The sequence below is a fragment of the Dromaius novaehollandiae genome, chromosome 16 (genome assembly GCF_036370855.1).
Source record: "Dromaius novaehollandiae isolate bDroNov1 chromosome 16, bDroNov1.hap1, whole genome shotgun sequence".
Lineage (NCBI taxonomy): Eukaryota > Metazoa > Chordata > Aves > Casuariiformes > Dromaiidae > Dromaius > Dromaius novaehollandiae.
In genome coordinates this window covers 18,382,793-18,443,740 of record NC_088113.1, presented here as the reverse complement: position 1 = coordinate 18,443,740, position 60,948 = coordinate 18,382,793, and the positions used below count along the sequence as shown (strand labels likewise).

The 60,948-nt window shown below is 49.0% G+C and overlaps 1 protein-coding gene and 1 long non-coding RNA gene across 4 annotated transcripts; one reads left to right on the top strand and one right to left on the bottom strand.

Moving 5' to 3' along the window:
* Nucleotides 1–7,591: 7,591 nt before the first annotated feature.
* SLCO4A1 (solute carrier organic anion transporter family member 4A1) lies at nucleotides 7,592–38,587 on the bottom strand. 2 transcript variants are annotated; one of them, XM_026092920.2, is made up of 12 exons: nucleotides 38,108–38,587; nucleotides 22,861–23,852; nucleotides 21,682–21,772; nucleotides 20,264–20,385; nucleotides 19,089–19,200; nucleotides 14,939–15,093; nucleotides 14,086–14,281; nucleotides 13,283–13,445; nucleotides 12,683–12,849; nucleotides 12,236–12,300; nucleotides 11,359–11,507; nucleotides 7,592–10,315 (listed from the first exon to the last, which is right to left on the bottom strand). In XM_026092920.2, the coding sequence occupies exons 2-12, from the start codon at nucleotides 23,678–23,680 to the stop codon at nucleotides 10,166–10,168; spliced, it is 2,190 nt and encodes a 729-aa protein (XP_025948705.2). In that variant the 5' UTR covers nucleotides 23,681–23,852; nucleotides 38,108–38,587; the 3' UTR covers nucleotides 7,592–10,165. The 2 variants fall into 2 exon arrangements, with proteins under 2 accessions (XP_025948705.2, XP_064377680.1); XM_064521610.1 differs by lacking the exon at nucleotides 38,108–38,587 and adding an exon at nucleotides 37,582–37,691.
* On the top strand, nucleotides 37,689–48,952 carry LOC112979043 (uncharacterized). Of its 2 annotated transcripts, XR_010391947.1 has the most exons (6): nucleotides 37,689–37,769; nucleotides 40,554–40,773; nucleotides 42,676–42,771; nucleotides 45,459–45,701; nucleotides 46,328–46,738; nucleotides 47,868–48,952. It is a non-coding gene; the product is annotated as an uncharacterized LOC112979043 (long non-coding RNA). The 2 variants fall into 2 exon arrangements; XR_003258075.2 differs by lacking the exons at nucleotides 46,328–46,738; nucleotides 47,868–48,952 and having other exon boundaries at nucleotides 45,459–46,320.
* The last annotated feature ends 11,996 nt before the right edge of the window (nucleotides 48,953–60,948 follow it).

The following is a 60,948-nucleotide window of genomic DNA, read 5'->3' as shown; positions in this document are numbered from 1 at the left end:
ATATCCCCAGGGATTTGCGATGGCAAGAAAACAATCTTGATATTCACAATGAAAAATGTCAAGTAGTTTTTTGCCACTTACTGCATCAAACGATGATGTTTTTTATATTCTCTCAGCGGAGAATTTGCTTTGGGAAAAGCTGGACTTTGAGAATTTATGTATGGATGTATTTATTTACCGATCAGATAAAGCAAGCTAGGAGAAATCACAAGCCAGCCTAATGATTTTCCCTGTGCGCTGCGGGAGTGCTTTTCTTTCTGCACTTGTTCCTCCTAATTACAGTGGTGATATTATCGAAATTAGCAGCTCCTAATGCAACATATAATACTGTACACAAACATGGGAAAATCATCTCGGCGCCAGGCGAGACGGCAGCGAGGCAAGGGCCGCGCGGAGCTGCTACGGCACCGCTGCTGCCGGAGGACGAGCCGCAGGGGATTTTTGGAAGCTCCTTCGCTCCCTGTAGCTATGGGGTACCCTAAATATTTTATTCTTTGCTTGTTTATTCTTTGGACAGCAAAACTGGAATTCAGAGCACTTCTGAAGACCCAGTGAAGACCCAGTAGCAGCAGGGTTTACCCACCAAAGGGGATTAATTAGGAGAAGAGCAGCTGACAAACATTGCATCACTTGGAACTTAATCCGTACTATTGAATGAATGTGTAGGAATGGGGCAATATTTAGTATGTGTGATGGTATTAATTGTGCCTCTTGCACTTTCCCTTGTTAAAAGACAAGTAAAACTTTCCAATTCGCAGGAGGTTTTTGTAGGCACAGAATTTAGGGGGCGATTGGGAACGGATTCGAGCGCTAGACCCAGCCCCAGCAAAGCACGTGAGCACCTGCTCAGTGTAACTCGGCTGGATTACTCGGGCACTGAACAACGATATCTAAGATCAAGCCCTCCTCATATTTTAATTCAATCCTAATGCTCTTAAAATTAAGCAAATGCACGAACATGTGCATAATCCGCTCCGTAGTCAGGACTGAATCTGTCAAACTTTGGCAGCATTTGGATCTGATATAGCATGTCGAGTTAATATACCTGGTCTTCGCGTTATAGTAAGTCAAAATTTAGCTTTGATCTAGCTTTGATCTTCTCTAACGTTCAGGCGACTTCCAGTCGGGGCCCATTCACTGCCATCGCCCAGGTTTTTAAGACCTAATTAAGCAGCGGGAGAGCGAAGCGGGGCGGTTTTTGGCTCTGCCTATAGTGCCTGGCTGTGCTAAGGGAAGCTGCACCGAACGCATTTGCCCGCAGAGCTGACGGCAAGGGCACTATTTGAATTTCATGCCCTTGTGCTGGTGAGAGAAAAGCGCACCAGGCTGCGGATGGAGAGCTCGGGGCGGCAGCGAAAGGCAGGGAAAGCCCATTACATCCGCGTTGGCAGGCCGGCGCGCAGAGGAAAGGTTAGCATGAGTGATCTCTCTCTGGTGTCTTATTAATTGCCTGCTTCAATTATAACGTTCGATCGGCTGCAGGTAGGAAATGATGTATTTTCACTTCTTCAGGCAGCTGCTTAGGGGTTTTAATTACATATGCACATAGAAAGAATCCTAAATAAAAACACTTGGCATTGGTGGGGGAGTAATTTCTGCTCCCTTAAAGGCACATATTGTGTTTGGATTCATCTAGCTAAGCAGGATATTAAGGAAGCAAATATGGTGATAGTTAATGAGTGTTTCCTGTTTAATCTCTTTCAGCATTTACATGCTCTCAGCTGGTTTCTCCAGTAATTACATATCCAGTATCTTTAATTCGTAATCTGATCTTTCCTTCTCAGCTATTTCTCTCGCCCGCTCTGCGTTTAGGCGTGTTCCTGCTCCCGTTTCCTGCTGTTTGCAATGCAAAATCCGGAGGCCAGCGGGAAGGCAAGGTGGACGCTTGTGCTGTGAAACCTGCTCCGGCCCCTCTGGTGTCCGTGGTCCGGCCGCACGGGCTCCTCTGCTTCTGCAGGCAGGGAAGCTGCTCGCCCCGGTCTTCCCCAAGCAAGTGCCATCGGTTTTGGGAGATGGAGCCGGGAATAAAGCGCAGACCTCGGTGCCACCCCGGCTGACCCGCGGCTCGGGGCGGCATTCGCAACGGGGTTTCTCCTCGACCTGGTCAGCCCTTGGTTTCTCCCCTCCACCGAGATGAAAAGCGATGCCAGGAGGCAGGCGCTGGGGGGAAGCGTGCCGAATGGAAGCACAATAACAAACAAATGCCAAACGAAAATAGCGGCAGTCTGGGAAACGGAGTCGCTGAACGGTTTATCGGTGAGTCAGATCATAATGTACCAAGTCGCAGCGCCTTTCCCACTGCTTCCCTTCAGAGTCAATGAGTGCAAAAATAGCTCTGTAAATATAACTGCTTGCAAAGGCTTCTTGGAAGTCATTTTTTGTCCCTCAAAAAAAAGCAGAAACAAAATGGAACAATGGTTATGTAGGAACCGAGCACAAAATTCGATCAGTTGTGTCTGGCGCTGTTTAATCTGCTCTGCAAGTTTTTCTTGGCGGCGAAGCACTCGGGTCATCACTGCAGGGCTTTTCGTATCCTTGTCCTCACTCTGGGCTTTTCTTTGCCTAACTGCTGGCTGTTTTCAGCTCTCCTGGGAAAACTGGGCCAAGGGAACACAGGAGCCGTCCCTGAGGTAGCAGGGCGAAGCATTTTGGAAAAAAAGCCTACAAGCAGCTCATCTGCAAGTTTAGACCCATCTAATATTAACCTTAATGACACGCAAGCTCTCCAAGAAAGTCTGGAGCTTCAGCTGTCAGTGTGTTTATAAGAAACTTCCTCATTCCCTCTGGTAGGGATAGGACGAGGGAAAACGGGGCCAAAATCTGCACCTTGTCACTCACTGAAAGAATAACGGGATGCTCTGGGTTTATTTGTATTCATACACGAACGGCAAGTGTGGAAGCCTGGAAAAAGCGGCTGGCCGGCGCGCGGCACCGCTGGGAAACCTGCTGCAAACCGTGCTGCTGCTGGACCGGCAGCACCTGTGGGAAGATGATGATGGAAAGGGAAGCACGGAGGAAAAGCTGGGCGTATTAGCAAATGGCCACGACATCAGCCTAATTAATGCCCTTCTGGAGGGGTCAGCTGTGAAGTCTGAACTTAAATGAGTTTGTTTGTTCACTGAAGACCATGGTACTTGAGGAAGCCTGGAAGTGAGGAGCTGCTAAGTGGAGCGGGCTGGGAATAACTGGAAGGAGCGTTTGTCGTCTGAGTCATCGAAGCTAATATTGTGGTGGGGAAGGCTCAGTTTTGATAACAAATTTGCCATTTGGAAAGTTTCCTAGCGGAAAAAAAAATAGAGGATTTGAAATTTTCAGAGGAACCTTTTATTATATGCAAATTCCTGGCTTAGTTACAGTTACAGTGATTTACTGCCCCGTGTTCATAAATAGCAGCAAGTCGTGAATTTGTCTCCATCCCCAAGAAAGGCGGCATGCGAAGGTCGCGGGTAGTTCACCTGTCCTGCTAAACACAGTTTTCCTGGCTGTTGCTTGGGTGGCTGGTTTTAACTGCTGGGGAGATTTTATCTGCGATGCCGCAAAGGCTGGGACAACTCGTGGTTTTCAACTCCTGCCTCTGCTGCTGTGGACGGCTTTACCTGTGCTTTCACGTGCCCCACTCAGAGCAGATTCGGTGTTTTTAAACCAGCTTGCTGGAAGAGTGCGAGACGACATTTCTCATATTCGGCGAGAACCAGGCAGATTAGTATGTCTGACACTCGTGTCTACAGCTGCAGTTTCTATAGTTACTGCCGCGCTCGTGTTTCATTGACCTGCTGCAATATCAATTTCACAGTGTCTCTGCTTCCCCACGCAGGAAAGGCTCCGTCTGTGACGGGGGGGTTGAGGGACCCATCCCAGTGTAGCTACTTTTAGGTGATTTCTCGGGATGCTTAATTAACTCAGCGTGTGTTACTTGGTAATGAAGCAGGCGAGACGCGACACAGCCGAAGTGGCTGCAGGAGGACGCGAGCTGGCCGGCACATCGCGACACCGGACCTGCCAACCCGTCCGTGCGTTAAGTCAGGGCAGTGGTTCCTGCCTTAACCGTGTGTCGTGCTCCCTCGAATCCCGCCGGGAATGGGGCATCTGGCGCTGGATAAATCACTGCCGAGCACAGCCGGGACAACGGCACCGGACCGATCCGAGGTGCCAGCCAAAGCCGACGCGCTCGTCCTTAGCGCCTGTCCCACGCAATGTGTTTTAACACCCCCCAACAGGAAACTCCGAACAGCCTAATTTTCACCCCTGCGGCAGCCGCATTGCACCTGGGTGCCGGTGCCGCACAGCTGGCCAGGTGCCGGCACATCCTTCAGTCTGCCGCCGGCCTGTGTTTCTGCCTGGTTTTAAAGCAAGCTAGGAGAGGAAAAGTATTAATTGCGAGCCTGCTCCAAAGCCCGCTGGGCTCAATAAAAGGCTTGCCGCTAAATTCAGCTGGTGCAGAGCTCCCCGTGCTTTTCCGTGCTCCCAAACAAGTTTCGATCGCAACCGATGGAAAAGGCAGGTAGCTTTTTTCCTGCGTGATAAAAACAAACAAGGACATCCTGCGGAGCAGGAAAGATTTGACCCCCTATAGCTTCATTATTCACTCCTGCTTTTTTTGCTCTGTGCAGCTTAGCTGATTTCAGCCCATTCGATTTCTGCCCTAAGCCAGGGGAGATCAGCCCTGGGGAGCCTGATCCTGTGGCTGCCAAATGCAGATGGTCCACGGGGCACCGTCGGCAAATCCCGCTCGAGTAGTTGGGGCTGCTGCTATATCCTGCATCCGCTGTGGGCTCACGGCGAGGCCGGGGCACCGCTGCCCCGCAGCAGCCTTGCTCTCCCCTTTGAGCTCAGTCTTTAGCCATTTGCAAGTCGTGTTTGCTGAAAGGCCCCGGGCCCCGCTACCCAAAGCGTCTCCCAAACGCCCAGGAACACGTTAGCAACACTGCCAAGATGATGCGCTTTTGTGCGTGCGCACCACAAAGCCCCACGCTAAGAGCATGCAAAACAGAGGATTTTTCCTGGCCCTTTCTCCCACAGAATGAGCCCACTGGATTTCACATTTAGATTATGCTTTAAGGAGCACCCAGGGCACTAGACAGATCTGCATGCATTTTTAGATCCCTTGCTTAGACCTGTTTTTGTGCTTTCTTCCAGCACCTGCTCTGCTGTGCAGACGCAACTTCGCGGGGAAGCTGCACCGCGGATGAGCTCCGTGCATCACACCGGCAGCTCCGACATCTCCGTCGGTCTCTGGGAGAGCAGGAGGCACTTCCAGGTAACCCGGACGGGAGCGGAGCTGGCCTGTTCCTCCCTGCTGCAGGAGCAAGTGTCTAATTCCCAGCAGCTGATTCCCTCGGGATAAAATTCAGTGGGTGATGGGAACCAACCTGCCGGCGGGCAGCGAGCGCTGGGCTGCCCCTTCGCCTGCTCCGTCCAGCGCTCGGGACAGCGTGGGAAGCCCCGGCTGCTCCCTCGGCTACGCCAGCCGCTTGCAGAGCCGCTGCCGCCGCGGGGGCCGGTCCTGCCTCAGCTCCCCGTTCCTGGGAGGAACCACCCCGGTCCCCGGCAGCTCCTGCCGTTACTGCCCGCGGAGGCCGGCTGGGTAACGGGCCGGAGCCACTTTGCAATAGGGAAAAAGGAGGTAAAAACCCCAACCTGCAAGCGATTCTGGCTACTTCAGACACCCAAATCAAGAGACAATTTTCCGGCAGCACATGGTGCCCGTTCAGGAAGAACATGGGCCTTTAAGGCACCTTAATTTTGTTGTTCTCAGCAGCAGAGCTGGGAGTGTCACAGTGCAACTCCTAAATCTTCCCCTTTTCCTCTCCTTTCCCGTGGGGATGGGCTAGTTGTGACGGGAAAGCTGCAGTAACGGGAGGGAGCTTCCAATTCATCTGAGACCGTGAAGCTTCGTTATAATCCTGCTCGGCCCCTGCGCAGCCGGGCGGCTCCTGGCAGCACTCGCGGCGGGGACTCTGCCATCTCGGGAGCATTGCAATTTTCCAGCTGTGGGTAGCAATTAGTGAAGAAGAGTGAAGTGGCCTTAGTTGTATCCCGCTTTGGGAAGGGAAGGTTTAGAATATAAATTTGTCAAAGTCTCATACAGATAGTACAGCTCTCTGGACCCTTACATGGTGCATCACATTCTGGTTACAAATGATGTCTGTTTTCCCTGGAAATATCTCTGATTTCTTTTCTTTTTTTTCTTTTTTTCAGGTGCTAGAAGCTTATCTTGCACCTTATTCATGTCTTTTAAAAAATATTTGCAAGTTCACTGGTGTAAATCTGCAACACGATGTATCGATCTGCATCCGGACCTCACCTAGAAGAACCAGCGCTTGCTCGTAAGCAGCGCACGGAGATGCTGGGAAAAGTCACCAATAATGATAAAGCGAACGGAGCTGCTTTTCGCCTCGCGGCTCTGCCAGGCTGCCGTCTGCATTGCCATCTAGCGGCACGGCCCCGGCCCCGGCCCCGGCAGCCCACGCGAAATCCGGACCGCGGCACCCGTCCGCAGGTGGGACGGGGGTCTGGCACCAGCCCGGAAAGGCCACCCTTAGCATCTGCTGTTTTGATGCAATCAGAGCAGGACACTCATTTCCCCCCCCCCCCCAGGCTGTTTGCTGGACTAGATTAATCCAAGTATTAAAAGCGAATTACGTTTATTTACTCCCGTTTCAATCCATGGGAAAAAATGAAGCTCTGGGGCGTAACGTAGGGATGAAACGTGGGAATCCCCGGGCAGCGCGAGCGGGGCTGGACCCGGAGGGAAGAAGCCCTGCACCAGCACCTAGAGAAGTCGTGGCAGGAGGAGGAGGAAAGTGGACACTGCGAAATCAGCTCTTCAAAGCTTTTCTTCACCGTCCTTTTAAAATCTGCAGGAAGCTTCCACACAAAGTCTCCACTTTGGGAGAACAGCTCATTGATTGCCTTGTTTCTTTCTCCAATAAATAGCAGTCTGTTCTTCCTGCTCGGACTCACTTGCGTGCATTCATTTGTTTTTATTCCCCAGTGGTTGTCTTCGATACTGAGCATTGTTTATTTGTACCCTTTAACGGAACGAACCAGCCCTAAAGTGAATCATATGTAGCACAGGACTTTGACCTCATTTGCGTAGGGCTGGTCGGGGAGAAACTCGGTGGTTCGGCGGGGCTGCCCTGCGTGTAAACGAGTGACGGCAGGTTACTTACCTTTCCCCCTCGGTTCTTCTTCCTTAACAACCCAAAACCTCACTTTGCCTTTGAGAGCCAGTGTCCTTCTCCTTCTCGGGAGGAGAGGACAGCCAGCAGAAGACACAAACCCACGGCGTATCGAGCAGCACCTGCAGTCCGGCGAGCACGATGGTGCTGCTTGGAACTTCCTATCCCAGAGACGCTTTATTTAACACCTCGATTTAAACACAGACCTAAATCCAAACTCGCCTCGTGGGATGGGCTCTCAGACCCTCGTTGGCCCAGCTCAGGCACCGGTACAAGGTGGCAACAAGGGAAAAGCCTCGAGGACCCTCTACGCCGGGTCCAGCTTGGTCTGCAGTGACCGTGGCTGGGAAGGTCTCCAGCTGCCGGGGACCTCAGAGCGAGGGACAGCTAACGAAAGACACGCACAAAAGCACCTGTGAAATACTGGTTATATTTCTATTCTTTTTATAGCAATATAATACTTTATACAAGATTGGGAAACATACTTTCAAATAGTTCTTTTTTTTTTTAATTACCTGTACACCTACATAACATGTTTATGGAATAAGAACACATTTTTGCTACTTCATTAAGCCCAAGACCTTTCAGTCCCACATCGACATAATAAGCCGCCAGAACCCTGCGAGGTTTTCTTTTGCTCTTGAAACACACATTCAGATAAAGCTCATTTTATAAACACTAGAATTGCATTGCAATATCCATTTATATATATATATATATATATGTATATATTAAAAAAGAAACAAAACAACACAGCTTCTACCTTTCATAAATACATCATACATAAAATATGTTCCCAAAATACATTCATGCATTTCCCCCTTCTGAAGATCCCTGCTCATAGCCGAAGTGTCCGTAAGCTGCGAAGGGCGATCGCTGGGACAGGGCAGGAGGGATGCGCTCCTGGCTGCACGTGGCTACGAAACCGGGTGGTTATGAAAATCTTTTGGCATTTCTGTACTGCTGGGGTTAATTCCTGCCTACGAGCCCTTGGGAAAAGCAGCTCCCAGTGTCCCCCGTGGCCACCTGCCCGTCCCCTTCCCGGCCACCTCCGGGGAGAGGCTGCTCAGAGGTGCACGTGCTCCAAAGCATGCGCTTTTGTGCCCAAAACCATACTCAGAGGTTTGCAATATAGCAAAAAGCGTGAGCCTGGTGCTGTGGCCACCCTTGCCCCCTCCCTCCACATGGCACCGGCTGCTGATGCTCAAGCAGACCAAGCCCCCCTCCACCTCACCGTTAACGCTCCCAGGTCTCGTAGCAGTGACCATGTCACCAGAGACACCAAAGTCCTTCCAGCGCTAGACGACGGTTGGCAAATCTGGACTTTTGAAAGAGCAAGCTAGCTCCCGGGCTTTGGCTGAAGAGGATCTGCGAATGGAAGAGGTTTGCGCTCTTTAAAGCCACTCAGGGGATGAAGATCGACCTCAGCCTCGTCCACACCCCCAGCACCGCATTCCCCGTTTGCAAGGGGAGAGGCTCAACCCCGAGCAGGCTTTGCCTTCACTCGGAGCGGATTTGGTCCTTTGATAACGAACTAAAACCAGCTTCCCATCCTGCGTCTGCTTATGAAAACATAAATATACAAAATATCTACAGAGTAATTCTAAATAGCACCTGGCACAAAATCAGTGCCAGTTATGCAGCTCAGCACTGTGCGACCTGCCCCGCGAGCTGCTTTCATGCAGTGCAGGATTCCCGGGTCGGCCCCAGCCTTCCCACGGGCCGTCGCCTGCCCCCGGAGCTGTACCTGGATTTTTTGTCTGTGCAAATATCGGCAGACTAAGCAGTAAACTGGCCTGATTGGGGATGTATAGGGAAGTCTGGAACCCAGACGTGCGCCTGTCAGACACCGAAATCCTGTTCTTTACCCCTTAGAAACGACACGTGTTCAATATTGCAAGTGCACATTCGAAGGCCATTTGGAGAACACTGCGCTCTCTGTTTGCAAACAACGGGCCGGTTACAGTCCAGCACCCACTTCACACAACAAGGTCTGTCATTATGGCAAGCTTTCCCTTAAAGCCAGAAGTCTACAGAAAACAATGAAATTCATTCTGTTTTTTCACATATACTCCAAAACAACGTCTTTACAGAGCAAACAAAGAGAAGCTTTGCATAGATCCGTATCTTAGGTGTTCCTGCACCCCACAGCAAAGCATCCAAGGAATAACAGCAAGAAATAAGTTCAAGTTTTGTACAGTACATTACGAAAGGCCTTTAAACAACACAACAAAAATGAAGTGTCACCACGCCGTAAATCCTGCAAGTGAAACCAGGCAGGGAAAGTACAGCATCTGACAGCACTCAGGGGTTGCTACCTGTAGTGTACTGATGAATTTGCTAGACAAATCCCGTCTTAAACCTATCTCCCATTGCACCGTAATATGAGCTCTCACAATTAGATGCTGAACAGAAGAGTTCAGCACAGCCAGAGCACACTGGCGCGGAGGGCAAGCGATGCTGGATGCGTCACGGGGAGAAAGAAGACACCGTCTGGGCTGCCTGCTTTGCGTACAGTAGTCTAAGGGCCAGCTGTCCTCTTTGCAATGCAGATTGCAGGACAGCAGGTCTCTTTTCAGGCCTAAGCAGCCTCAGCGCAAGCTTTGCTACACTTGGCTTTATAATGGAGATATTAGTGACCAGATCCTCTGGTGGCTTAAGCCACACGCACTCCATTGGAGTTACTGGTGCCTGCTTCCACTAGTGGAGGATGTGGTCCTTGCTTGTTACAGACATGGAATAAAGCTATAGTAGCCCTTTCTTTAAATAAAATTAAATAACTGCATATGGCATCAGCGCACAACTTTAAATGTGCTTCTGCTGTTAAGAAAATAGCAAGCACACCAGTGGTTAATTAAATTATCCTTCTCGAGCTAAAAAAGCAGTAATATTACTATTAATTAAAAAATCCTAGGAACTGAATAATGTCTTCTCATAGTATTTTGGAGACCGAGAGAGAGACAGTCACTTGCACATTTATAGTGCTATTCATCCTCTTCAGTCTGGAGCGAAGGTTTGTTTTCCTGGAGGTCACAGTTGCCATTTTCAGACGTGCCCGAGCTTGCCGGAGCGGATTCTGCTGGCGGTGGTTTGTAAAGTAAACAGGAGACCATAAAGAAGGCGGTTCCCAGCACCTGCAGCCACAAAGAAACCCGTTAGCGCTTCAGCCCAGCATCCTCCTTGCACTCCCCAAACTGGGCCCAGTCCTCAGCTGGTGCAACCCAGCAAAGCAACTGCAGCTCCAGCACGACGTCCGACCGCGCGGTGCCCTCGAGCACCCCGAGCCGCCGGCGCGAGGGGAGACCCCAGCGCTCGGCCCCAGGACAAGCCAAGCAGTTGCCAGGGATGGAAATCAGAGGTCTCCAAATTTGCGAGGACAGGTCTGGCATTTTTGGCACCAGCGGGCAATTCCGAATCAAGGGTGTGAATTTGTCCAGGGGCAGCTGCTCACTTTTGGGATGAGGTTTGCAGACGAGTTTTTGGGGAGGAGATGAGAGTGAAGGCTAAGCTGGGGAGCAGGGCCAGATATGGCAAAAATCCGACGTTATTGGGCTCCACAGCAGTGAGACATTGAGCACCTGTCAGGCTGTTCAGGCACAGATAAACACCTGGAGCACAGTGCGCTGCGGACCAACACCACCAGAGCTATTTTTTCAAAGGATTTTGAAAGCCTCTTTATCACAGCAACTGCTAAAGCCTACTCTGTAAGCCAAGTGCTTGTTTGGGAGCAGTTAAAATGATGCTTTTGAGCTAATAAATATGAAACACGCAGCTAAGCTCTCATATTTTCTAGCAGTGATTGGGAAATGGTTATTTACAGCTTGCCCACAACGACCTCTCTCACTCTCACTAACACACAGCAGTCATGTATTTAACTCCGTTTCCAGCAAAAGTCACTTTAGTAATTGTTAGAAGAGGAGATTTTTCATATGCTGCAACAAAAACTGTAAGCCTAGAAAATAATGAGTGTGTAAGAGAATGATGGTGCCTGAAGCACCATAACATGGCAAGAAGCAAATGGAGCTTTGCCTTTAGCAAGAACATTTCCTGAATTACAGTATAATTTGTGTTACGGGCAGATCCACATAACACAGTTCTCCCAAATCCTCTCCCACTGCAAAATGCTGCCTCCTACAGTACTGTTCATTTTATCAGAAAAGGAAACAGTCGGCATCACCTTGTAGACGAGTCCAGCAATCAGGGTGTATCGGCTCATGGCTGAGTTCTGGTAAACATAGCAGGAACCTTGCTCGCCGCACTGGTCCTGCCAAAGCAGGCACGATTTATCAATCATCGACCCAAAGGCGATGGGGCCGGGAATGCCTCCTGCGGGGAGGGAGAAGGGACCTTCAGGTTACACAGCATCTCTCTGCCAGCCTTGCATAGTGCACTGGGCTCTGCTGCTGCTGGGACTCAGCAAACAACCTGCAACCTGTAGGGCTGCGATTTCCCAAGGAGCCCATAGCAAAACGGCACCCAAAACACACCGAGTTTTAAGAACACACAGTCCGGTGAATCCTTCACCCATCCTGGCCTACAGGTTGCACAAGGGTTAAAGACATACACACAGGGCCTTCAGCACCTCTACTCCTTTTGTTCTTAAAATACGGGCACGTTGCCAGGACCTCCATTGCCTTTACCCTTTCTGAGATGTGTTAAAAATTCTTCCTTTTCATCTGAACAGCCAGCTGGGTGGTTAGAGACTCTTCCTTCCAAAGATGACCGAAGGAAGAGACCAACCAAAAGGAGCTTTTAGTCTCTAAAAGCACCTAAACATCTGCATCCTCTACCTGCTCGACCTTTCTGTTATGTTGCCCCAGAGCTGTGTGAGCTGTTTGCTATGTTCAGCTCTCTGCTCCACTTTGCAAACTGTATGCAAAGGTAATTACCCTTTTGTGAGCGCACAGGCAAGAGAACAGATCCTCCTTTCAACATCGTATGTTTTATCCCCCTCCTTTACAACCCTACAGCTTTCTTCTTAGATAACAGCGTCAGATGTGCTCCACCAAACCAACAGCCCGTATCTAGGCACACAAATTCCCTTTGTACTCTACCTAGAGTTCGTACTACGATCCACTGGATCCCGAGCGCGAACGACCTCTGCCTGTCGGGGACGCACCTAGGGAACAAAAAAAAGGGATCGTTGGAAAACACTGCGGGGCTGCCAGCACCTCCGTCCACGCACCAGCACCACGCTCAGCTCCGACAGCCTCGTCCGCAGCCGGGGCCTCCTTCCCCTTTGGAGACGGAGGTTCACCCCGGGCAACGTCCGCCTCCTCCACCGCGAGTGGGGAGCACATCTGGGTGCCCGACGGCTAACCGCTTCGCCGCGAGCGCAGAGGACAGAGCTGCAAATGCTCGTATTTGCCTTCCCAGCTAGGCTGCAAGAGGTTGTTTTCATCCCCTGCTCCGCATGGCTACAGCCAGCGAGATAAGACGGAGATGGGGATTTTTGGGGTTTCCTGCGGCACCGGCACACGAAGCCACGATCCCGTGCTTACCGCAGAGTTGCTGTCAGAGCGGGAATACTGCTTAGGAAGGTGAAGAGGATCACAACGAACATGAAGAAGAGGAGCAGGGGCCTTTTTGCGCAAGAGGAGGTGCATTTCCCCGCCTCCGCCTCGCCGGGGCGGTGGCTTTCGGCAATGCAGCTGCACTCGCTGTAGACCTGGGGAACGAACACTCACGGTCAGTTTGTCAGGGAGAGCCCAGCGATGGTCACAGCTGGGCTGGAAACACAAAAATTCAGGGAGGGTGGAAACCCATTGATTTTGCTACTGAAGCAGAGAGAACCAGAAATCAGGCCGCATTCCTGACACACCTCTGTTTTCAGCCAAGGTTATTAAATAAGAGAAATGGACTTTACCGGGCGGCCCTTGGGTGTCACCGCTGCCTCCCCAGTACCCGACCCCAGGGGACCTTCTACCCTCCTCCCAGGTGGTGCCTGGCTCTCGGGTACGCCCCACCTTCCCTGAGCCACCTCTGCCTTTTCCGCAGGCTCAAAGTGATGCTCAGATCTGTGCAGGCGTTTGCAGACCAGCCAAAACACTCTACAGAGCCCGTGCCGATGCCTTGCTCATGCACGGCACTTGCAGACGTACCTTCTTGCCACTCCTGAGGTTTCTGGACGCTTTGCACCCTGCGTGGCAGGGAGAGTAGTACATGACGCCGTCGCGCCCGCAGACGGGGCTGTAGGTCTGCCGCAGGCAGCCGCACTCGGCGTTGCACGCTGCCGACAGGTTGAGGCGGCCTCCCGGCAAAGCGCTGCAGAAACACGGCGGCGGTCAGGCCTCAAACCACTTTTTCCAGGAGGAAACGGGGGAGAACCAGAGGAGAAGGGGGGACGATCGGAGATGCTAACGCCGAGCCACCCCAGGGAGCACGGCCCAGGCAGAACACCAGGCTGGGGAAGGGTTTCATTCATCTCCCCTGATTTTAAACGTGAAACAAGAATCGTGTCCTGGAAGTGCCCGTTTCCCGCAGCTACAAAGGGAATTTAGAAGACCAGCTCGTAGGGAGACGTCTCCATTTGGACAGGAGATTCCCACTTGTAGTCTAAACCAGTGACCTATGCTATCTTCATAGCCACTGGAGACAGCCGGGGACCTCGTGAGGGCACCTGAACAGCAGTGTCCATCATGCTCTGGCGGTGCTGGTATTTCCCGGACTATAGAAGGAGCCTGTTCCATAAATGCAGATTAACTGCATAAATTTGGACATCTGTATTTTGGGGACATGGCTCTCACCCTCAGTTTCTGCCTGCGAGACTGACCATGCAGTCACACTGGACATTATCTTCTATCACCCACATGCTAACCCATGAATAAAATTAGTACCGCACATTTGGAGTTATCCTTATTTTCTGACCATGGTCACATAGTACAAGACATAGGATTATTATTACCTTCCCTCGTACATCTGGGTTACTCCTGCCATAGGCATGTTAGGGCAGTGAATAAAAAAGATGAAAATAGCCAGCAGACTTGACACTGTGCAAAGTAAACACAATTTGATGATTCCTGAGCAGCGGAGTTTAAATTTATTCACAAGAAATCCTCCCAGGAATGTGCCTCCCCCTCCGGCCGGCACAACAAGATAACCTGAAAAAAGAAAAACCCACAAACAAGTTTAGAAATGCCAGCAAGGAGCTTCTGTGCATCTGCACATGTTAACTGCAGGGTTTCTGCAATGACAGTAACTCTTTGGCTGCTTTTTGGTGGGAGTTCAGTGGATTTTGCTACAAAGAAAGCAACGATAGCTGATCCTCTGTAGCAGCTCAGATAACAGGCCATGAACTTGATAAGGCAACACTTTCTACCCAGAGCTCTAAAACCTGGCTGTTTAAGGAGCATATCATCAATAGCAGCGTTTACTAGACCCCACCGAGCCCAGATCCAACGTGCCTGTGACAGGTAAATACGCTCCACAGTTCAGACTGTCCTCGTTAGAGGCTATTGGTAACGATTCCTGGTAATGCATAAGGAGGAATAGACTACGAGCTGTTTTGCCTTCTTTTGGAGGGTTGCACATGGCTAGAGGCAATGTGTTTCTTGCTAGTGCCAGTAGGCACAGCTCTGAAAATGCACTTGGTACAGATGTGCTGGTGGGAAATGATCCTGAATAGCTAATCGCTGAAAACGACAACCTGCCCCTGAATGAGCTGCAAGGTGCGTTTGCTTCCACTCGAAACGGGTGACCGCGCTCTTGTGTTTGCAGGCAAAAGGTACAGGAACAGTGCAGAGAACTGGTTTCCTTACCAAAAAAAGTAGCAGCTTCAGAGGCACTTAAACTAAACTGAGACTCGAGGAACTTGGGTCCAAATGTGGACATGCCAGCAATGAGGGTGGCTTCGGTGGCTCCCGCTAAGCAGAGGAAGATGAAGGTGGGGTTCTTCAAAAGGAGCAGGACTGACCTGGCAAGGACAAATATACAGGAATTGAATCTCTGTGGCACATTTTGATTTCAAGTCTGTCCCCAAGACCAGGGAACAAAGTTTCTCTTCATGTTTATGTACGCATGTTACTCATGCGTGCCCAGGTACTCCTGAGAGTAACAACCTCTTTTAACCACAGGTGTTTTGCAGCTCATGGGAAATGCCAAGCAAACCTTTCCATATGGAAGAAGCATCTTCAAGATACCTTATATCCCACTGGAAAACAGAAAGCGATCTTTCTCCCACAACCTAGGCCCAGTTTTACTTTAAGATTAATGTGTAAATTGAGCAAATGTTTTCTTTTTGACCCACTGGGTTTAAGAGAGAGACATAGATATTCCTGAAAAATTGCCATGTATCATTTATATGCAGAAAGATGACTCAGAAATGATTCCATTTCCGAGACACAGAAACCCCCTCAGGCGGGCGGGATGGTCTCAATTATCTTCCACTCTCTCGGATATTGGACTAAGAGGGTTTTCACTGTTTTGCAGGGATTGTTTTGTAACTAGCTTGAAATTCTGCCACATAACTTTCCCTAAGTTTCGCACGAGCACGCCAAGCATTGCAACAAAACATCCTGCATCAAAAATGGGAACAACGCGGCTCGCTCTGCAGCGATGGCAGCAACGGGGATGCAGCGGGCTGCTCGTGGCCTTGGAAGCCAGAACCACCTCACAGTTACCGCTTTGGGAGAAACGGGGAATGGGAGAAAAGCTACCGCAGGACACACGAGTGTGAGACGTGCTGAGGCGCAGCATCAGATACACCAGGATTTTAGGGATTTGTGCAATGTTACTCATGTGAAGTGGACAAGTTCATTACAGCAAAAGGGATAAAGAAGTTGAAAGACACAAATACCACACATTCTTACACCTCGATATCAGCAGGCTTTATAATAACCACTGTCCAGCTGTTAGGATTAGTTCCATTTACGAAACAGTTCTCCAGGACCAACCTTTTCAACTGTGCTTTACTTGCAAGCATAAAGCCTAACCTCTTAGCTAGAAAACGCATTTTCTGGAACTCTTGGCTGATGCCTAACTTGTACAAATGCTTCCACCTTTTCACAATTCAAGAGAAAAGGGGGGAGTTACTTCATGGCGTTAGGTGTGATTTTGAGTCCGTTGGCCAAAGGTTATGGGCTAGACTTGCAGGTAGGAAAACACGGAGGAACTCCTTCCAGCACTAGGATTAAGGACTGCCTCATTTCATCTATTGTTTGCAGACTGTAGGTGTAGCTGTGAGTTACTGCTGCATATAAATGGTTAACAAAGTCAACACAGATCTTTTCGTTGCTATCAGCAGGATTTTAATCATACCCAGAAATTGCCTAACTCTTCTGAAGTCTTGACTGTGCTCCATCCTTGCAGCCCAAGGGACTGCGGGAAGCTCAGCACTGCCAAGAGAGGGATCCTGCTACGTAGAAAAGTCTGCTCCTGCAAGTCATTACTCACGCGGGTACACAGGGGTGCTCTTCACTCATGCAATGGTCCTCACAAATATAGCTAGGACAAAGCTCTGCCGTCCTGCCTTGGCACAGCTATATGTGCACTCCGTTCAAACCCCTCCGCTCGGACATCCGGGGATATTTCATATAAGCGACCAGACTGGAGCATGCAATAAATAAAAAGTATGCAGATAGAAACAGATAAATGAAAATGCTATTTTATCAGGCCCTTTCAACCCAAGAATTAAGACTGAAGTCTCTTCAGAGCAGAGGCTTAAGCTGTATGGGCTGCTTTCCTGTAAATTCCTGCTATTTGGGAGCGCTGTAAACACAGCAATTCATTAAGCAATGCCCGCTCTCTTAGAGAGGACCTGACAGCATGGAGCAGTATTTTATTCCATCATTATTTCTGATTATCTTCTGTGGGACTCTTAATTCTGTAACGTGAGAAAACATGTAGCATCTGATCCCTTATTAAAAGAAAAGCGACGGAGTCCTTAGTCCTGGTTCTCCGCACGGGTTCACACAAACACAAGTGCTGTGCTCGCATATGCGATCTCTTCTTTAATGCAAGTTTCTAGAACAGCATCCCTTTAAGGCACTTCCCTTTGATTAATCAAAACCGGGAAACACAGAAGTCTGTTGGGTTTGCGTTTTCAAAAGAGGAAACATTTCTGAGGTTTTAAAACAACAAAAACCGCATTATGATCTGGACTGATCCGACTTGTTGGTTTGATGTAAATGGAGTTGCCCACCTTTAGGTGCTCGTTGCACAGGAACGATGCTTTGGGATGCTCCCCAAGGATGAGTTAACTCTGCACCTTTCGCTCAGATGCATCCACCAAGAATCAATGAGAGCTTTGTTCAAGTGAGGCAAGGAAAGTATAAAGCACTGCGTTTCAGCCATTTTAGCTACCCTGTTTGTGTTGGTTTTAGTTATAACATTATTTAAATGCAGGTTTTGAATTTAATTTCCGTGTAGAGAATAAGTTGTGACCTCTGAAAATGGCACCCAGTCAAGAATGCCATTTAATAACAATATTGAAATGTGTTCAATGTAATATCCTTCATAAAACTGCTTTAACCCCTGGTAAACTGCCTATACAATCTGCAACTTCAAACTATTCCTTACTATGACAGAAGCTGCTTTGGCACAATACAGATTGACTAGTGCTGAAAAATACTCTTCTGAGCACTTGCTTCAGTCCTCCTTTGCCAGAACAAAAGCAAATATCCCACCTAAAGTTCAAAAATAATTGCTGGCAGCTGCATAAGATTTGATAATGTTTAATGTTTGCGTTGTGCAGCTGTCACACAGAGACGCAAGTTCTTCCCTTAAGAATAGTCCTGGCAGAGGTACAGAAAGAAGAAATCCCCTTACTGATGGCCAATTTGCCTTGCAAAAGGAAATGATACCCAGGTGACACAAAGTCTCTCTCCATACCCACATCTTACACATTCAGTTAACACCAGGCTGTAAACAGAGAAGCATCTCCCCATTCTCCATGTAAATACTACTCACCAAAAAAAAAAAAAAAAACAAATAAACAAACAAAAAAATCATAAAAGACTTCAAAGATCCATGGCAAGTGTTCCCAGGTTAAAAGACTGCATTTTAGTTTGGTCCCTTGCTTGCTCCTACCCAATGCTCCAGGACTCCTTTAAGCCGCTTCCTACTACGCTGACTTTGGCGCAGGCGTGCTTGCATGCGCCGCACAGTCACGCAGCGACCCTGTGATCAAGCGCGCTGCTCTATCACTGCTTTGCAGGAGAGGTGAGAAGAAAAAAAAACATAAAAGGTGCCTGGAAGATGGAAAGGCAAAAAGGAAGCCAAGAATAAAACAGAAAGGGAACCAAAAGCTGCAGTCAAGGATATCTTGCTTCCTGAATTTGAAATGTTGGTAAGACTCATTTTCATCTTCTCTCCCCCTCTTTTCTCATTAAAAGGACAAAACAGAGATCTAAGATGAGACAAAAATAAGAGGGAAGAAAGAAAAGCTCAGAGGAGACAGAGAAGAAGAGACATCGGACAACACCCAACTGTGCCAGGTGAGGCCAGACACGAGCAGACAGGAAGAAATAATGTCACTGAGGAGAGAGAATTAAATGGCAATGTCTGCACACATAATATCACTTAGAGTTTGGCACTAAGCCACACTCTGTAAAACCTAGCATGTTGCATATGACTGTCGGTGATTCTTCTTCATGGGGGGAAAAGAGCTTCTGAAAACGCTAGACAAGACTGCCTGTTGTTCCCTCTCCATCCAGAATTTCCATTTAAGCCACTTTGCCCAGTTTTGAGCTGCGAACTGGTGAATGCCATTTATTCAAAACAAGCTGAAAGCCTCTGGCAGCTGATGAGATCAGGCTCTTCACAAACTCCTTTGCAGGAAAGTGTAATCGTTATATTTGCAGATGGGCAAATATTTTAACTAGAATTGTAGAAAGCAAGCTGAATTTGGGCCCATTCCTCTTGATTACGGGGAGAGTTCCCCGAACGCCACGCATGGGATGGTTTGCTCACCGAGGCAGATCTTTGACTGTTTTGCCAAAGTCAGGATCTGATGCTTTTTTGTGGCTCCCGTCCTTCAGCTGATGGGCCTCCGACACCCTCATGACAGTATAGCGCTGGGATCCTGAAAACCAGAGGCAGAAACGCGTGAAGAGCACGTGAGATACAAGATGCGGATGCTGTGCAAGTGGTGGATTCACAGGGGGAAAATGCAACACAACATCCCCTGCCAGCCCGCCCAACTCAGCCTCTCGGTGACTGCTCAGCAGCATTTCCTTGCCAGAGAGGGACTGTTTTTTCCAACAGATGCTTTCCTCCAGGCATTCCCATGCCTGCATTCCCTCTCTTTCCCAGCAATCGGCAAGGAGTGCCCGATACCCTGCCCGTGACACCTAATGCCCATAGGAGATCTCTGTGCTCCACACCAGCCTGGTCTCGAGGAAGTCTCCCCTCCCTCTGCAATCCCTATGATGAGTGGGACAAGGCAGCAGCAGAGCGGGGAATCAGGTCGCTGGAAAGCTGAAGGTGGGAGATCAGTGCACGATTTACACTTTAAAACACCAGAACCTCCTTCTCCGCCTGTCGCTTCCTCCCCCTTTGCCCTGTGTCCAACACACGAGTTGGGCGCATCACCAAACGGAAGAAGGGAGGGAGGCGGGAGCGAAGCCGATGCGCTGCACATCTGCCGACGCCAGCAAACACGGCGTTTGTGCGAGCGGGCAGCGAATGACAACAAAAGGCCAAAGCAGAGAGGCCGAAGGAAGCGGAGGCATCACAGTGGCAGATGCGAGACCAAAGCTGCGCAAGAAGGGCCAAGCCCACAGGGAAAATGAACCCTGCTCCTCCTCCTTATTTGCACAAGCGCATACGGCACGCGAGCCTGAATGGGAGCACAAGGACACGGGGGGCATCGGCAGAAGGCAAATCTCGAGCAAACAGGGACGCGCTGTTCTGCCCCGGGGTAATTAAGTTCTGGTGGCAGATCCCTCTTCCCACGCCAGTGTAAAGGAGCTGATTTGCAAGGTCTTATTTACAGCCTCATCAGATCCAACTGCCCAGAGCGACCCGGCAGCTGACGGCTGCTCAACCGCAGCAGCCTGAACTGGCCAAAAGCGCAGGGGCGACATGAAGTGCTGCGAAAACCCAGCCCTCTTCCCCCGCGACGCCGCGTTTCACGGCGGGCGTACCTGGGAGGCGGTGGGGGTAACCCAGGATGGGGATGGAGATGAGGAGGGAGGCCGCTCCTGCCCCGAGGAAGCCGATCCACCAGGCCCCCACCCAGAGCGTGTTTTCCGGGGTGATGTCGATCCTGCAAGAAACACAACAAGAGAAGGACACAAGGGAGAAAGGCGGCGGTTTGAGACAGCAGGAGAGCGCGACTCTCCTCCCGCTAACGCTGGCAGAGGTCGGAGGAGCGCGGGGGAGGCAGCGAAGGAGGCCTAGCACTGGCGTGGGGCTTCGACGTTCCCGCGAGCGTGGGGACACCGAAACCCCCTCCCGGCTGCCACATGGGAAGAGTTGCTTCTTGCAACTAAGCCCCGAGATGGGCCTCCAGTTCAGAGGGACCTGTGGTTCCCTTCGCGTATGAACAGAGGCGAAGGACCGGTGCGCTGCTCCGCCACGCGTGCAGCTCCCGGGGGAGAAGTGAGGCCTGCCGGGCCGACGGGGCTCTCTGCGCAAGGCAGCCCCGGCCCCGTGCCACGTCCGACCCCTTCCACGTGCCCGCCCCAGCAGACCTCCGGCATCAGCGGCTTCGCCATAGCACGGCCGGGGCACGGGGAACCGAGGCCAAGACCCAGCTCCACAGAGATAAGTCTGGATTTCAGCGGGATGCTGAGCGTCGGGCTGTTTAGGCGTTTTGCCTGAGTAACACCAAAGGGAGGTGGCAGAAAAAAGTTTCCTAGCAGAAACCTAAAGCTCCCGAAATTGAGACTGACACACTAGCCATCACTGCCTCCGCACCCCAGCGCAGTCTGTCCTACGGGACAGCGCAAGATTTAATGACCAACTGCTCAGGAAATTACATTAGTTAACCCTCCTTTAAGCCCTAGCTTGCACATTCACCTCTTCAGATTTCACTTGTACTTTGGGGGCTGCCGTGATCGTGGTCCCATCCCAGACCCATCCTCTGGGAGAAAGCCTGGGACACCTCCCGCTCCTTCCCCCAGAAGAAGCCCCCGGAGACCCACTCCCCCTTTTCAACCCATTCGTTTGCCAAAGGGACTGCGAGGTAACAGGAGAAAACACTAAATTAAAAACCCTGCAAGGAGGGAATAAGTGTGGCTGGATCACGGCGGGGAAGACTGGCAGAGCTGGCAGCGTTGCCAAATCAGGCAACTCATTCAAAAAATTCACCTGCTGCTCACAGCCCAATTAGAGCAAGCAGGACGGCGTGAGGACCGATTCAGGCTGACAGGCCGGTGAGCAATTTTCTTGCAGCGACAGCGTCCGCGCTTCGCCCCCCCGCCGCGGCCCGCTGGCACTCTGCCGGGAGGAAGGCCGCCGGGCGCCACGGGCACGCTCGCCAGCCTCCACGTTTTTTTGACCCCCAAAGGAAACATATAGCGTAAAGGAAAAGGAACAAGATTATTTTTTAGCGACTTACTCTCTGCCAATTTCAGTATAAATATTTAGAAACATTCCTCCTACCAGATAACCCGCTGCAGGCCCAAGGATTGCAGCAGTGTAGAAAACGGCTGAAAGGGGAAAAAAAGCAAGGTTAGAGGAATGGCAGCATTTCGGGGAGGCGCCGGCAGCACCGCCCGAGACTCCAGCACAACGACAACTGCGGGGAAGGGTGACCTCGGGGACGGCCCGAGGTTAAAAACGGCCCCAAACTGGGGAACGCCGTGCCCACGCGGCTCTCCCCGCGCGGACGGGCGCAGGGCCGGCGGAGGCTGAGCACCCGCTGCGGAGTGGCAGTGGAAGGGGAGCAAAGTACGGTGTGCTAAAGCTCTGATGAGGTTTTTTCTTTTGCCCCTTTGAAAAACTCTTGAATTCAATGGAAAAACACGGTTATGTAGTTACTGTTTTGTTATTTACCGTGGATGCATGTGACCCCGCAAACACACACCGACTGCCGGCGTGGTGAGCAGAGGTGTTGTCTCACCGCCAACGGTGATAAGCAACATCTATGCTAAATGCTGCAGCACTGGGACTTAGTTTGGTTCACTGCTGTGGAAAGATCATTGACTACTTTACCTAAGTGTGCTATAAATATTTGGCAACTGTGAAATGATCAGCAAGACAGAATAGTGCAATGAACTAAGCTTATTTTTTGGTAAAGCTTCACTGTCCTTTACACTACAGCAGTCCTGAAACGTTCCCGTGAACGTCCTCCTCGTGCCGCGGTACTCACGGGGCAGCACCCCCGGGACGGCAGGCTGGCGAGAACCTCGTGGTTGCTTGCCAGAGAGAGAAGCAAACATCATGTTTTTATTTGCTGGCGCTTGAGGGCTCTCCCAGGCCGACACCTGCGCTGCAGTGGAAGGCACCTCCAGGTCTGCAGGGCGGGTTCAGCAGGACTATTTCAGCACTTGTAAAAATCATTCCTGCCTGTAAATAACTGCAAGGGGGGGAAAATAATCAAAACCTTCCAAGCAGCTGCTGCTTCTCTCTGATTTTCATCTCGTCTGTTATTTAGAACAAAAGACTTGGAATATCCCTTGTGAAATTTCTCAACGCTGCCTATTCGGTGCCAACACAGATGGACCGGCTTTCCCTCCCACCAGCAAAGCCAACAGATCCGGGCACAAGTTCTTCCACCAGAAGCTGCTCAACTTACCAATGTACACGGGGGAGTAGTTAGTCTTGACATTTTCATCGAGATAGGTCACGCCAAGAGTGTAGAGCGGAGTGGCTCCGATGCCGTGGAGGAACTGCCCGAGCATGAAGACGAACCTGTAGTTCGTGAGGCTGGAGACCGCCTCCGAGCAGGCCAGGCTCTGGTTAGAGGGGCACACGCCGACGTCCTCCGAGAAACGCACCTCGTAGCGGCCCGTGGTGAAGTGGGGCAAGGCGAAGAGCAGGGAGCCGAGGCCCATGACCAGCACGCCCCAGCCCAGCCACCGCGGCTTGTGGCCGTTCCCCCCAAAGTAGCTGACGAAGGTGAGGCAGATGCACGCCGCAATGTCGTAGGAGCTGGCGATCAGCCCGCTCTGGTAGCTGCGGAGATCAAAGCGCCGCTCGATGGAGGTGATGACCGTGTTGATGAAGCCGTTCACTGTCATCCCTTGCAAGAAGGATGCCACGCAGAGGAAAAACAGGATGCCCTTGGGTGTGTTGAAGAACTGCAGACAGCCGGGCGTGAAGGCCCCCCACCCGCACGCGAGTTCCTCCTCCTCCGCGGACACATATTTGATCCCTTCGCCGTACTGCGCTTTCTCTTCCGGGGCCGCGTCGCAGAGGGGCTTCGTGCACGAGTCCGAAGGGCTGCTCGCGCCGGAATACAAAGTGCCGTTGCTCAGCAGCGTGTCACAGGCATCCTTGGGGCTCGGCGTGTCAAAACTCAAGCCGTTCTCCACTGGAGCAGGCGGGCTGGAAAACACGAGCGCCTGAGCGAAAGGGAAGCCATTTTCTCCGCTTAAATTTTGGGGCATTTCCATGAATGGGAAAGCAGAGCCGAGCAGCAGGTTGGGTTCTGCTGGGGGCGAGGGGAGGGACTTCTCGCCGGGACGTCTTTGCAGGGCAGTGAGGACGCGGCTGCTGGGGAGCTGCAATCTTCGGCACTTAGGTCAGCAGGAAGACGGCGAACATCTGAGTGGGGAACGTTTCATTCTGCAGAGAGAAGAGGAGATGCCGTTAGCCAGCTCAGCACGAGAAGCACCCCACAGTTGTCATTCAGGCCTGAAACAAATCCCACTTCCACTCCGATTCCCTTCAAACCTGCGAACAGGCCAGCGGAACGGCGTTGAGGGCTACGCTGCCTGCTCCGAGCTGATGCCACCCAGAGCCACCACGACGAAGACCAAAAGCCAACGCACCTGGGCCGGGACAGGCGTTTGGACATAACCATGGGGTCTAGTTTCAGATAGTCTTTAGTGGGTCCACTCAAGCCCAAGAAGAGAGAGAGGCACATCTGGATGGAGCCGGATCACCTTGCCGTCTTCACTTGTCTGTCTTCACTAACTACAGAGGGAGGTTGGATGTCTAAATCAGGCTGCACACTTCTAGGTGGCTAAAATTAGATCACGTTAATCTCAGCCTTTCTGTTGAAATGGGGTTTTAAATAGAAACATCTGCTTGACAAAGCTTTGATTTCATATAAAACTGCACCAAAACCTCCGAAGCGTTGCTCCTTTTGTAGGAACTTTTTCATAAATACAGCAGCATTTCACTCATGCATTTCAGCTTCCTGCTGAGTGTTTTGGTACCTCAGTTACCACAGTACCATTAACCACAGAAAAAACAATGCCTTTAGAAACATGAAAAAAAAAATCCATTAAAGGCAGGCTCACTACCAATTGAAGCCCCTTATCATTTTTCTGTTTGTTTTAGGTCAAGGTGATTCCAGTTTGACATTGGCCCCTCACTCTGCCAGGCACAGACTTTTTACCTCTCCTCTCTCCTGTGTGAACGATGTGGAAAGCTAAAAGTTTCCCACTGTTAAAAGTCCTTTGGTCTCTCTTCCATATTATACTAATAATAGTTTATGATTATCCTGAAAAATTTCCACAGTCAGACTGATTTTATTTCAGGCCCCTAGATCTGTTTACAACTCTTCACTAAAATCCCTTCTATAACTAATTAGACTGTACATGCCATTCGAGAGCAAGCCGGGGGCACAGGCAGCTGACTCTAAACTGATCACCGATCGCGCATTGCCTTCTTGCAACCGGTTCTTGTGCTGGGCTGTCTTAGCAGCTCAGCATCCAATCACTGCCAGCAAAAAAGAGTATTTTTTGTTAAATGCAAACATGAACTATAATTTATGAAAACAGTAAAGTTCTCCCTTGAATAACGATCTTAAATATGCAACAAATGCTAGAGAAAACTGTTTATTGCAGAATATCTTCAAAGCATCCTGCATTTCCTAATCACTAGGAACTGGTGAGGAGCTGCCAATATTTATTCAAGAGGTTCCTATAAAAAATGTTCCTCTTTAGATCGCAATAGCCTCCCAAACAGGGAACAGGAAAAATGGTCATTTGTTTTCCCAGTAAAACAAGCCATGTTCTGATCACTGTAATCTGGGAAAATTGCAGCCTTTGGCAAAGAAGTTAATATGCATCTGTGTGCTGCTGGAAAAGTTTATCGACTGTGGACCACGGAGCATGCTGGCACCCATTTGTTTCTTGGTGCTGGACTGTTCTTGCCGGCACTGGGGCAGGCAGACTTAGCAGCATTTGATGCTTGAGGACCAGCAAGGTCCTACTTCCACCTGGGAAGGGCAGAGGATATACCAAATATGCAAGCATGCAACTTTAGAAAGGTACTTTTCACTTTGCAGGGTACTTTGCAGATCCACAGCTAGCCTCCTCTGGGTAACTTCTGATTTTGCTGGCTACCTACAGTGTAGGATAACCCAGAAGCACATTTACAGTTCCTAAGCCACTTCTACTCTCTTAAAAGCTATATTCTTTGGGGGCCATCAGTACAAAAATCTCCAGGCTACTGTTAACCTGTGTAAATGCAGAAACTAAGTGCAGGCTTTGAAATTTAGCTGCAGAGCCAGACTTTTGTAATGTGTTGTCATAAAAAAGATAATGCCTTAGATGCAGGGCTACAATTTTAAACTCTTTCTTCCCTCCAATGTCCTTATGACTCTTACAGCTCTAAATCTATTTTCTTAGCTTTGGATGCAATATTGGAAGCAGTAAATAAGAGTGCTGTAGCCCTCTAACTTTAATAAAGTCAAAAGTGATTATTAGATATTGGATTAGACTTTTAGGGGTGGAACTGGTCACGTTGTCCCAGTGTGAATCAAAAGGGCCTTCTGCAAGGAAGCCAAGCGATACCAGCTGCGTGCTTCCCCACGTCGCACGTCTGACGCCAGATCGGACTGGGTGTGTGAAGAAGGTTACGTAGCTGGCAGCTGATCTTGCTGTCACTGACTTCAGCAGAAAAAAGAAAAACCCACCTTGGTTGGTTGCTTAGCTTCCACCCTTGCCTCGCTGGCTTCCAGAGGGACCAACAGCTAGTACTAGTGATGCCCACCTAAAAACTGCCGCACCTCTAAAATCAGACGGGTGCATCCAGAGGATGAGCCATCCGATTTATCTTACGTATGACCGTCTTCCACAGACCCCCACGTGTCTTCGCTGACCCGGGGAAACCCAGACGCTTCAGCCTTGGTGCAGATGCCAAACACCAGGGATGAGAAAAGCCACCCCAGCAACGAGGGGCAAAGAGCATTTACCAAGCAGTTTCCAAGATTTTAACTAAAGTTTTCTTTACCTTGAAGCAGCAGGAGGTTCTGCACCCAGATCACAGCGCCGGCATCATCCTCCCCTTCCCACCCCTTAACAGAAAGGCAGGGAGCACACATTCCCAAGAAAGCAACAAATCTCCCCTCCAGGCAGCAGATGTTCCTCCCCGACACACAGAAGCCTCCTTTTCTGCCCCAAAGGACGCTCCTTGCCCTCCTCCAGCTCTATCTGGACTACCAATTTGTATCCATGTGCTCCACCAAGGAAGCCAGTTTGCTACGCATTAATGTCCACCAAGCTACTTTTTATCTCTCAGAGGGTTTCTAAACTGTAACCTACACATGCACTAGCAATATTAGCTTTCATGTGAGCCATATGCCACTTTAGAGGACAAAATATAATCTTTAGGAAAAAAACTCCAACAACTTCATGCAAATCATTCTTATTCATCTCAGCCACACATTTATTGCTTCTCGTTTATGTCTATTTTTACTGACTCAGCTGGTGATTTCTTGCTTACTTTGAACCATTCCCAATGCTATTATCTTGAAGCTACAGATTTATTCATTCTACTGTAAGATTTTATCTGAATTTTTAAAGACATACAGCTGGGTCCAGACTGTCAACATTACCAAGTCAACACAAGGAAAGCAGCCAGGCAATGAAAGCATTTGATTTGTATTTGATTAGGAAATTTGTAAAGATTCACCCCCCTAATATTAAACATTAAATCAATAGTAAAACTTAAAGCTTTTCATCAGACGATCATTTTAAAAGTCACAGGACCAATTAAAAACATTTTGCATCTCTGCTGGGGACTGCGATTAGATCAATGCTAGGAATTAGCTCATAACTGACATGCAAAATAGTCCCACTTGCTGAAGCACCCCCCACGCTCCCGTGTTTAAATCCCCTTTTTCCCAGCGAGACCGGAGGAGGCAAAGCCAAGGGCCTGGGGGGCTTCGCGGGACGGCGCAGGCGGCATGGCTTGCACCGGGCTGTCTCGGTCACTCCCCTGATGTGGGAGCGACCCTGGCCTTGCTAGACGGACACTCCGGCTTTGGGAAAAGTGCAGATCTGAGTTTCAGGCTGGCCTGTTACTCACGCAAGGGACAAATTCATCTGGGTTCGTGCTTAACTTTTCTTAGCAACACATACTGATTTTTTTTTCTGGGTAACTTGGGTTACGAGGATTATCTGTATTACTCCTGCCGCAGATGATAAACACCATACGGATAAAGTGTAATCCACTCACGGGCTTAGGAAAGAGAAAGCCTCCCAGAAGTGTGACAAATCCCCACCAGGGCTCTGTAAACAGGGTCCGTCCTTACAGTGCTGACTGAGCTAAAAGGGAGACAGAAGAATAAATGCAGCTATCGGGCTGCTCTCCGGTACGTGCAGCACTGTAGGCTGTTTCCTGGCAGGGAGAACAACTGCAACAACTGCAAACTTTATGCAGCTCGCCCTTGGACCGCGGATGTGCGAAGGCTGCACTTTTAGCTTAAAAAGCATCCCTTCAGCCCAGCTTACGGGGGCGGCTGGCAGTGCGGCAGCAGCAGCGCGCCCGGCCTGCCGCCCTTCATGAGCGAGGAGCCACACTGGGGTAAGCAAATAAAAATATATACCTCAAAAACAGATGCTGCAACTGCTGTTTCAAGGCAATATGTGCAAGCAGAGACTCCGGGTCTGGCCTCCGGGAGCTAAGCAGAGACCTGGGTTGCGCAGAAGGACTAGGACACGGCTTGGGGGAGCTGCAGCCGTCTTCCAGCGCGTGCTAGCAAAACAGTGCCGTCCTGCGCAGACGGGACGACTTTGGCCATGAGGAGCACATCTAAGGAGCGTCCCGTTGACAACGGCCACCTTTAGCGGCAGTGCTGCCGGTGCGCTGGCCGGCTTCAGGGGAAAACGCTTCCAGAAATGGAAAGAAATAGCAACATCCCAGCCTGCTCCTCACGTTAGGACGTGTTTTTACATTAGTCCCACTGGAGCCTGTACCATGGGACATAGCAGTCGAAGCTGGCTTTAAATTATCACATGGGCAAGGCCACGTTTATAATTAAATAACTTCCAAATAGGACAGCTTAGCATTCGCAAAGTCCTTTGTATGTTTTCCAAGCACTTTGCACTCGCTAGCAAATTAATGCAATAATATGCAAGAAATCAGGAAAGTGGCTTGGATAATTTTCAATTAGCTGCTGTAAAATGCTTTGAAGATAAATCTCTCCAGATTTTCTGAGCTTACTTATTTGTTCCAGCTTATCTGTGCAAATACAATTGGCTGCAGCTGCCTTAGACCATCTTTAAAAGCCTGCAGCGCCAATGCACAGGGCAGATTTAACCGGGTGACTATATTCTGCCACAGTAAAGATTACCCAGACAAAAGGTTCTTTTATAGTATAATACCTAACTCCCTCTCCCTAACACCACTCTTGCTTTAATGTCTTTTTCCTTCCCATAAATCTGATCAGTGATGGAAACGTTTCCATGCTAGCACTGCAGTGCATTCTCCAGCCGTACCTAGGGCCGCAGAGCTGGATGCGTGCCCGGCTCCCCCCGTGCACATACAACCCCCCAGGTTTCCTAACATCTTGCTCTGTGCACAGCATGTTTTTCCAGCATTTGGGTTCTATGAATGTCAATCTTCTTCCAAACCTTTTTAAAGACCTTTTACCCAAGTACTACTCCTAAATCAGCCCCGAAAGGTCAATCCTGCAGTAGTGCCAACCCACGAATGCTGCAGTTCAGCGAAGCCGGCTACCCGGGCTGGCTGGGATACTGGTGAGTCCTTCTGCTGGGCTAGGAAGCACCTTCACCACATGAGAAATCCAGGGAAGAGCAGCTTTTGGTATGCTAGCCACTTAATTTTTTGTGAGCCACATACAGCTTCAACAGATAATTGGCAAGAGGCATTTTATGTGGCGAAGTTATGGACATTCAGATTCCAAGATGGCTGGAAATTAAGTGGTTGATCATGGCTAACCTGGACATCAGATGGATGTTTTTAGCAGCAAGGATATAATTAATTTTTGTAAAAGGCTGCCAAGGATTATGGTAGCTCCATTGGCATCAAGAAATCAAGACCAAGCAAGAGGCTGGTGTCCTACATGCAAAAGTAACCGGATGAAATCCTATTGTGTGTGGTACACAGTAGCTCATGCTAGCCAGTCCTCTCCCCCCTTCAAGTCATTGAGACTAAATATCAGTATTTTAAACACATGTAGTAAGTTATTCAAAGCACCTTGGGAAGGACTCCTAAATATCCTCTTCCAAAGACCCGATCTGTTTTCATGCAGAAGATGCAGATTTGGGCACACCCTGTGTGACACAGAAACTATCAAAATGAGCGTAACACAAAAGATGACCATGAAGTGCTGTTCATTGCTGCTTCTAAGGTTGGGAGCAACAAAAATGCAATACAGAGCATCATCTTGTGTTACGCAATGCAAGGATGCTGGGTATGTTATAAATAAAATAACATAATGCTGACATCTACCATGGTTTACAGGAACTTAATTCTTTTTCATCCTGCTGGTTTGATCAGTATTAAAGTAAAACTGAAAAGGGCAAAATCCAAGGAAATGAAATCATGAAACTTTGTGGAAGCCATCTCACAAACAGATGGAATTGGCATTAGTAATATTAGGCCCTTCTGTCGTACATAGTGTATTAACATTATATAGAATTATTGCATCCTCTTGATAAACAGAAGGCAACAGTCATTTCTGGAGTAGTCAAGTCTCCAAAATGCTTATCACAGGCTTTTTTATTACATTGCTGCTGAATACCAGGCTTTTCATTGAGATATCTCCTTCATCTGGCTTTTTTTCCCTCCCAGTGAATGATGAATTTGTGCATTACGCTAGGCTGCAATCCTGTTGCAGAATATCGGGAATCTATTTTTGGCTTGATTGCGAGATATCAAAAGCAGAAACACGATCATGCTTGGAACCAGAACTATTTATACACCAGCTCAGACCAGCACCCCTCTTTCCACTGTCACCCGTTCAAAAAAGCCAATGAACTAGTGAAATTCAAACATTTCCAAGATTATTTTTTAATACCCCATATGCCTTTGCTACTGAGGACTGTCAATGAGGAACTGTCACAAATGGGTTTCACACAAATCCTGACTGGTAAAGAACCATTCTTTCATGGGGTCTCATCTCCTTTTCCCTTTCAAAGCATAAGTACGGCAAATGTAGGAAAAATAAAACCTCAAATCCTCAATTTCTGCTGCAGCATGGGAAGAAATCTATACAAAATCCTGGACAATATCCATTTCTGTGGAGGGAAAGATTTGGTATGAGATGCACCCTCTACGCTGTCTCTTCTACTTGATGTGGGCAGAGTGGGTTGGAGGTCAGCATCCAGATTACTGCTTCTCTTCTTCATGAGAAGACACTGCCTTCCTACCCCTCTTCATTTTAGTGCTTTAGTAAATGGACTTTCTGGAGAAAATCATGTACCATGGGGCCACACTGCTCTACCAACAGAGGATAGATTGAGAGGACGTCTTAGAGAGCCCTGAGTTAAAGACAAGTTTTCCAGTTCCACACAAAGTTGATGGGCTGGATGCCCATCTATACCTGTCTTACACTGGGTGACACAGAGATGAAGAGGGCACATTAGAAGAGCAGTGCGTGTCACGGAAAAAGAAATTTGCTGATTATCAGGTGTCCCTAGGAACAGTCACCGTCTCCAAGTGATTGTACGAGTCCACGGAGCGCGTGAGAGGGGCAGGCAGAGGGTGGAAACTCCGCATGGAGAGGGGAGTGCAAGAGAGGCAATAAATAAAGGGAAGATCCGGAGGGGGGAAGCCTGCTTCCTACACAGCCCCACTTTTTTCCAGATCAGCAGGTAAGAGCTTCCCCAAACAGCCCCCAGAGCACAAGTTCACTGGTGCACACCACTTAGGTTGCATCTTGTTTAACATTCAGCGATGCTCGCTAATCCTCTTAGGTATTAGTCTCGAGATCCCTGCCAAGCAGGGGAACAGCACAGCCTCCCAGGCAGCACTTAGACCAGCTCACTGCTTCAAATGGGCCCTTTTGCAAAAGACAGTACACTGCAGCTAACCTCAGATTAGCACCTGAAAAGTCACTAGAGCATATCAAATATAAAGTTAAGTAGCCCTGATTTCTATGTCTCAGATGAATCCCTAGGATGTCATTCTGCATTAAGAGTAGGATTTTTATCTCTTAATTACCTGTTTAAAAGTTAAGTGGCTCATCTGAGTTAGTCATCTCTATTGTCTCTCTGTTGCCCGTTGCAAAGAGATCATCACCTCCAGGTTATTTACAGCTCCAAGGCTGGGAAGCTGCAGTCACTACTTTTTGTGTTACTAAATCACCCACCAGTACAGATCTGGAGCAGGAATGGGCACATAACATATTTCTGTTGGATTAGCCAAGCACATTATACTGAGTTTATTCTGGCCTTATGTTGGCTACCACAACACAAACAATATTTGATCTAGCACAAAGCCAGATGGTGCGCAGTTAACCCTTCAGCACAAATCTGATGTGGCACAGGTGAGTTTGCACTAGGTCAATGCGTTGGGTCGTATAGCTGTAGGACTTCTGACTTGGTGTTTGCAGTCCCTAAGCTTCCTGACATCAGTCATTCCCTGCCTGCCCTCCAAAGATGAGCTAAACAAAACGAGCATATTTCATCCTCCTAAAACAAATACTATGTCAGCTTTGGGTTAATTTGCATTTGATCTTGCAATACCCTGGATTTTGACACATTACGGTATCTTTCAGGGTTTCCTCTGCGGGGGAATTTCCCCTCCCTGTTGTGTAACGGAGAAGACATGATGACCGCTTCCAAAGGAAAGACTCCTCTTCCTTCTCTGACTCAAAATCCCAAACCAGAACCACAGCCACAAACTACAGCCACAGCCGTTACGAGATCAGGGCCAGGAACCCAGGCTCAGAGAGGAAAGGTAAGAGCACGAGGGCAGCACGCTGCCAGCAGCCAGGGCTGCTGAGCGCTGCCAGCAAGGAGAGGTAGCAGCTATAGGGAGAACATTACGGCCCATGGACTTCAGGGGGCTCTGAGAAGCCAACCTGTAATGATTGCTTCCCTAGAAACCGGGGACATGTTTCAACGGCCAGTCCTCGTGAACGTCTCTGCTGCAAGCTCCTATAACGGCTGCTGCTGCTGCCAATGTCCTAACGTAGAAGGCACTGAAAACCCCAAGAACGGCTGCAAAGCACAGTGGGTTGCAAATGGGCACGTATACCTTGGCTGCGTCATCCTCAATTGCCCATGTTTCCTGTCTAGCTATCTGACCGGATCTGAATAAATAAAAATCACTGCTGACCAAAAGAAGGGGTCCACTGACGTCCTTTAGAAACGCTGGTGGAAAAACGTTCAGAGCAATGTAATTCAGCATTAAGAGGCCTCTTTAAGAAAAAACACTCCGTATAAAACAGCAGGTCCATACCAACGCAGATCCCTACACGCACCAGCGTAGGCACAGGAAGGCACGTACGCAGGTGTGCATGCACTCCCTCCAAGCGCAAGAACAACTCAGTTTGCAAACTGCATCTTGTGCAGGATGGCACTTTTTTCAATCCTACAAGGCGCAATCAGATCAGTAATTCATTCTTACTGCCAGGGAGCAAATTGCTGCCAAATGGTATTTCTTCCTGAGATAAAGGAATAAACACGCATATAATGTTTCCACTGTCAACCCGAAACATCTGCTGGAATTCGGAGGGGGCTGCTGTCCATGCGCGCTGGGGCAAAGCTTCTACTTTGCACCCTCCGTTTTCTCACGCATGAGAAATCACAGCATTAGACAGCAGCTGTTGGAGGATAGATTTACTTGGAAATCTGAAAACTGCCTTCCAGGGATTCCTGCTTCCATGCAGCAATATAGCATGTTTTTAATTTCTGATTCAGGAACTTTATTCATAATCTTTCCTAAGGAGCTGCCTGCACCTTACCACCCCTGCAAAGGTGCTACGAGAAATGGGCACAGGGAAAAAAACTTGTTCTCCGCTATCAGCTTGAATGAGGGTAACAGAGGGCAAATTTTGATCACTTTTCCCTGAAAAATGATGGGCCTGATCCTGTCATTGCTGCTTACCCTTGAGCAGTATTTGTTCACGTAAGGCATTCAAGCAAGTTCCTGAGATTTCTCACAGGCAGTAAAAGACAGTTCAAGTGAATAAAAATTGGGTGTTTTGTGATGGCAGGCAAGAAAGTGTTTTTATTGCCTCCTGAAAAAAGGGTTGCTGTAAAACAATAATATTTGAGACAGATACTTGGAGTACCACAGGTCGGGTACATACTTTTCACTCATTTTAATTTAATTTCTTGAGTATCTCAAAATATTCCTTTCAGGATTTTCCACCAAATAAGAGAAAAATACCCAACTAAATGGATTACGGGCTGACTGAAGTTATAGGGAGACTCCAGAAAAGATTAACACTGTTATAACCTAGACTCACATCTGGCTTGAAGGGACTAAATCCTCAGTAAGACTGAATCCACTCCAGCAATACAAAGAAGACCTTAGAGCTGCTTTGAAAACCCTGACAGGGAAGCCCTTGTTGCTGGGATCTCTTATGCTGGCACAAAGCTCCGTGTCATCTGCTCTGTCCTCAACTATGCTTAAGTGGTGCAGGATCAGATCCACCATGGGCAGAAGGCATCGATCCCTTGCAATGAAATCCCTTTACAGCTAACGTGAAGGTAGAGCAGCCTTACAGCTGCTCTAACTTGGAGCTGGGATAAGGACTGAGCTCACATTTCCTATGGGGCTTCCTTAAGAAATCTTAAATTAATCTTTGATGCCATACAGCAATATACATTAAAAATAGGAATCAATGTGATTTTTGTTGCAACTATGCACAGTGGCATGTCACAAGAGAAGAAATTGGCCTAATGCCTTCCCTGCGCTAGGGATTTCAAAGGCTGCCAGTAACGCTTGCCACTTTGCTGAACGGTGAACAAGAATAAGAATAAACAGAACGTTTTATGCCGTTAACATACTCCCCTTCCTCATAAACTCATTTATAGTCCAAAAGCGGGATGACATTACTTTTGACACCTGCAATATAGTAAACCAGGGTAAAAGATTTAGGGGTACTTCTGCCTGAACTGTGATTTAAGGTTGGAATAAAGTGATGCCATTAATATTAAACACTTCACTTCCTCATCGCTTGCTCTACGCTGTACTAACCAGAGGTCTGATAAAAAAACTATTAAAGTTAGTGGCCCTCTCTAGGTACCAGTGTACAAATTCCTTATCCCAACTACCAAAGTAGGACGGATCTTTTTGTGGGGGATTCATAAACCAGACAAAGTCCTTGACTTTGCTCAGGACTTTTTTTCTGCAGAAACTGTTTGCAGAATCTCTTTGTTCTGAAATTGCTAAGTTCAGCACTACTCAGAGGCTTGAGTTTGCCAGGAGGGTACGAAACTAATGTCGTGGGGAGGTCTTTGCAGAAAAGTAGTTTTAAAAATAAGAAGGCAAACAGTTACAGGATAGGAGCAGCTCTCATGTGCAGAGAGCCCACAGCCAGGGAGGACTGTGATAGCTCGGAAGCCTACTGATAAGCAAGCACTTATCAGCTGAGCATGGCACTGCACAAAGGCAGCTATACAACTTCTGGATGCCTAGCAGGAAAATCCCCCGTGTCGTACAGACACCATGTTGCAGTTTAAGGCAGTGCCGTTCCCAAATTTTGCTCTTCTGTGCACAAAGACCAACCCCCTCTAGGCCACAATAACATGCTTTTTAAATGCACTAGAAAAGCCCAACACATTTCGGAGCACCAATATCAAAATCGGAACTCCAATGAATTGCATAGCAGCCAACATCAGAAAAACCCTATGGGTGGTTAACAACTCCTTAATGTTACTTTGACACAGCTACCTCATTTTATAAACCTAAAATTAGAAGGGCGAACCTTTCTCCTGAAATCAAACTCAGCATTTCACCGATCCAACAGACCAGCAACAAGCTGTCAGCTCTGCTAAACAGTTGTATTGGCAAATCGTTTCCACTACTCATGATTGCATTAATGGGATTCTGCAAGAGCAAAAGTCCCAAGCTCTGAATAATCAAAGTATGGGCTGAGGTTCAAGGAACAACGTGAAAAAGACAAGAAACCCAAATGGTAAAGCAGAATTTTTGGCACCCAGGCACACAAGGGCCTTCACCCGAGGGAAAACCACCACGTTCTTGGGAGAGGCAGGTGTTGCTGCACTCAGTGCACTCAAACAAAATGAAGGAAAGCGAACCAAGAGCTCAGGGCTGCTCTTTGGGATGGGACGAGCAAAACAACAGGCATAGAGCATTGCAATGATTCACTCACTGCATTACTGCAGGTGAAAAGGCCCAAAGCAGAGACCAGGACCCCAGCATGCTCAGTGCAGCAGGGACGGACAAGCTGGATGCTGATCTCTCTAAGCCAGTGGATATTTCTTTTGTTAGTGGCTGATCCCCACTTCCCTCTTGCCTGTAAATCTCCCGTAATCTCTGTAAAGATTTCATTAAGTACCTGCTCAGGTAGTTTCTAGTTTTGGCAGCCAAGAACTAAAATCCAAAGCCAATCGCTGCTACCTGCGCTATCCTCGATCGAGAGCTGCACTTACATTCTTTGCCACCGCCACTTTGGGGGTTAGACCCACACGTGGGCCTAACTAGCGCAACATGAGCGGACGGTCTACCGTCTTACGCAGCCTTCACGCCCCAGCGTGCTGCTGGCGAGCCCAGCACCGGTGCCCGTTCCGGCCCAGCGCCGGCGCGGCGAGGCAGCTGGCTGCGGTCGGGCTCTCGCTGCCCGGCCCATGTGCAGAGCTCTGCCTCGCTCCCGTTTTCTGTCACTTCTGCAGCCTGCAGGCTGGACCTCTTCGCGTATAAATAGCTGCGCATCTCTTTCTTTTCGTTATTTGACTAAGCCTCTCTCCCTGCCCCGTTTCATACTTTTTTTCACATTTGCAACAGCTCAAGTCATGTATCTCTGAAGATCTTTGTGTTCATCCCTCCTCAAATGCTATTTTAACATGTGCTTTTATAGCCAAGTGACACTACAGAAACCAGGCGCCAAGAGATGCAAACGGAGGTGCCAGACCGGGATAACTTCACATTTGTAGCGTGCTGCCCAGTAAAAACCAGACAGCCTATAAAACGGTAATAACATTAAACCCACAAGCTCATGGCCACGGAGCCTTTCGAGGGCTTGAACCCGAAATCACTTTTTCTGTGTGTGTGATTAACCCCATCAGAAGAAACAGGGCAGCAGGAACGGTGGAGGCCGGGTGATGGGCACGCTCTGCCTTCGGCTCAGCGCGGTTTGCAAACTCCCTTCTCTAACTTCAGCTACTGTTTGCTTAAAAGAAGGAACAGATTAAATATGCCCTTTTTATTCATCCTAAGGATGACTTTACCACGCCTGCTCACTCGCTTTTCTCACCTTCTGCCCCTGCCTCACGTCTTTCACAGCCGCACAGGGAAAGGTGGGTTTTATAACAAAAAAAAATAAAAAAACAGAAAACAGTTTTGATAAAATTGGATTGCAAGGCGGTAGAAATGCAGTTTCAAAACCAACACCCGAGGTCTCTCGGGAAGGGAAAATCTCAGTAAGTTTGATTATTCTTGCGAATTTTTTTTTTTTTTTTTTTGGAAGGAATCAGGAGCGCTTTGGGGGCAGCGGGCACCACGCTCGTGGCCCCGCCGGCTCCCCCAGCCCCACATCCCGGGATGGGGTGGAAGGGGGGGTCCTGGTTTTCGTTACCCCACGGGGCGGCCGGCGGGATTTCCCCCCCCCTCCCCCCTCCCCCCCCGCGCGCCCATCCCCGCCGCCTCGGGGCGCGCCGCTGCCGCAGACACGTGCGGGGCGGACGGAGCGGGCAGAGCCCAGCGCAGCTCGGCGTGACCCGGGCCTGGCCGCCGGGGAGGACTCGCCGTGGGGCCGAGGGTCTCCCCGTGGGGCGGAGGGGGGGGGGTCTCTCTCCCCGGGGCTCCCGCCGCTGCCCGGCGCCGCAAACACCCCACCCCGGCGGGGACCGGCTCGCGGCGTGACGCGGTGCCGGTGGTCGCGCCGCCATCCCTCCATCCATCCCTCCCTCCCTGCATCCCTCCCTCCCTGCATCCCTCCCTCCATCCCCCGCCGCGGTACCTGCCGCCGGGCGCCGCCGCCGCTGCCCTCTCGCCGCCGCCCCCGCGCTCCCTCCCCAGGCCCCTGCCGCGGGGGCGGGCCCGGCGCCCTGACGGACGCGCGCCTCGCCCAATCGGCGGCCGCCCCGCCGTGGCCTTACGGCGGGCGCACCAATGGCGGGGAAACTGAGGCCGAAGCGAAAGTGGAGGGTAACAAAGGCAGCGGGGGGGAGAGGGTCGGGCAGAGGGACGGGGGAGAGGGGCCGGGCGGGGAGGCGAGGGCAGAGGGGGCAGAGGGGAGGCGGGTGCGGAGCAGGTGCCTCAGCACAACCAGCCCTTTCCCGCGCTGGCCCGAGCGCGCCCCGGCCGCAGCCCCGCGCATCCCCCCGGGGGCCCCGGGCGCCCCTTCGAGCCCTGCCCGGGGAAGGGGGTGCCTCGGGGCGGCCGAGCCCCGCTGCGGCCCGGGAGAAGCCACGTGCTGGGGACGCGCGTTGGGCCCCGTGCGCCCACGAGGCCGGGGGGAAGGTGTTGCCGGCGAGGGGACGCACCTGCGGCGGGCGACGGCCGGAATTTGGTCCTTGCCTCCTGCTGTTCCAGCGGCCTGAGCTCCTGCGAAAGGGGAGAAAGAGCAGGAGAGCAGATGCACGGGTGGTGCCGCGTCTGGGGCGCAAACGCGGCTATCGCAGTTATCTTTATGGGTGCAATATAGCGCCAAACGCTCTCCGGGCAGGAACCCCGGAGTTAATGATTGCGGGTGAAATATCGCGCAGCCACCGCGCCGGGCACCCGTGGGCCGGAGCCCAAGGAGCCGTGCTGAAGCGCCGAGGGAGCGCCCTGAGCCGAGGGGTGCGGTGACTTGCACGAATGCACCTGTTTGTGCATTTTTCTCTTCTGTCTGCTGAGCTGCCTCCTCCTCTATAGGCACAGTGGGGACAGGGAGTGGCTGCGCAGGTGACTCCGGAGCCAGCAGCCACCCCGGGGCACTTCGGGGTATTAATCACCCAGGCAGGAGCAATCGCAGCAGAGGCGACACATGTGTGCGAGAGGCTTTGAGCAAGCAGGTCATGTGTGCCTACCAGTGCAGCCTACTTTGCATCTATTATAACGGCTAATTCATATCACTTGGGAATTTGGCCTGTTTCTGCACGTTAAGAGATAAACATGCAGTGCCTGAATTATTTAGCTCTTGAAAGTGCAAGTCCGTTCTGCATTACCCAGGCTGAGAGCCTGCAGGACAGCCTGGCTGATGGAAAAGCCCAGCTAGTGCTATGGGTGGTGGCGAGGAGGGCAAGGGGACGGCATCCCCGGAGCTCTGACGTACCGCCCGCGGCCGCGAGCCCAGCGGTACCTGTCTCGGCGTCGCGCAGAGCCAGCCGGGCCCCCCCTTGCTCCCACGTTCCCGCTGCACAGGGCTGGCTCAGGTACTCACGTCCCCAGCGTGGTCGTTCGCCCCGGGTAACTAAAAGCTGATGCAGAAGCAAAAGCCGACCTTGGAGCTCTGCGGGGCTTCCCCTGCCGCTGCGGGAACGTGCCCTTTGCCGTTGCTGCCGGCTGTCGTCCTCTTCAGCGGCGGCTCATGGGTGGGGATGGGAGGTGCTGCCTTCCTGTCCTGTCCTTGCTGTGTCGGACAGAGTTAAGGGTGGATGAGCTTCTTTCAGGTTTTGCTTTCACTTAACAGGCTAAATTAGGTGCTGCTGAATAAGCTTAGGCAAAAATTACGTGAGGAACACTGCTGTGTGTGATGTGCTGTGGTCAGGGAAAACAGGAATTGTTTGGCTCCGTGGATAAATGTGGGTATTGCTTTATTATTTATGGATAATTTCCTGAGCTACTTGCTGAACTCGGGGCATTGTTTTGGCTGGGTCCTTTACGATCACTGATGAGTAAGTCCCTCTTTCAAATAGCTTGTATTTTAAATAAACAGGGTGCCAAGGACAGCAGATGTACAAAGGTAAAGTGATATGTCAAAGGCATCAGAGCTGGGAAAAAAACACGTTTCCTGTTTAACTAAGGTCACGCAAGCTGCATTTGGGACCCTCTGGCTCCAGCTTCATGGTGATGCCTGCCTGCTCCTCAGCCCCTTTCCAGGCAGGGCTGTGTGGAGCAGCTCGCTTCTCCACCTGCATCTCAGTCTGTCCTGCCTGTGGTGAGGCTGTCCTCAGAGGTTCAGACTGGTGCTTTATTTCATTTTTGGTGTGTGTGTGGTTTTTTTTTTTTCTTACAGCATCCCAAAATATGTTATTTCTTGGGTGATGGAAATGAAAAGATACGGAGCTTGTCCCATAGATCTGCGTGAGATAATGGTTTCCATGATAACATGTCTAAGGGAGAAGGCATGGCAAGGAAGGACAGAGGTGACTGAAGAAATCTCTCTTCTGCAAAAGTGTTTAGAAGATGCCAGGCAGTGGCATGGCAAGTCAGTCTTGCCATCTCTGCTGATTCACTTTTAAATGGAGCATAAATGAAACTTGCTCTTGGGGTAGACACCTTGAGATTTAGAAGACCCCAGGTATCAGTTTACCTATGGAAATACGCACCTTGACGTTGGCAGCGGCTGAGCCCTTATCCAGAGCCCAGACAAATCTGTATCCACTCAGAAGGACTGGACTCATCCCCCAAGATCTTAGTAGCAGTCTTGTGAAGGGATAAGAGAAGGCCACAGTTCATTTGCTAAAGCTATAGAAACGCGTGAGATGCATGTGAGGCGATGAAGGCTTGTTGGGGGGCATGAGCTGGAGAGCAGAGGCTGGAGCTTTCTCTTCTCGAGAAAGAATTGGCAAGGTTTGGGCACAGCTTACAATGAGCCCAGAAAGAGACCTGCCTCGAGGACGTCCCTCGCTCAGGGAGGATGGGCAGGGTGGTAGTGACAGCCAGTAACCGAGACAAGGGTGGCAGGAGCGTGGGGCTTTGCATGAGCCCAGGTCTTGCCTTGTGGGATCTGCAAGTTGGTCTTCTCGCACCTCAGTTTACGTCAGGCTCATTTTCTCTCCACAGCAATACAATCCTGTGAAGGGGAAGAACAAAACGTAAGTGAATGTAGAACTGCATTGAAGAAAAAATTTGAGAAGTATTTGCCAAGTCGTGGTCATTGTCGTGGTGAGAGCCACATATGCCACCTCCAAAGGGAAAGCCGTCCTCGCAGCCACGGCAGTGACAAGGAGTAAGGAGACACAACCCTCTGTCCCTGCAGAGTCTGGGCCATCTGTATGCAGTGGTGAGTCACACTGATGTGCTTTGACAGGATCTGGCCTAAATCTTCCTTACCACTGCTAGTCCCAAAACAAGAGATTATCTCCTTTCACTCTATCCCTTGTCAAGTTTAGCCAAATTGGATGACTTAGCTTTGCTAGTAGCTGGTACTACCAGCAGCTGTTCTTTAGAAACGTAAGGGGACAAGATTTTTGCTTGGCTGAGGCTTGTTTGTTGGCACAAAGGTTATTTTGGAAAGGTTGGGGCCATTTATGCCCCAGTCCATCATTAAAGCTGAGAATTACCATGGCAATGACAGTAATAATGATGACAAGACTGGTAATCATATTAGTATTATTATTCCTAACATTATAATCATTATATCATTACTACTGCCTACTCTCGTAGGGTTTGATAGACTCAGATCATTTTAACTTGACTGAAACTCTGGTTTTACAGGTCATGTTAACACTTGCAAATATACCTGCAATGATTTTCTGTGTGAACTATCTGCTCTTTAGTATTTCAAACCGAGAGGGATTTATGATGCATTGTACCTCTGTCAGAAGCTTTGGGAGTGTTCAGACACATACTTCTGGGCTGTTGTTTTTATAAATCTACATAAATCATTAAAATGCTTGTTCTAATGAATGCAAATTTTGTGTCACAAAAGGGAAGTCAGTTGGCTGGAGGCTTTCTGAAGGCTGGAGTTGCTCCATCAACAGAAATTATTGAAAGATGTTTCTTTGAGTTCAGTCCTGTAAGTCAAGTGGGACTTCAGATGATCATGACAGTCCTTGGGGTAAATCTGTGCAGACATAAACCTTATTAACTCCAGTCAAGTAAAACTGTACTCATTTTTCATAGATCCGCAAAGCTGACTAAGAAAAGTGGAATTGTTGTACATTCATCACGTAAAGTCCAATTCTGGAAACATTTACATTTTTAATATAGTTATGTGTGCATGTATTGACAAGATTTGGTTAATGTAGTCATAAGCAATTTATTTAAAGACCCATATGGTCTAACACAGAGAGATTTCTGGTGCCAGAATTATCATTTCCTGATATTGCTGTTATAAATACTTGCATGATTCAAATCTCCTGTTGCAGAACAAGCAACAAATCTCCTGGAAGGAAATACAGAACTGGATTTTTTTTTCTCTAAAGTAAGGTGTTTTTTAGAGTTTTTTCTATCTCTAATTTGAGCCAGAAACTCATTCACAGGAAAAATATAATGAATAGCCAATAAGGATCATTTCAAAAGCACTGGCTAGTGTTGGCTTGCAGTGGGAATTGCACTTACGAAAATCCCACCTGGAATTTTTGCCAGACTTTTATCCTACCTCGGTAAGACCCGACTGGTTTTGAGACCTAGAGCATTATAATCCATTCTGTTCAGCTTCGTGAGCCGAATTTATCACTATGAGAACAAGGGACCGCTTAAATGGAAGGATCAGGTAGAAGGTTTAGAGGAAGCTCTTCCACAGCTCACGACTAAATAGCAGCGATCGTTGCCAGAGGGCATTGCGGAGCCTCAACGTATAACCACGTTCAAAGAGGGATTAGTCAAATTCATGGATGATACAAGGTCCGGCGGCTTTCCACCTGATAACGCAAACCTGGAGCTCAGGAAGTCCCTCAGCTGTAGTTTGCCAGAAACCAGGAGAGCACAGGGAAAAGTGAAGGATCGCTTATGAGATGTTCTCTTCCTCTGTATAACACAGACCCTGTTGCTGGCCACGGGGGCCGAGCAAATGGTCTGAGCCCGAGGGCGGTTCCTGTGCACTCCGGCCATACGTATATATATATATGTCACATAGCTCTCACCCCGCTGGGTCTGTGGTATCAGGAAATATTGGTGCCGATTCGAACAGGAGTCGGGATTGTCCAGAATGCCTGGTGACTCTTGGTCTCTTGATTTGCAGGTGCCCAGCGTGAGATACCCGTGACGGCCAGACGCTGCCTGCCTGCCTCAGCCTGAAGGTCTGAGCCAGGCGCGTGAACGAGGATGGTGACCAAACGTAAGGTCTCCCAGTTCTGTAACACGTTATTATAGATTCCCTTGTGCCAGTCCATAGGACTGTCTTATTTCCTATTGTATTTAGCATATTTGTGTTGGCTAGATACTACGTTAGTTCAAAACAGATACTTTTTGGAAACTGTGGCCAAAGCATAGAGGACAGCTTGGTCTGGGAGATGCATCGTGCCCTCACCATGCCTCTCGGGAGCTCTGCTGCTCAGCGCACACAGCACGATATGTTAATACCTCCTAAAAGAGCTGAGGAGGAGCTGCAGCTTCCCTTGTAGCTTTTTTCTGAAAGATTTCTGAAGGGTTTGAGCTTCTTTTTGTCAGGTATTTTCCATTAGGTGATGTGCAGGCAGACACAGTCTTTCTTTTTTCCTGAGATGGAGAGAAATTGAAGTGATTTCTGGCACTCCAGTTGAGTTTTATTTGAATGAAATATGACATTACACTGGGAAGAATCATAGAAAAGTCCAAAGAATACATCATCCAAAGACAAAAAAAAGTTGAATCTCAGTGCACAAACTATAGATATGTTCCTACAGAGTTCAAAAAGCACAGGACACCTTGCAACTCTGAGTTCATATCAAGGACATTTCAGGCTTAGGAATTAAGAGAGAAATTTTAACTGTGATGATGGTAAGCACAATATTTTTGTAACTGTTGCTTTTCCACAGAAAGCAGCCCAAATTGGCAAAGCGACATCATGGGAGTGTATGTTCTGGATACAGGAGGGGCAGTGCTGTTAACATAATAACCCCGGTCGTGCTCCGGTCCCGCTCGTCCTGGTTCACTCAGGCCAGTGGCTCCTCGAGGCAATGCGTGTCTCCTTTTATTATGCTGATGTATTGCACCTTGCACAGGAGCTCCTGAGCTGGAAATGTGGGTCCTACAGAAATGCAAATAGTAATTAATAATAACAATAATTATAATCATTATGTGGGTCGTGCCCAGCTCCAAAATTGAAATTCTTTTAGCATAATTAACCTGCTAAATTTTTATTTAGAAGGAAATATAAATCATGGTCTGTCTCCTGAGATGAAAGCTAAAATGCAGCTCTGCATCTTACCTTTAAACTATTTCCTGCGCCTGAAGCTCTGCTCAAGGACAAGGAGCAAAAACCTTGGAGAGTTGCTGATGTGGATGCAGCTGCAGTAATCCTCCAACTCAGGGAGGGAGCAAAGGGAGAGAGAGAGATTTACCCCAGTCCCACTTGTCCTCTGCTTGATTCATTGGGGGAAAAGCTACGAATAACAAATCAGAGAAAAACACGTAAAATGAGAGTGAATATTTCATGATCACGTGACAGCTCAGAATTCATCGATCCGTTGCACCAAGTGGAAGGGCAAACAGGACCACGGGGAAAATAGGTTTTACCGTTGTCTTTGCTTCTTAGTCCCTTGCTATGCTTTTGGCAAGGTGTCTGCTTGAAACATTTACCATTCATTTAGCAATAGCACGAAGGCCGTAGTGCCAAGGAACAGCCTGTCGAGAGCACTCAGCCCTCGCAGGGCACACGTGAGGGTGGAGCATCTCAGATGAAATCCCAGCAACGCTTCTGATTCTGGGGAACTGGTGCAGAACATAGACACAGAAGTTTGGGTTTTGGCTTGAGCTGAGTTGCCATGGTCAGCACAACGTGTTTGTACAGCAAAGGAGGATAATATTCAATGTAGCAATACCCTTCCTCTTTCCCCATGTTTTTAAAGGAGATTAATATCATTTAATATTGTCATTAGTCATTTAACACTGCTCCTCTCTTGCTAGGGGACTAGAGAAAGAAGTTATTTGCAGTCATCACAGGTTTTACTTTTTTTTTATATAAAGTATGAGGAAAAAAAACATTATAACTGGGGCATGAACTTTTAATGACTTTGTTTCCTAATCTTTTTGAAGAAAAATTCCTGCTGAGCTAACCAAGTCTTTCAACTTCATTTGTTGTTGGCTTAAAATGTTGGCACTGAGTGCTGCTCTAGATTTCATTTACTGTGCTATTTGCTGTGCCCAATCCACCCATCCTACGGATTTTGCTAAATTTTACCATTGAAGTATAATGAAGAACAGAGACTTACTAAGAGTGATATCATCTGGCGGTATGATATGGGAGATAGTCATGAGCATCATGTGTATGTGAGAAATATATTTGAACATGATGTTTTGTTAGCTGTATTGAAAAGATTTCCAGATAGCTATTGATTTTCCAGTCCTGTAATTAGTTCAGTGATTACAATGATAGAAAATATTGCTCCAGAAAGAGATTTTTTTAATTTTTCATTGCGCCAAAACGATGGTATCACTGTAAAGCATTTCAGCCCGTTGACTCCAGAAAAGGACTTTGAACTTTGGCAAAATATTGCCACTGTAAATACAGAGAAGAGAGTCATGTGGCTCATTATTTTGCTACTCAGGTAAGGCCTAGATCCTGCCAGTTCTGTGTGATTTGAAAAATCCATCCCCGTGGTTCCTCTTACAGGATCAAGGTTAGATCAGGCTCTGTGTAATCAGGAGGCTGCAAGGCAGATTGCATCCAGCCGGGAGCTGCCTGTGTGGGCCAGGGCAGAGTCAGCGTGGCACGAGCAGCCTGGCAGGTCCCTCCGTTGGTGGGATGCTCCGCTGCGCCGGGCCACGTGGTTGCCCGGGTCATAGCTTTCACGTAATCTGTGCTATGTGCTTAACGCCGTGCAGATGTACCTGCCCTGCCGAAGACGCGGGTCACCGCCCGTGGAGCGTGTCCCACGGACTTCAGCAGCACGTGTCCCCGGATCCTGAGCCCATTTCCTGCACGCCGGGCTGCAGCTCGTTGCAGTGTCCCCCGGGTGCCGTGAGCCGGCTGCGAGACGCTCGGGCTGCAATGCGCGGCCACGCAATGACATCTCAAAGTGAGACTGCGTTTGGCCTGGCTGCTGCTCTGTTCCGGTCTCCGCATTGGTGCGTTATAGCTTTAGACTTTCAACGTTTTATATTGCTGCTGGAGTTGCTTAATGCTGCAGCAAGTACTGTGCAGGCACGTGCGTTGCATCGGACCTGCCCTGTCTTCTCATAACCCTGACCGCAGCAGCAGGGCTCGTGTTTCACTGGTACTCGAGCGCTGTAGAAACAAATCCTGCTGATCGCAGCTCGGGACGTGCTTAAATGCATTTCCTCTGCCCCCCGCCGCCATCCCCACCCCTGCAGCAGCAGGAGTGCGAGGCTTGCACTCGCGTACCAGGAACATTCACAGGATACGGACAGGAGCAGCTTTAACTTGGTAACTGCCTTGTATTTCTTGCCTGAAGTGATCCTGGGACATCTCCTGTTTCCTTGTTATAATTAAAGAGAAACTTAATCTGTTCAACACCCCTTTGCTGAAGTAGGCCTGATTTTTGCATTTGACGTGTTGAAATCCATTAGACAGCAACAGGCAGCATCACTGGTGATGGGCAGAGGCCAGGTGTCTGTCTTTGGAGTGTCCTCTTTTGTCCAGTCCTGTGTCATCGCAACAGTGCATCAGGCAATCGATCTCTGTGTACCACCTCTCCCTTTAATGCTTCTTTTTTTTCCCCTCTCTCTTCCAGGATGGTAAGAGGGGGATAATAAGAGAGGAAAGGGATAAAGAGACTGGGAGCATAGAAAACCGGATCAGAGTTACAGCAACAATCGTGTGTATCTCAGCTTTTTTTTCCCCACCTTTTTATCCAACTCTTTATGTATGAGGAATACGGATGAGCAATTGCAGTTTGCTGAGGACAGTAACTTCTCCGACCAGTATATATGGCCAAAAGTGGATCTGTGAATAAGCCATCAATTAGAGAAATCCTAAGGCCGCTCTAACCTTCTCCCACGGACCCCGGTATCCCTGAGTCTGCAGAAGGACAGAGATTTGTGTGGCAACTTAGGCCCATCTCCAGCTGTGGCAAGGTGATGCTCCCACGTCCGTAGAGGCTGTGGTGTTCGCTGCAGTTACCCCGAGGCAGTCCCCAGCAGCTGTAAGTTGTATTTGCATATGTGAACGTGCTCTGGACCTGCTAGGTCAGGAGTTTTTCTCTGTTGCTTCCAGGCAACATTTTTTCATCTGTAGTTACGAGCCGAAGAAAGACGACTCCTCCCTTCTTCGGGAGATTTTAAATCCTGCCTTGTGAAGTGCTCAAGTGGGGCTCTGCTTAGTGCTGAGTGACTCAAACGAGGTGACCTCACTGTTGCACTGTGGGTGGCTGTTAGTTATGGAAATTATGAGTAACTATGTCCAGAAAAAAAAGAAACTTCCTCTTCCAAAGAGGCTATTATTTCTCTCTGAAAGGATAATGGCAGATGTTTTCCATGGAAGCATGGACAGGAAGCCCAACAGGAACAGTGAGGGCACTGCAGTTAGGAGTTTTTCATTTCAGGGCCCAACTGTGCCAGACGCAAAACAAATTGATTGAGCCACTTCTCTGAAAAGCTTGCAAATTAAGGAGGTAATGCAGACAGCAACCCTCCTCCCCAAAAAGATAATTTCCAGGTTACAGGGATTATGTATTTTGCCATGGTCATACAGGCAGTTAGCCAATTTGGCTATTACAAGATTTCTTCCAGAAAAAGGGAAGGAAAGAGATGTTCAGTCTCAAAAACCCCAAGCCTTATAAGACCAGAAATAGGCAAACCGGGCAATCTTTGGTTTGCTTGAAAAAGTGCTTACGAAACCATATAATTTGCAAACACCCCCAGCCCTGGCAAAAGCTCAGGACACATATCTCAGGAGATGGGAAGTGCTGCAGTGAAAGTAAATTTAGCAAGACGCTGATTATCCTTGTCATCCCCCTTTCCTCCCTCCGTGGGTAACGTCCGAGGTGGGAGGCAGCAGATGGCAGTGGCAAGGAGTCATCCAAACTCTCCCCCAGCACGTGCGATCTTTGCACCAGCACACTTAATCTTTGCAGAAGGACAGTATAGATGAGAGTATCGTTACGTAATAATCCTTTAGGAGAAAGTCGTAGAGGAGAGGGAAGAGGGACTGCTGCTTTATTCTTTATCTCCCAAAGGTGCTATTGGGGCCACCTGGCTTTCTGGGAATGAGGATTTGGGGTGTGGATGAAAGGAATCAACTTGATGTGCTTTTCCTGCTTCTCTCTGCTCTAGGACGGGGAGATATGCATAAAGGAAGTATTTCACCCCAAGAATACATCTAATCTCTGTGTCACTGATGTCATCCTTGCACGACCTTGGTACTTTGCAGAAGGACTACCACTAGGGTAAGAAAGGGGACATTGGTCTTGAGGGAAAGGACCATATGGGTTGAAATACAGTCAGACCACAAGGTGCAGAAAATTGAAGGGAATACCCCCAAAATCACACTGCAGAACTCACAGCAGAACCCAGGACTTCTTAATCCAGCCCCCACATTTTGAGGTGGGGATAGAAACCTTGTTGAACTACCCTTAAGTCGGAGCATTGAGCCAAGCAGCCGTGCTGGCAGGGCTAGAGAGAGCTGGGCGAGGGGAGCAGAGCGTGGGAGGGCTGTCTGGGACAGTGTCTTCCTCCCACACTCGAGAGGAAGAAATGTGTGTGCGCTCTCACATCAGCTCATGTGCCCTTCGGGCCTCTGCTGCTGGGCAGGACAGGCACGCTGTCCGCTACAGGCTCTGCCAGCTTGTGCCTTCCCAAGTTACCTGGCTTCAGGCCGAAACCCACATGAAAAACGACATGACACCCACTCAGCTTGGATGCACTTCTCAATTTTCATGTCTCTTTGATTTCCTATTGGGATAAAGATGGAAGCAGCTGAATTGTACTGGTCTCACTCTCCCATCTAGTGGTAAAACAAGGAAAGGTGGTCCAGATAAGAGACAGAAAGAAATAATTTAAGTTTTCCGTGGCTTCTGAATGGGGTACATGGTACTATTATCCCTGTGGAGCTCTGGGGTTCGGTTAAATCCACCTTCCCCAGTGTGCTGGGGAAGAGGAAGGTCACAAAGCCAGCCCAGAAGACCCAGCAAAGTGCAAAGACTGTTCTGAACTGTTGCCAGGCCCTACAAGGTAGGGGCTACCCTTGCCCCAGGAATATCCACAAAGGAGGGAGAACTGTGCACTGATAAATATGCCCCAGGTAAAATGCTAATAGTCTGGATTTGGAAACATGCACTTCTTATGCAAAACGATGTCTCCTGAGCAGCTGTTGATGAATGGGAGCCAGGATGTTGCTGAATAGCGTGAGAGCTGAATCTTCTCGCAAATAACCTCTTATCTCCAAATAACCCTGTCTGCTCTCGAGCCCTGTGTATTCAGCGAGCCGACAGGGCTCTGCACACACGATTGTCCCACACAGCTGCCTCCCCGGCCGCATCGCTGCTTTCCGCTCGAGTCGCGAGCTCCTCGGCAGCTCAGCATCACCTAGGCCCCGACCACCGCAGGAACCACCGGCCGTCACCGATTCTCACCCACGCTGCTACGTGGCGCGGTGTTTCCCGGAAAGATCTCTGTGGGCTCCCCCGAAATAGCAGCGGGCTGTATAACCAGCAAAGGCTGAGTATAAAGAAAAGAGTAGGCAACCACAGGCGTTTGATCAGGAAATGAACTCGCAGAAACATGAGGCATAAGCCTTCTACTGCGTGCGCTGTGCCTGTAGCTGTCCCATGGCAGTCCGCTGCACCCATCCTCTTGCCGTCATCACTGAGGCACCAAACGTTTCAGCAACATTTCAGCCTTTGAGACCCTTCTGCTCGTAGCAGAGGACAAGAGGCTGAAGCAGAGCAGTCTAGGTCAGCAAAGGGTTTCTTATACCTGTAAGGCTGCATTTAATTTTGTCCTGACCCACAGAGCTGGAAGGGAAGAATTCCACCTGTCCCACAAAACTTTAAGATTGTTAAACTGATTCAGTCCCAAAAAACCTCATTCGAGATAGTGTGTTTTCTGCTCTAGTATCCAGAAATTTATTCCAGCCTAGACCTGAAAGCTTGACTAGAACCAAAACATTCATACAAAAGTTTTATGTACTTACTAAGATGGAAGAATCGTGATGCCTCCAGGAAGATTAGCTGATATCTCATTTTCAGCAGATAAGGTTAAAAAACAAGAAAAAAAATCTTGTAGATCATCTTTTTACAAAGCCCAGAGATGCAAGTGCTTGGCTATCTATTGCTGTTCATGCAAAAATTCTTTCCTGGAGCAGCACACTGCTTAACACTACTTTATCTAGGATGTCAGCAGAATAATTTGCAGCATGAATAGACTTAGCTGGAAAAAGATTACTCAGAAGAGTAAGTTACTCACTCACACACTGTCAGATTGGAGAGGAAAAATTAAAAAGGCAGTGTGCACATTTGTAAGGGCAGGAATTGGTCAGCTAAGATGGAGATCTTCAACAGAAGAAATAAAAGGATCTGCTATGATCAGCACCTTGCCCAGCTGGTTTCTCAAAAGGTGACAACATATTGCTGGAGGTGGAAAGCAGGTTTGAGTCCAAAGTCGGCAGGATCTGGTGGCTGGGCCAGGCTGTGCCCGGAGCGGCCTGTTCCTGTTGCCTCACTGGGAGGACGCTCCTGGCCTGAAAGGCAGAGGAGGGTGACTTCCCACCTCCTTCAAGAGCTTTGAGCCCCAAATGAGCATTGCAGATCTGCTAAATCTCTGCAGCCAGTCCAGCTACCTTAAAACTAGGTATTCAAAACTGGAGAGAATAGCATGGGGGTAGCAGATCAAGACCCTTCCCTGCATGCATGCAGGACTCATGGTGAGCCCTGCATGTCCTATGTGGCAGGCTGCAGCACGTGCAAGAGCCAAATCAGGCTGCACTTGCAGGGAGGGGACATCTTGGTGTGTGTGTGCACACCGCGGCCTGGACCCAGGGCCGGCCCCTGGCCGAGGATGCTGTATCCCAGCGCCGATGGCCAGCCCAGCCTGCCTGCTGCAGGTGCAAGGCTGCTGAGTTGCATTTTGGCCATCGCGTTGCTCAGATACTGCTTGCGTCGGGAGAGGGCAGCCTTCACCGCAGACGCGTGCAGCCAGGAAAGGTGAAAGCATCCCACTGACAACCAGCCCCTATACCAGCACAGGAAGATGTGTAGCTTTTAAAGAAAAGCTTAAATGGAAAAGTTTAAACAAGACCCAGTGTGGAAATGGGATCTGTGCAAATGAAAAAGGCACCTTTCTCTCATGAGGACACTGCCATCGCAAGGGATTAACCTCTGTCCTGCTTGGACCCTCAAGGACGTCCAGTAACATGATTCACAAGGCCAAGCTGGCAGGGTGAATGGCCGGCAGCAGGTATTTTCCAAAGCCCCTGGAGCAAGGAGGGTCAGGACCTGCTGTTGCCAAGAGCTTGGGCTGTTGTCCTCTCCAGCAGCTTTGGTTTCACTGCCCTTGGGAGCAACAGGGAAGGATGCCTTGCAGCATGTTTCCCCATCTCTCTCCCTTCTTTCAGGCTCTCCACAGAGAACACAGAAGCCACTGGGAGTTTGCGAGGCCCCAACTTGGGGCTTTTAACTCCCACTTGCCCGTCAGGATGGTTGTTCTGCAATCCAGGGCATTCCTCCTGGAGACCCTCACCACAGCCAGGCGAGCTTTGAAGACTCTAAAACCAGATTCATCCATTTTGTTTCCTTGCAGTTATTCATAACCACGTCCTAGGGACATGACCTGAGGGCTGTGCCCCCCCACGTGAAGCGGGTGCTGCAGAGACACGCTCAGCCTGGCCCGCCGGCTCTGCCAGGGGCACGTAGCTGGGAGGCACTGCTACTGCCTGTCCTTCCCTGCCGCACAAACACTTTCCTACTAGGGTTATAACAGCCTTCCCTCTTTCGTTACAGCTAATCTGCACGCAGCGCAGACCACCACTGATCCATCTGGCTGCGATAGCACTGTTTGCACAGCAAACTAGGCACCCGGGTGAGATATCCCAGGCTCGTAGCTCCACTGAGGGCACTGCATCCCCTTCGATGCCACGAGCAGGACATCCCCTTGCTCCTACCCTGGAAAGGGCGTTCATGGCTACAGCAATAAAAAAAAGGTTAACGAAGAGACATGCTGGAAACATGGAAGCACAGTTAGTGCTACTGCTGTGACGCTTCATTTGAGCTGCAAAGAGAAGATAAAGTTCTGCCTCCCACTAGAGGTGTCACTGGGGAAAATGATTTCCTCCTTCTCTAAATGGCATCACATTGTTTCTCCTGTTCAGCTTGCTGCCAACTTGGTGTCACTGTCTTTTTTTTTCCATTGAAATCATCTGGTCACCTGGCAGTGGTGGTAGCCCTCTATCCAAGCTCCCAGCCCCCAGATAAGATCATCGCAAAACATATTCAAAAATAGATTCACCTAGGAAAGAAGGATAAATAAGGACTGCTCTTAACGTGTGAATAGCTAATGAAGACCCACTTAGCAGTCTTGGCATATTCATCAGCTTCAGCAGATGATCATTGATTGTGTGTCTCCAGCTACTTTTTTCTTCTTTGCTTATTATACCCAGGTCAAATTAAACACACACAAAGCCACAGCAGAAGCGATAACAGCCAATGGAGACGGCTGTAATGGTGACCCATTCCAACTGGAAAATTACCGGTTAGGTTTTTTTATAGCCCGTCACGTGGAGCTATTTCATCTAGCAGCAAGAGGTAGGTCACTTCTAATTACCAGGGGTGAAATCCAGCTCAGCACACCATACAATGTCTCTCATTAATAAGAGATGAGGCCAAACAGTCCTGCCTGGGAGACTTCTTGGAGAAGCAGCTGGGCACGTTTCTGGGGTTATTCAGGATTCGCAGCCACGCTCGTGGCGCTGGTATTTCCCAAATGGCTCAGGGTTGTCTACACTATACTGAGTGAAAAGAGCTGCGACTGAGGACCAAATAGGCTGGCACATCTGCTTGGTGCTCAGGTCTAGAGCGCCAGGTCAGAGCAGCTCAGGTCCCCGAAGCAGCTACGGTAACTACTGCCACATCTCTGGCTGCACAACTCTCCTTAGCCTGGAAAGACTTCTCTCTGCCAGGGAGAAATTTTTCAATCACCTGTGAGAGCCCAGTGAAGGTTGTAGTGAATAACATATTTAAATATGTCATAAACTATATAAATAACATGAACAGGATTTTCTTCCTGAGTGCCTTCAGCCTAGGACACTTATTTCTCTTTCCTCCCCAGAGGGTACAGGTGCTGCAAGGCCAGCTTGAAAGACTGACTGAGCTTCATGCCCCAGAGCTCCCCTCTCCAGTCTCCTCCTCGCTGCCTTCCTGGCCTGCTCTGTCCAAATTACTCATGTTTCCCCAAATGTTTATGGTCCCTTGCAGGAAACTGAGAAAGGGAGCAGTCTCACTTACTCGACAGTGAGTTGCAGTGCTCTGTAGGGCCTGAAGCTATAAACCTTCCTGGAAAACACTTTCCCATACATGTCTGAAAATCCATTCTCCATTGGGTATAGACCCAGTGGACCAGACCCTCCACTGATATGAGTGGGTGCAATTCATGGGCATCCGTGCAGGGAGGTCAGGATATACTAGCAGAGGTCCTGGCCTGAAATTTTGAAATTTGCTCCTACCTGTATGATATTATTCCTTAGGAGACACTATTTATATGGGTTGGAAAAGACTTCCTGTGGTTCATTTGGTATGAGACGATTGGGATGGTTGATCAATCACCCCAATGAATATGGCTTAAAACCTCCCAAAGAGTAAAAAAATCATAGCAAAACCCAACTAAGGCAAACTGAGCTGCAGGCCAAGGGAAGAAAGTTTTAATACTATATTTGCTAACAGCCTGGGGAAAAAGGAAAGGGAACAGAAAGGTAAGAAACAGAGAGAGCAGGCCAGTATGAAAATGGTGCTTCCACATGATCAAAACCAGCTGACTTGAGGCATGAGTTGAGATCAGGAGTTCAGCAGAGCACTTGTAGCATGCAGCAGGGTCTGCTCGCTGCCGTACCAACACCCTCACCCAGGCCAGACCCTGGCTCACCACAGGCATCTAGGTCTTGACTAGGAAATTAGAGATCAGTTTTCAGAAGGCAAAAATCCTTGTATTGAGGTAGCCTCTTTTTAATTCACAGGGAGAGAGACTGCAGCCCTAATAAGTTGATCTGATAGGGGCTGATTTGAGAACTTGTTTAGATTTATATAGGATAAAAAAAAAATCCCAGTGGGAATTAGTTGTTGTGCAGAAAGAGGAGGTGCAATGTACATCAATAGAAAATTCCCTAGAGCTTCAGAGGGATAGGAGATTTTTGCAGTAGATGTACGCTGAAGTGTCTAGCCCCTTTTCTTGACAGTCTTGGCAAGGAGAAGATAGATCTTTTTAGAGGAAGGTCACACTAGTGCAAAATTGACATCTGCCAAAGAATCAAGAGCTTTTTTTATGCAAAGGGGTGGAGGGGAAAACCAGATCAAGCGTTTATTGCAAGGGTTTATTGCAAAAGACCCCTTGTTGAGGCTGAAGGAGGCTGGATTTGGTGGGGAGAGGGGAGGCAGGTCAGTGCCTGCACACCCAGGCATGCTTCAGCCACCCCCCAGCCACAGGCACTCTTGTTAACAGAAATATTAATATTTTCTCTGTGAGCTGAGAAAACTTGAAAATGTCAATACTTGCAAGAAAGTGGCTGATAACACTAAGAATAGGTAACGCGTCGCATAGCTCCGCAGGCCAGCTACCTGTGTTGCACCATGCGCACATGCAGATAATCGTATTTCCCATGAGACTGGATTTACTGTTATTTATCAGTCTGCTGGGATGTCGCCAGTGGAAGGCACAGTCCTTTTCTGCACTTTTCTTTCTATTCGCACTCTCTGCTGCAATGTGTGAAGATGGAAAAGGGGTGCTGTAACACAAAGAGCTGCTGCTGGAGGGCTCTGATGCAATCTGGATTACACCGCTGTGAAGTTTGCTCTACTTACACTTTTCTGACTCAGCCCAGAGACCTCATTTCTGTGGTGACTTCTAGGCCCTTTGGCTTCTGGCACTCCTACTTCTAACCCACTAAGCCGGATAGAGCCAAATATCCTTTTCTCACCAGTTCTGGGTCAGAGGAAAATGTTATTATTAGTCTACCTCTATTTTATGGTCTTTTAATTATTTCCACCTCTGTGATTACATTAATTAGCTAACTAGTTTCTTATGGCTGTACAGCAGCTCACTTTGCACTTTCATTAATCACAGTGTTAGCTGGTCTGCTTAAGAGTCCGTGATTTTTTCGCATTACGATTTGAAATAATTCAATGCAAAAGTAATCTGGAAGGTGTGTTTGGGGGGGGGAATCAATAAAGAACAGACATTGCATTAGTCAGCAGCTTGGCTGAGACACTCTCCAATATATTTAGAAATGTTATGATTTACAAGAGCCTGCCAACTACTTACTTAGTGTCTGTAAAAAAAGGTAAGTCAGTCTGAGGTTTCCAATCACAACTATTTAAAGCACCTGCTTTGATTCGAGGCAGTTGAGTGACACATTCAAATAGGATCAAAAATGAAGCAGCTGACAACACATTTCCTTTTTCTAATAGATGTAACCACGAACTTTGCTTCATATATGCCAACACAACAAACGCAAGACGAAACAGAAGGAAAGGGACTTTAAGAGGAGGTAAAGTTTTCACCACTGGGAAAGACAAAAAAAACCCCCACAGCTCCTTCAAGATGTCTCAAGCGCTTCCTGCAAATCCTCGTCCACAGGGTCCACCTCACGTGCCAAAAGGCCTCTTAAAATAACCAAAATTAAGAGCAGAGCGGCCTAGATTTGACAGCTTCAATACGCGTGCGGCGGGGAGCACTCGTCACCACAGTTATGACAGAAAATAATAATAATAATAGTAATAATAATAATAATAATGATGATGATGATGGGATTTAATAACGCAGGACGGCGGAAGCGCCCGCGACCAGCGGGGAGCTCCCCGGGGCTGAGGGCCGCCATGGCTGGGCAGGAGGCCGCAGCGGCCCAGGCGGTGGTGGAGGCCGAATCTCGCCCCTTTCCCCCATTTCTAGGCCGCTCCCGTGTCTTGGACGTTCCTCGCGGGAGCGGCCACCTTTCTCCCGGTGTCCTCGCAGAGGCCCGAAGCCTCTCCAGGGAGAGCTCAGGGAAACGATGGCGCCCGACGCCATTCCCCAGGCGGAGATCAGCACGCGGCCGGGCCGATGGCGACCTCCATCCGCCACAGTCCAGGGGGGAGGCGGCCGCCCGAGCACCCCGGCTCCACGCAGCGTTTGCTGGCGTCGGCGGTGAGCATCTGCCTGCCCTCGGTTCCCCACTCTTTCCGCACCGGGACGAGCTTTTACTCACCTGCTCGCCCAGGGCGATGCTCGAGGAGGGGATGAAGGCCGCGCGCAGGAGCCGCTCACCCAAGCAGGCCTCGAGCAGCAGCTGCAACGTCTCAGCCACCGCAGGAGGATAAAACCTGGCTTGCGTGGACTTTTTTTTTTTTTTAAAGCAGCGACCTTGCTATTTAGTTATCATTTCATCATTTTAGTCTCCGACCAGGAGGCTTCTGCAGAACTGGACTCCGAGGACGGACGCCTGCTCTGTTTGCAGCGGCACAGCCTCGTGTCCATGCCTCCGCGCTCGGACGCGCCGGCCCCGCTTTGCAGGACCATGGAAGCAGCAACGATTAAGGTAAGAACTAATTTAACGAGGTGCTTTGGTGCAGCATAATTTGACCGACCAGGTCAGTTAAACTCATAACTTTCTGTCACAAGGGACAAAAGCTAGCGTTGCATTTAGTTTGGGGTCTGCATGATGGTAGCAATTTCCCCAAGCGTGGGGCGCAGCGAGGAGGGAAAGGAGACGTATCAGTGGCACCTACCTGTCCCGCTCGGGCCAGCCAGGCCAGCGACTTCGCCCAGGGGAGTTTGTCGGAGACGGCGCTGCTCTCGCCAGCGGGGTTTGGCCGTGGCCGGATGGGAGCAGCAGGGCACCTTCGTTTCCTGAGGCAGACTGGGAGGCCGAGGAACCCGCGTGACAAGCGGGCCATTAAAGAGAAAAAGTAACAGTAACACCGAGCAAAATATCGCTTCAGGGAAAAATCCCCGTTTGATTTTATCACAGGCGTTGATATTGCGCACTCGGAAGCGACTGCGTGGAAGCACACTCGCAGCACGCTGTTAGATGATGCACGGAAGCAACTCGTTGCGCTTGCAAGGGAGAAATCAAAGGCATTTAAAAATTAAAAGACATTAAAAGATGCCTTCTGAAAGAGGAGTCATGAGGAGAGAGATTGAGCATCCCCAAATCACGGACCCTTAAGGCCAGAGTTTGCGACTACCCTGAAGCACTTGTCTAACACTTCTCTTCCACAGGAGGTTTCTCCTGCTGAGGACAATCCCCCCAGATAAGAGCGTGGTGAGGGGGTGACAACCCGCACCCTAAATCGGCTGCCGACGGGGTGCCCTTGCAGGCAGTGCCCTGCTCCGCAGGTGCAGCCCCGTCCCCGTGCCCGCGAGCACGCTGCTCTGCACCTCGCCCGCCCGGCTCGCCCGCACGAGCCTCAGCTCCCTCGTCTGCAAGCGTGCATTCGTGTGTTTGGGCCAAAGCATAAGGGAACACTTTTCAAAATACGGAGGTCATCCTTTCAAAACCTGGAGCGGTTCTGAGGAGGGCTCCCTGCGACATCTGTGGCGAGGGAGCCGTGGGCTGCGGCTGAGCTGCGTTTCGGTGGGCATCGCGCGCCTGGAGGCATCACACAGCAGCGCTCCGGTACAGCGCAGAGGTGATTGCTCTGCACTTTGCATATTCCCTCTGTGCACTGGGTTGGGATTTTTCATTTCATCCATAATTCATATCTTGCTGCAGCGATTCTACAGAGGCAGCACAGGACCTCAGCAGCACCAGCGATAACGAGAAGAGATATATTCCTTTTGTTGCCAGACGGCACACTGTAGAGCTTGGGTCCAGCTAGCACTAGTAACTTTATAACACTGCCCTGTAGGCAAAGATGCAAAGGGACAAAGGAAAGAAAGGAGATGCACTTGGGTCTGAGGAAGGACAAGCTGCCAGTCCTGGTAGTGTGTACAGACTGTTAGGGAGTGCAAAAAAGCCATCCTCACTGCCAGAGGACCTTCCTAGCTCAGATCTGTGTGTGAGCCCCCTTTGCTTTTGGGTCACTGGCAGCAGAGGCTGAAGATGGCTGCTTGCAAACCCACATCCCTGCTGACTGCATGGGCAGGCTGCCTTGGCCGCCGTCCTCTGTTTGTCCTCGGAGGGACGGCGTGGTTATCCCGGTGCCGGTGCAAGCCAGAGAGCAGCACGGACCTGGGTATCGATACAGCTCCAGGCCTGTTTTACACATGCAAATGCCATCGCTAAACAAGCTCAGCGCTAGATGCATGCGCACCGTTAGGTTTTGGAGAGAGGTTGTTTTTCTTTTTAATCTGGCTCTAGCAGCACTAAAGTGTGACAGTCGTTCCTGTCACTGCCGACACGGAGCTCGTTGCGCTCCTCCGGCCGTACCGCATTCACGAAACGGCCTGCACTTGCTGCCGGTGCTATAAAGCTTTCCCTCGTAACCCCTCTGCCTTCCCTCTCCTTAACACGCGCTCCGAAAAGCCCAGTTGTCAGAAACTAAAGTGTTGTGGGAGATTAAAATGTAAATGTTGCACTCGGCTTTTCAGAGGGGGGTTGATATTTTACTTGCGACTGTGTGAGGAAATAGATTTTTTGATAACTCTGCGGAACTACTGCTACCCAGACACTACTGCAAATAGCTAAAGCCTTAATAAATAAATCCTCTGTCAGCCAGCTCTGAAAACCAGCTTGCCCGTAGTTTGGAGAAATATTGGGGATTTCAAAGCAGCCGTGCACAAGGGGACCTGCAATTACAGCGGCCTCTCCTGCGCCATCGAGTTTCCTGGGGTTTGAAAAGATGGGGGGACTGCGGACTATCCTGTCTGACAGTGCTAGCAACAAACACTGTATATTAACGTTTCACTGTGTTTACTGCCTTGAAAATTTGAGGAAAGGTCCTTGTCAGCTATTACGCCTCGCGCTGCATAAGTGTCATCTATTAATACCAGCATGGGGACATTGAAAGGGAGTGTGAAAATGATCCACCTGAAATTTCTGGCTGGCTTGGCACCGGCACGGGCACCGGCACGGGCACCGGCACAGGCACAGGCACGCCTGCCATCAGCCAGGTTTGCAGCCTCCTCTGCTGTAGGATACCTGCAAAAGGGTCTGGCTGAACCCAAAACTCGCTCTCTCCCGGGGTAATCTTTTTTCATAGCTTCTTGGACCCATTCCCACTGAATATAGCAGGCTTGGCGGGGCAATGTAGGAAAGTAACTGAGTATCGGATCACACAGTTATGGGATGAATATATCTAAAAGCATACTGTACAAACCCCATCTCCCTGTTCCACCATCTGTTCCCAGTTCCTATCAAGATAGCCCTTAAATTTAAATTCCACTGCTCCGGTTCCCATCGCCTGTGGTCTTTCTCCGCTTTCTTATTCGCACCTTCTCCTCATATCCTAATGCTTCATCCTGCCACTTCTGCTCATCTGTCCGTGGTGGATCCAGGTCTCTTTTCCTCTGGATGCTCCAACTCTGCAGCAACCTGCACTGCACTGAGCATTCACCACTGCACCCAGCTTCAGCTATGTGCTAACAAATAGATGGCATCACAGTTAGTGAATAATCCAAGCACCTCGTTCAAAAGATTTTGATCCAGTCTCTGGTCAACACTGATGGAATTAAGGAAAAAAATATCAGAAGCAGTTTGCTGACTTTTTGGTGTTCACCAAAGCTCTCAACTCACCAGCCAGTGTGTTCAAAAGTGAGCTACCTGGATTTTTGCATGCTCACTCAGCATACTTGTGGTATCAGAAGCTTTTGGGTCACTGGTCTCAGCTGAAAGCTATGAATAACTTTCATAGCTTTAATACCAAAAAAAAAGATCATCAGACTAAGTCAACCTTACCGGCATAGTGCATGTAATAACCTCAATATGACCACTGCACAACTCGACCAGCTGCACTCTGAAATGATCAGTAAGTCACGAATCACTTGCAGGATTAATACGGCAAATAATTTCAAACAATTATGATATGTATGAGAATGAACAGACCACTCATTAACAGAACCTGAGCCTAATCTGTAAAGTTGGCTACTCAGTTTTTATCCCTTAAGTAAACTACGAAAAGCGAAGTATTTATGGCACTCTTGACGTAAGCATCCTTGGTGAAATACTGTATGTAATAAATATTCTGCCATCTTAGAAATCCTATAGGACAAAGCAGTACGAAGATACTGCAAAGACAAACACGATGTGCCTAACGAGTCTTGGTGAGCTGCCAGCCAGCTGAAATATCACAAATGAGAGAAAGCAATGAAAATATAGGCTTACTATTAATGTAGCATAGTGTTTTATTAACATAATCGCAATGCAAGGTCACTGACTAAAATCTTTAGGCTTTCAGCTTTCCATGGCACCTTTAAATATCCTTTCCAACCATCAGCTTGGAGTTTGGTCAGTTTTATGCAATCTTTTGTTGTTTGTCTGCCATCGCAAGCTTTTTTCCTTCCCTTTATGATGTAAAGATTGTAAGATTTTGGCCCTTTTTCCCTGGCGCATTCTGCCAGCATTGCTTTTTATGGGATTACAAATTACACAGTGCATCTGCATTAAAACAAAATGAGTTCATCACCATTTTTAAATAAGGATGTCATTTGTAAAGGCTTTATTCATAATTAATGGAATTATTACTGGATGCAGCCACATTTTTCATCCGTGTACAATAAGATATGTTGTAAAGTGCATTAGTAAAAAGCTTTATAGATGAGGATATGAAAACCCGACTGTGAAACACATTATATGATGTACTGTAGCTATTGTTGTAACAATCTTTATGCAAGATTTTAAGTTATCAGTCAGCCAGCAGCTGATTGATGGTGTAAATGTTAATAATTAATAATAGGATAATGTTGATTATTAATTAATAGTAAATGATGAGTATGGATCTTTTTTTAGTTAGTACTATGCTAATATTCATTATTCACTGAATCATAAAATCACATATCAAGGATGCAAAAGTCTTCTCTAGTGTCTCAGTCTATCTCATGGGCAAGTCAATACTGCTCTTCTCGAAACATTTCCAAAGCAGTTCCTGTTTCATCCAGCTTTCCTGCTCAGATCTATTGGTTAAGAAGTGTTTGGAAAGCAAATTCAGAGCATTGTATATGTGTGTGCTGGAGCGTTTGTGAAAGTACTCATCAGGGGTTGGCCTTTGGCATATGAATACAACAAACCTACCTTATCCAG

Bases quoted from the DNA above. Each gene is read 5' to 3' on its own strand.
- SLCO4A1 (XM_026092920.2), bottom strand. From the start codon at position 23,680: ATGGAAATGCCCCAAAATTTAAGCGGAGAAAATGGCTTCCCTTTCGCT. The intron at 15,094-19,088 runs GTGAGCAAACCA...TGTCCTTGCCAG, and splicing joins ACAGTCAAAGATCTGCCTCG to GTCAGTCCTGCTCCTTTTGA. The intron at 11,508-12,235 runs GTAGAGTACAAA...CCCTCCCCGCAG, and splicing joins GATCGTAGTACGAACTCTAG to GAGGCATTCCCGGCCCCATC.